The following is a 62,500-nucleotide window of genomic DNA, read 5'->3' as shown; positions in this document are numbered from 1 at the left end:
TGGATTAAATTTATTACTCCTTAATCTTCCTTTGGGCCAAGCTTGGAATGTCTTGCGTTAGAATCAGCTCAAATCTCTTGAATCAGCCTATTAAGTGCTTCTTTGATCTTCTTGGATCTTGCTCTAGTAATAGGCCCAATTGGAACATGCAATGGATCCTTGAATGCTTATTGATTCTCATCACAAGGCCATTACATTCGTCCACCAACGTCCGAGACAAGAAGAAGTATTGCTGGTTCCACAAGGACCATGGTCACTATACGGAAGATTGCCAGGACCTGAAGGAGTAGATAGAGGAATTGACACGGAAAGGAAAACTGCAAAAGTATGTGAAGAAGGGAGAATCCAGCAAGTTTAGAGACGATGATAAAAACTAGCACGGGTTCTCGCCCAAAGATGAGGATCACACGTCTCAACGACCACAAACCGTGATCGGGGAAATAAGGACGATCACAGGTGGGCCGTCCACGAACGGGTCGTTCAGGTCTCTCAAGAAAGCATGTCAGAGGCAGGTGAACAGCGTGCACACGACACCCTCGTTTAAACAGAGACGGACGAACCAGGACATGTCATTCAGTTAAGAAGATGCTAGAGGAGTGAGATAGCCTCACAACGACCCCCTGGTCATAATGCTCATGATAGAGGGATTTGATACCAAGAGAATCCTCGTGGACAATAGGAGCTCCGCGGATATCATCTTCCTTCCCACTTTCCAGTAGCTGAAGCTAGATCCAAAGAGACTACGCCCATTTAATTCCCCCCTTGTCAGTTTCAGTGGGGACAGAGTATATCCCAAAGGTATAGTAACTTTGACAGTGACGGTGGGGACCTACCCAAAGCAGTTGACACGCCAGTTAGACTTCTTAGTGGTAGATTGCCCCTTGTCTTACAATGTGATCATTGGGAGACCCACGCTCAACTGGTGGAAGTCAACCACGTCCACCTATTGCTTAAAGGGAAAATTCCTAACTGAGAATGGTGTCAGCGAGGTAAAAGGAGATTAGGTCCTAGCCAGGGAATTATACCAGGCCGTGTTGGCCGCAAAGGAGAACCATATGTGGATGATCGAGGAGAAAGTGGAGACCTTGGAGACAGTGGAACTGGTTGAAAGAGAGGCAACAAAGACGATAAGAAGAGGAACGACGCTGAGTCCCGAGATGAAAACACGGCTCGTCCAGTTCCTTAAAGAAAACCTGGACATCTTCGCTTGGACTCACAAAGACATGCCAGGCATATCTCCAAAAGTTATTCAGCATAAGCTGAACGTAGACTCGGAGAGAAAGCTCGTACAGCAAAGACGACGGGTCTTCACCCCAGAACGGAGCCAAGCGATTACAAACGAGGTTAATAAACTGTTATCAGCAGACTTTATCCGAGAGGTCTACTATCCTGATTGGCTCGCAAATGTTGTCCTAGTGAAGAAAGCAAATGGGAAATGGAGAATGTGCGTGGACTTCACAGACCTGAACAAAGCCTGCCCGAAAGACAGTTCCCCTCTGTTGAGAATAGACCAATTAATGGATTCTACAGCCAAGCATAAGTTACTGACATTCATGGATGCTTTCTCAGGGTACAACCAGATAAGAATGACTGGAGAAGATTAGGAGAAAACTGCTTTCATCACAAGTTAGGGGCTTTATTGCTACAAGGTGATGCCGTTTAGGCTAAAGAATGTAGGAGCAATCTACTAGAGGTTAGTGAACAAGATGTTCAGCAAGTAAATTGGCAGGAATATGGAGGTGTATATGGATGATATGCTCATCAAGAGTAAAGAAGAACTTGCCCACCTGGACGACCTGAAGGAGACGTTTTCCACGCTCAGACAATACCAAATGATGTTGAATCCCAGTAAATGTGCCTTTGGCGTATCCTCGAGGAAATTCTTAGGATTTATGGTGTTCCAAACGAGGATAGAAGCAAATCTGGAGAAGGTGCAGGCCATACTCAACATGACATCACCCAAGATCATCAAAGAGGTCCAGAAGCTCACAGGAAGAATTGCAGCTCTCAATAGGTTCGTCTTTAGAGTGACGGATAAATGCCTGTCCTTCTTCAAGACCTTGAAGCAGGCCTTTGCCTGGACTGACGAATGTGAAGCAGCCTTTCAGGAAGTCAAATGATACCTGAGTAATCCACCCCTCTTGAGTCCATCCAAGGAAGGGGAAAATTTATATTTGTATTTGGCAGTCTCAACCACAGCTGTAAGCGCAGCCCTCATTCGAGAAGAGGAAAGAAAGCAACTCCTAGTTTGCTACGTCAGTCAAGCTTTCCAAGGTGCAGAAGCTAAGTACCCAAGGATTGAAAAAATTTCCTTCGCGTTAATAGTGGCCTCGCGTAAATTGCAACCATACTTTCAGACGAACCCCATCTTGGTGATGACGGATCAACCCATCAAGAAGTCCATGAACAAGCCTGAAGCAGTAGGGAGAATGGTCCAGTGGGCGATTGAACTCAGCGAGTTCGATATTGAGTATCACCCCAGGACAGCCATTAAGGCGTAAGCCTTAGTGGACTTCATCGTCGAGTTCACCCTCTCGGACGAGGACAACTTTACCAATGAAATAAAGCGGTGGATAGTACAGACCGATGGTTCGTCAGACCGATGGTTCGTCAGCCCAAAGGAAGGGAGGAGTAGGGGTTGTCATAACCACCCCTGACGGAGAAGTGCTCAAATATGGAGTTCAACTAAAATTCCCGACTACCAATAACAAAGCTGAGTACGAAGGAATATTGATGGGATTAAGGCTTGGTAAGGCACTCGGAGCTAAGAACTTGTTAGTCCAGAGTGATTCAAAGCTCGTGATAGGGCAGATTAAGGAAGAATATTAAGCAAAAGAGGAGCGAATGTAAAGATACCTCAGATTGACGAAACATTTGACTCAGAACTTTGATAATGTAGAATTTGTATAGATCCCTAGAAGCCAGAACATGGTAGCAGATGAAGTTGTGAAGCTAGCCTCGTCGGAAGAAGGAGTGGCGAGCATGGGCCTGATGAAGAAGGTCTAGAAACGCCCCAGCATTGAGGAGATCTCCACTTTCGCAATCCAAAGCACAGGAAGCTGGATGACACCAATCATATCCTTTCTTCAAGATGGGCACCTCCCTCAAGATGTCAAGGAAGTCAGAAAGATTAAGAAGAGAGCAGCCACATTCACGATTCTTAACGACACACTATACAAGAAAGGCTTTTTCATGCCTTACCTGAAGTGTGTTGACAAAGAAGAAGCCAAATATATTCTAAAAGAGATCCATAAAGGAGTTTGCAGAGACCATGCAGGCCCCAGATCGCTGGTAAGTAAAATTATCAGAACAAGTTATTTCTAGCCCACAATGCAGATAGATGCAAGGGAGGTCGTCAAGAGGTGTGACAAGTGCCAAAGGTTTGGGAACGTCCAATGCCTTCCAGCGGAAAGACTGACGATAATATCTTCCTCCTGGCCCTTTGCACAATGGGGAATCGATATCGTCGGCTCACTACCTCAAGGTAAAGGACAGGTAAAATTCCTTTTAATTGCCATTGATTATTTCACAAAGTGGGTCGAAGCAGAGGCGCTAGCAACCATCACTGAAGCTAGGATCCAGAATTTTGTGTGGATAAACATAATCTGCAGGTTCAGGATTCCACAAACGATTATATTAGATAATGGGCGATAGTTCAATAGTCAAAACTTCAGGGATTTCTGTTCAGGCCTAGGGATCAAGAACCAGTTCTCATCCCTAGGACATCCACATGCAAATGGACAGATAGAGGTAACGAATCGGACACTGCTCAAGATAATCAAGGCCAAGTTAGACGATGCAAAAGGTGCCTGGTCGGAAGAATTGTCCAGCGTCTTGTGGGCCTACAAGACCATGGCAAGAACCTCGATAGGAGAAACCCCCTTCCGACTCACCTACGGTACTGAGGCAATGATCCCGGTTGAGGTAGGAATAACCAACACCAAGTGAGAAATGTTCCATGAGAAAGATAATGATGACCAGCTACAAATCAACCTAGATCGCTTAAACGAAGTGAGAGAGAAAACCTTTGACAAGATGACAAAGTACCAACAGAAGATAGCTGAGTATTACAACAAAATGGTGAAGCTCAGACTACTCGACATAGGAGACCTCAACCTGCGCAAGGTCACCCCTGCAACCAGAGACCCTACCCAAGGAAAACTCAGCCCCACATGGGAAGGACCCTACCGGGTCATCAATTACTCTCGGCAAGGTAACTATCACCTGGAAACCATGAATGGGCAGAGGCTTCCACGACCATGGAACATTGAGCACTTGAAGAAATACCACTAATAGATGTAATAGACACTTTTATTCATTCTTGAAAGAAATAAAATGGACTATTTAGCCAATATTTTAGTGCAAGCATATCCAAAAAAAAAAAGGCTAAGTAACAAGATTCTGTCTTGACGAATGTAAATTATTGACGAAGCCATAAGCATGACAAGATCTCTTAAATGGGTGTAAGTCACAAAAATTTTGGCAAAGTAACAAGATTCCGCCTTGACGAATGTAAGTTACTGACGAAGCCACAAACATGACAAGATCCCTTAATGGGTGTAAGTCACAAAAATTTTAGCTAAGTAACAAGATTCTGCCCAAACGGATGTAAGTTTATAACGAAGCCAAAAGAATGACAAGATCCTAAAAGGGTGTAAGTCACAAAAACCAAAAATGGCCAAGTAACAAGATTCTGCCCAGACAGATGTAAGTTACTGACGAAGCCAAAAGAATGACAAAATCCCTAAAAGGGTGTAAGTCACAAAATCCAAAAATGGCCAAGTAACAAGATTCCGCCCAGACGGATGTAAGTTACTGACGAGGCTAAAAACGAGACAAGAATCTTGCAAAAAAAAAAAAAAAAAAGAACCTTGCAACAAACCAGAACAAAGCTCAAGCTGAATCTGAGCTCCCAACCAATTCACCAAAACCCTCGACGAGATCCCTTGAAGAGGTGCGAATTGCAGAAAATCAACTAAGTAGCAGAACCTGCGCAGACGAGAAGCAAATCGCTGACGAAGAAAAAGGAAAGTGACAACTAAAAATTTTATTAAGTACAAAGCGTAGACGGATATAAGACACAATAAGCATATCACGAGCCAATAAGTGTGCAATCACAAATGCAAGTAAGTACGCAGCCATAAATTTAATTAAAGCCCAAAAACAACGAGCAGTTACCATTGTTTTTACATCTAAAGGCCCATAAACACTAGGCTAAAAATATTGTTCTCAAGACAGATTAAAAGGAAATTGTTTTGAAATTAGATTTACAAAGGCCCAAAACATAATGGGCACCTAAAGAAAAAAGAGAGAAGAAAATTTTCATAAGTGTTAGGTTCAGGCGTCAGCAGCAACATCGTCACTAGCAGGGGCATTCTCGGGGGCGTCAGTCTCAGTGGCTGAAGACTGGGCAACCTTGTCAGCAGCCATCTCCTTGTCTACCTCCTCCAAGTCCAATTTCTCCAAGTCTACTCCAGAAGGGTGCTTGATGAAGTATCTCCTCAAAAGCTCGAACCCCTTGAAGTACCAGCTGAAGAGCACAATGTTGTACTCCTCAGTTTGCTGGAAGCCTTCGACGGCCTTGGCAGTAATGCCTTTGATCTTCTCCCTGGCAGCCACAAGTTGCTCGTCTTTCTCCAAAGTCAACTGCCGCTCAGTTCTAAGCTCGTCAGTCAAGGTCTTGACCTTTTCCTTGGCTAGGTTAGCTTCATTCATGGCAGCTATCAGATCTTTCTTCAGTTTCGAATTGTTTAACTCCAAGGTCGTCACATGGGACAATGAAAACTCGACCTTGGCCTCCTAAGCCAAGTACTCCGAGGTGAGGTGGAGACTCTCTCCCAACATCTAAGAAGAAGAAGGAAAAAAAAAAAAAAAAAAAAAAAAAAAAAGAGAGAGAGAGAGAGAGAGACGAGCGAAGGATATAAATTTGCACAGGTACCTGGACGAGCTTATGAAGATGACGCCCCACAACCTCGTTGGCAGGCACCCCCGAGAATACTTTCAGGTTGTCAAAACTAAAGAAATTCTGAGCACGCTCCAAGGCAACCCCAGCATCGTCCCAGACGCTGGAAGATCGGGAGTCAACCTTCTCTTTTTGCTTATCCCCAGTCCTTGGCCTCTTATGCCGGGGAGTAAGCTCCTCTACCGAGGGGTTGGTGATGCTATTCCCACCGTCCCAATAGTTGGAGTGAATGGAAGCGCTGAAGAAATGGGGGCCCCCCTCTCCATTACACGGATGGCCTTAGCCCCAATGGCAGACAAGGGCTCATCCTTCTTGCCCCTCATCCGGGTATACATGTCCTTGTTAAACTTTGTCGTCATTTCTGCAAGAGGAAAACACTTGTTAATATATATCCAAGTGTATGCAAGAGAGTTAATACTAACGAACCTAACACTTACTCTTTTTTCCTTCAATATCGATGTTGCGCGGGACGTAGGGAGATGGGTCCGGGCCTAGGCAATAGAAGGCAAGGGTCCGCGGATCTACAAGATTCTCCCAACTTTCAATCGTCTTGGCGTACTCTATTGCCTTCTCAACACGCTCCTGGTACTTGCTTTTGAGCTTAGGTCGTCTTTTAACTGTACTAAGTAACGGCAAAAAGGGTTAGTGACGACCATATAAACAGAACTTAGGTGCGTCATTATTTCTCATCGTTAGAGGGGGTTTCAAAGTCGTCCCCAGACAGGAAAAAGAAATGGGATTTCCAATACCTGAAGGACAAAGATAAACCCCTGACAATCCTAGCTCTCTTCACCCAAGGTACTAACTCGTAACATCCATATTATTTTAACTCTTTCAAACGATAAAGATAGACGAGTTCACCTACCTTAATCATGTCCCCATTAGTGGCCAACCATATTTCCATACAGTTGACCACTATCCTCCATGAATTGGGCATAAGCTGCCCGGGAGCAATACTAAAGTGGCCTAAAAGCTCCATCACAAACGGATGGATGGGGAGCCTAAGCCCACAAGTGAAGGCAACCTCGTAAAAGCATACCTCACCAAGGAAGAAGTGGCAAGCCCGATCCTCACCATTGGGCCGACGAACACGAACCCCTTTGGAAATTGAAACCTATCTTTAAATCTACCCACGGTGTCAGCATCCAGCCCACACACCTCCTCGAGGGCATGAAAAGCCCTAACCGCTCGAGGGGTAGAGATGGCTGTATCTCCTTCCACTGGGTCGTCACTAGACGACAACCCAATCTCGAGCTCACTGCATCTCACCTTTGACATCCTCTTCGTCTCACCCTTAAACCAAGCAATCGTTTGGCTAAGTATAGGGGATAGCTCTCCTAAGGCCGCACTCAACCCACAACCTGCGAAAACAAAATCCCCAACTAAGGGAAGAAAGTCACCAGAAACACCTAAAGCAGCCCCTAAGCGAGCAAAAAAGAAAGAGACCGAGGGGCAAGCTACCCTAACCTCAGAGTCACTGACCATGAAAAACTAAGAAGGAGATAAATCTTAAAAGCCCCAAAAGACAAAAACAACCACAGCAAAGGAAAGGGAAAGGAAAAATCATAAACTTATAACAGATTATGAAGAAAAATGAAATAGAGGAAGAGGAAGAGAGGAACATACCTTGAAAAGAGGCAGCTCAATTGGAGAAAAATTCAAAGGATATCGCCGGAACAAGGTTGGAATAGTTGCAAGAGTAAATGGAAAAGAAGAAACTCAGAGCAATGATTAAAGAAATTGGGAAAAGTGAAGGAAAGGAAAGTTTAAAAACTAAGGCCTAAAAAAACTGAAAAACAGTGGGAAACCCAAGGGTCATGCAATTAACTCCATCGATCAGCACACACCACATGGCCACGACGCGTGTGGCGCCACCACTATGCATTTAATTCGGAGCGAAACCCCAAGAGTCATGGACAGCTCAGGAAAACCTTTCATCTTCCATAGAACTTGGGGGGCAACTGATAAGATTGACGAGATCACCACTCCTAGACAAAGCCACTGAGAATGACGAAGTCATCTTGACAGACGGAGCAACCAAGCATCACTGACGAGGATATGGAAGTCATTCAATATAGTCAATAAATGACTCGGGCAATTACAAAGCCAGCTACACAGGCCGTTGGGAGCCCATTAAAGCCCACATTACAGAGAATAAGGCGTTACCCACAAGAGCATTAAAACCACAATAATAGCCCCAACGGCTAGAAGCAATGAGAATATGTATATATAGCCCTCAAAACCTCCAATAGAAGGTACATACACACTTATGAAACATACCTAGTTATTCTTACATTCTATTATCATAAACTCTTTGTACTGACTTTGGCATCGGAGGCGTTGTGGTAGGCACCACACCGATGACCATCTTAAGGGATTGTTACTTCCATTGTGATGCAGGCGAACATCCGGCTCCATCTGGCCGAATTCACTATGATTACCGAATTTGTGCTTCATCACACTACTATGAATATTCAATAGACATATTATTTTACTCTCAAAATATAAATTAATTGTAAAAAAATCCTTAAAATATATTTGGCTATTACTATTTGTAGATAATTGTTTTTATTTTATTTTATATTAGGCTATATACATACACACACAACAATGGGTTTGTTCTAACATATAGTTTAGAATAGTAAGATACAACCATAAGGAGCTTTCCATTGTGGGCGTAGCTAAGTAGTTAGGTTAACCCCCCCTTCCCTCCCCTGGCGGGGCGCTGCTTCTCTTGTTTTCATTCTCCTACAACTGTTCAGAGCTTTCCATTGCTCTCATTTAGCTACATTGTCGCCATCCTCAAACCTATGCTTCCAATGATTTTTATCTTGCGCATGCTATTCTCGAGTCACTGTTTCTCTGATTATGTTCCACAAGCCACACACACATATATGTGTGTGTGTGTGTGTATGGGGTCATCCTTTGGCCATTGTAGTTACTCTCTGGCCACGGGTGCAATGGTTCTCAAGTATGTTCCTCAAGCCACAAATGTATGTGGTCACTGCTAGCATTTCTGCATGTTTTCATTCCACATCGTACACAAATCCAATTCATTCTACATTCAATCTAGTCATTGATGGTCACGGCTCATTCATGAGCTTACATTTCAAACTCAATTCATTTTTAAGCTTGCATATTAAGTTTAAAAGGGGATTTTTAGGATATTACTGTAGTCTGTCCATGTGTAGATAACAGTTTTGCAGAGTATCGTAGGCTACCGATATTTTGTAGTAATTTTAGCATAATTATACAAGTCTAATAAATTTCTATACATATACTCATTGTAACATATAGCTTGGAATAGTATTTTATTTGGGGCTTTTATTCCGAGAGTAGGTCATCATTTCAAAATACGTTAATTCTCCTAATTTTTTTTTATTATACCTCAATTAATTTTTATATCACTTTCCCTTGAATATATTCAACATAAAAAAATAAAATAAAACATTAAAAAAAGCTTTTTGCTATTTGTTGTTTCTCTATTTTACTTTTTTTTTTTAATTTAAATTTCTCAAATTGAGTTCTTACCACGATAAAAAAAAAAATATTCAATTCACCAAAAAAGTAAAATGATGTGACAAGATCATGAGCTTTCTAGGATTTTCATTTTAAAAAATAAAACGCTATTGTGTAGATTCAGCTAGAGCTCAAAACTTACTTTCATATGTATATTAAGTGTGTGTTTGGTTCCAAATTAAAAATTAGCTTATTTTACTATTTAATTTATATTTGCTATTACTTATGAGTTTCACTGTACTTCTTGGTATTATTTATGAATTCCACTATACTATTTTAATTAACTTTTACCTTTATCTACATATTTTCAGAAAAAAAAAATTTTAATTTCAACAAAATAAACGGATTCCAAACAGATCATAATTGTCTTGTAAAAACACATCTCTCTAATAAGCTAATTCCAAGAAACAATCGTAGTCTTGCAAAGACACATCTCTCCAAAGCATGCAATTTAATCATTCCTTTATGTTTCTTTTATGGATTTTACTAATGTGTGCCCTTAGGGCACACATTAATTTCCATTTTTGGAAAAAAATTTCTCGAGAATTGAAAAAGTAATGACAGCTTTTTCAATTCTCGAGAAAATATTTTCAAAACTAGAAAGCTTAATGTGTGCCCTAAGGGCACACATTAACCGGACCCTTCTTTTATAACTAAGCTTTAGTTGCACATTCAGCACCCAAAAAAAAAAAAAAAGCTTTAGTTGCACGAAATCCTAGAAGCCCGAACAGTGGGCTGGGCTTGGAAAATTAAATTTTGTCACAATTTTCGACGGGTCAAAAATCTATCTTGAGATCAAGATGATGTTGAGATTCCAGATAGTTAATTCTTCTTGAACTTGAACCTATGACTTGCATTGAACTTAAAATTGATTTCGAACAAACCGAAGACACACTTAAACTCCTATAAAATGTTACATTTGATCATGGCTTGCTAGCCTAGTCCTATGGACCCAACAATTTTTGCATGCTAACTTGGGCTTCATAAGAAAGTACACGAGATGTGGTGAAAGTGAATGTAATAAGGCCACAACCCAGGAGTAGGGATAGATATACCCATTGGGTAATAAATGTCCAACCCTATCCAATTCAAATATAATGGGTAATACCAAGTTCTTAATGAGTAGAAGGTAATTGGGTAGAGTTTGGATATTATCCAAAAAAATTTGGTAGGGTTTGGATATTACCTATTTACCCATTATTATTCATATAACTAATAAAATCTAATTCAAACCCAACTTAATCAAATTATTATGGGTAAATCCCAATCCACCCAATTACCCAATAATCAAAATTACCAAATTGCCCCTAAAACTTGAAAATAACCAAAGTACTCATAAAATCCTCTAAAATTGCCGAAATACCCTTGAAACCTAGAAATTACCAAAATACCCCCTTCCATTATCATGGGGCCATTGGAGGCTGAAGCTGAGGCATTGGAGGAGAGCTTACTATTTGCTTGGGATGTGGGGGTTTTAGATGTCCTATTCGAATGCGACTCCAAGGTTATTTGTGATTTTGTGACTAGATGCAATGATCCACCTTTAGTGACAGGAAACTTAAGTGATGGTATTCGACACAAATTGCAAGACTTTCAGCGGGCACAGGTTTCACATGTTCGTCGATAGAGTAATCATTGTGTACATTTATTAGCGCAATATACTAGGCATATTGTTGATTATGTAACTTAGATAGAGAAAGCATATTCTATAATTGAGTCTGCTATGGCTCATGATATAGAGATGTTATCTTTATTTTAATAAAATTTACAAGTTTCTTACCAATAAATAAATAAATAAAAATGCACAAGTTGCAACAAAGTATATGCATGGTAAGGTGTGTCTCTGGATAAATTCGCTGCACTGAAAGGCTAGTAGCAGTGCAGTCATGCAGAGGCACATGTACCATCGATTAAATGCTGGGGATTAGGATTTTTATTCTGACTTTTTTGCAATTAGTTATGAGTGCTTGAATTGTTGTATAGCGTTTTTACATGCGTCCAAAAGGGAAAAAAAGTATTGCACGCAATGTCTTGCCTTTGGTCACAGTATTAGCTTGTTGAATCGTGTTTCAATTGTCATTGCCATCTTGGATTGTCTTGCCTTTGTGTCACAAGATAAATTCGGTGCACTGAAAGGCTAGTAGCAGTGCAGAGGCACGTGTACCATTGAGTTAATTTCGAGGATTAGGATTTGGACAAAGTTTAGTTACAAAATTGATTATAGCCTAAGGTTACAATCTTACTCAATATCTTTTTATTGGAGGTGAATTTTGACAAATCCATTATTGGATTACATTTTCTTCTTATATCCTCCATGCTTGTAAAATTTTTAGAAAATTAAAAATTAATAGATATGTCATCAATAAATTGTTTAAATTACAAGTTTTTGTAGTTTAAAATTATTCATAAAATATAATCTTATAGATTATGTAGTAAATAATATCTAATTAGTACAAAATTTGACATGTGTATTTAGAACAAAAAGAACAAGCAATCCAACGATTAGATTTTTGAAATATATAGTAATGTTAATGATATTGAGTAAGATTATAACCTTAAGCTATAATCAATTTTGTAACTAAATTTTGTGTTAGGACATATGTGATTTAATGTTAGGAACATATATCACTATTTTATGTAATTGGCTAATCTTTTGACAAAATGCACTAACTTGTAATTGGGTAGATTTAGGATATGTTTAATACTTTAAGAATCAAAGTTTCAAGTTTAAGTCTTAAAACCATGTAAGTCTGTTCAAGAATCAAGTGAGAAAGTGCTGGATTTTAAAACTCGACAGTTAGCATCTATCGAGGTGTAAAAGTTGCTGAAGCCCGTGACTCGAGAGCTAGCTCAATAGATAGCTATTTATCGAAGTTTATGAAACTTAGTTTTTCAAAGCTAATTTTCATCCAATCCGTGAGTATGTGTTTAGGAATTCTTTTCTCACAACCCTAAACATATATAAGGATTGTTTTAAGGGCAGTTACGGCTGATGCAACAAAATGCAAAAGTTTTTCACAAGCATATTGTGAATCGGAGACATATGCCCTAGTTCATCTTTCTCTTAAAGAAGCTGTTGTGTTTGTACATCGTAGAGTTTTGTGACCAAGGAGTTTCTTGATCTTCATCGTATGATGAACTGAAGAACTTTGCAGCTAATATCCTTCTCAAGTTGGTGATTAAGTCGCGTATTGGAATCCACGCATCTATTGGTTAGTCACGTACTAGTAGTTATGCATTGAAATGAGAGATTGTCACTACAGAACAAGTCCAATTGAGTATTAGGATAAGAGTTCAATTGTAGGTTGATATAAGGTATTGAGATTCCTTTATTTGTAACTGCTTGTTTTGATAATAGTGGATTCTCGGGAATGGTGACATTAAAATCACTTGGTAGGATTTTTGCCATGTAGGTTTTCTCCATTCGTAAACAAATCACTGTGTCATTTTAATTTCCGCTGCACTTTAGTTAATTGGTGATTTGTTTGTACTATCACACATTTTGTATGTTAATTTGATTAATTAATAAACTTGACTAATTAATTAATTAATTCATCACAAAGAGTAAATACATTCTTGACCTATCATTTTGTCCTTAGGATTTTTATTCTAACTTGCAATTAGATTAATGATGAGTGCTTGAATTGTTGTATAGTGTTTTACATGCGTCCAAGGGGATAATGAGTGCTGTACGCAATGTCTTGCCTTTGGTCATAGTAGTAGCCCGAACATCAACATGCCAACACAATAATGTTGAGTTTGACTAGTGATTATTACTTGTCTAGTTGTCTTACTTGCTGTCTCTGTCATTTTCAAATAGTCTACATTGCATAGAAATAAACATAAGGATATGGTGATTATTTACTTGTCACTTGCTATCTCTGTCATTTTCAAATGCCGCATGTTATCTTTAAATTAATTGATACAATAAAAAAAAAAATAATATACATTTGAATATAGGGTAATTAGTGTCATATTTTTACTATATATCAATCACAACTGATTACCTCTGACAACTAAGCAAAATGTTAAGAAATTTGTAGTATCATTGAATTTATTAAAAAAAAAAAAAAGCACTTGATGGGAGTTGTGAACGTAGGACATCGATCCACGTCACCTTTTACAGAAACTGGACATATAAATGAGTTGCATCCACCGCCACTTGTGTAAGTTACTTTGCATTATTAGTAAAAGAAGCAGTGTACGATACCCCACATGCTTTTTTGAGCTTTTAGCTGGGGAAAGCATTGAATCTACATAGGCTCTTTCGGTGTGAGAAAAGGTGCATGGACTGAAGAGGAAGATATTCTTCTGAGGCAATGCATTGAAAAGTTCGGAGAAGGAAGGTGGCATCAAGTTCCTTTAAGAGCAGGTAGTAAGAGAGAGAGAGGGAGAGAGATTACCATTTTTATTTTTTTGGGTTTATCATGTTCTTTCATTTATTTCTCTCTTTTTTCTCAATAATTTAACTGGATAAAAAGAAAATAAGTTGCATTTTATGCAGTGCAATATTTTTTGACAAGTGATGACAGTTATATACCTAAAATTATTTTTTGAAAAAAATGATTTTAATTGAAGTGTTACGAAATTTTATAATTCAACTTGTGCAATAATAATTAATTTTTTGATAAAGCAGAAGGATGTATTATAGTTTCTTTTTTTTTTTAAATGAAGGTTTTTTATGTTTGCTGCTGCATGCAGGGTTAAATAGATGCCGTAAAAGCTGCAGACTGAGGTGGTTGAACTACCTAAAGCCAAATATAAAGAGAGGCAACTTTGCAGAAGATGAAGTTGATCTACTGCTCAGGCTCCATAAGCTCCTGGGTAACAGGCAAGTCTACCAAATATATATAACTCTCAACTACTCACACAAAACTCAAGCATTTTGTTTTTTTTGTAAATGTGCATGGACTATTAATTCCAAGCTCTCTCTCTCTCTGTCTCTGTAAAAATAAAAAAATAAAATAAAAATAAAATAAAAAAAGAAAAGAAAAACCACATTAAAAAGAAAAAGATATCATAGTGATTATGCGATTGTGAGTGTGATTGTGGTGTCTCTCAGATCCTAAGAGGCTTCTCTATCTCTCTCTTTTTTTTCTTTTTTCTTTTTTTTGATGAGAAAATCTTCATTGATACTGAAATTGGAATACAACAAAGGGAGCTAAGTTATACACCAGCCTAGGTACATTCTAGATGGATCAGATGTTGGATCATCGGGGGTACACCCCTTCCACACCTAAGTTGCTCCACTACATTTTGCATAATGAGCAAGTTCATGGGCCACTCTATTGTGCTCCCTTTTCAGATGACAGATTTTCCAACTCCTAAAAGACTTAAGGAGGTCAAGAATTCCCTGGTATAGATGGCCTAGGTTTGATTCACTTGTGTTAAAATCTTGGACCAAAGTGAGGGCATCCGATTCAAAAATGACCTGTGAAAGTACCATTTCTTTAGCTAGCAAAATTCCATTTTCTAAAGCCACAATTTCAGATTCCAAGCTTGAATATTGGCCTTGAAGGACTTTACTGAGGGCTGCCACTAGATTTCCTTTGCTGTCCCTTATCATGACCCCAACACTAGATGGTCGACCATCAATGGATGTAGCCCCGTCCACATTGATTTTGAACATACCCGATGGTGGAGCCTCCCACCTGGACGCTTCATTATTTTTGCTTTGTAAACACACTCCCACGGCTTCCTTAAAATCCTACGTGATAGTATTTGCAGAGCACCAAATTTGGGCAGCTGAATTGCACACATCTTCGAAGACCTTTTGATTCCTATCATACCAGATTGCCCAAGAGGTTACAAAGAATATTTCCAGGTCTTGATCAGCTCCCTCCTTCAAAATTTTTAGAGCAGCATCTGTAATTTCCAGCGGCTGACTTCCTCTCATGTTCATTGGCCTTCCCTACCATCTATCCCACACTTTTTTTGCTAACTCACATTGAATCAGCGCGTGGGTTGTTGTCTCCATTTCTTGATCACAGATAGGGCACATGGGGCTGACATTTACCCTCTTCTGCTCAAGTTCAGTCTCGTTGGGAGGGCATTCATGCATGCTCTCCACGCAAATATCCGTATTTTACTTGGAATCTTTAAATGCCATATTTTCTTCCAAATGGGGGTTCTCGGATCGCCAGATGAACTTTCACCGGTCTAATGAGTTTGTCCTCGGGTAAGTTGTAACTCAGTGGCATGTTTAGGATCGTATCAGCTTCAAAAGGAAGAAACACAGCTCGAATAAGCCCAACTTTTCACCTCCTAGTTTTGTGGTCTATAAGGGCCGAGACCATTGGAAAGTCATCAAAAGGTCTAGGAGGAGAAATGACTTTGTATGTAGTAGGAGTAGGAAGCCATTTGTCTTCCCAAATGTGAATTAACCGACCATTTCCCACTCTCCATCATGTGTCTTTCCTTATAACTTCCAAAGCTTGAAAAATGCTACGCCAAGCATATAATGGGCTGCAGCCAAGCTTTGAGTTTAGGACGTCCCCATGTGGAAAATACTTTGCTCTATAGATTTGAGCTATTAGAGAATGGGATTTGAGAGCAATCGCCACCCTTGCTTTGCTAGCATGGCAAGGTTGAAAGTGTGGAGGTTCCTAAATCCCATGCCTTCTTTTAGCTTAGATTTGCAAAGATTCTTCCAACTGATCCATGCCATTTTTTACTCTTATTCTCTTTGTCCCCACCAAAATCTTCTTATCATGCCTTCAATTTCATCACAAAGCCCTTTAGGGAGGAGAAAACAACTCATAGTATATGTTGAAATAGCTTGGGCTACCACCTTTATTAGGATCTCTCTTCCTCCCATAGATAACATTTTTTCTTTCCATTCGGACAATTTTTTTTCAACTTTCTCCTTTACTTCAGGAAATACCTCTTTTTTGGACTTCCCAATGATGGAAGGCAGCCCAAGGTATTTGTTATGCTTTGAACCTTGCATTGGGCCCATGACTTCCAAGATCTCAGCCTTTAACTCGGGGGAAATGTTATTGCTAAAGAAGACTGAGGACTTATTAGCATTTATCTTTTGTCCAGACGCTGCTTCATAGAGGTCAAGGGTAACCATAAGGTTTTGACACTCTCGTGTGCTTGCCTTGCAAAAAAGAAGGCTACCATTTGCGAAGAAAATGTGGTTAACTATTGGACATCCTCTGTAAATAAAGACACCACTAAGCATACTATTTCTTGCTGCATCATTAATGAGGGATGAGAAGCCATCTGCACATAGGAGAAATAAATAAGAAGAGAGGGGATCTCCTTGACAAAGACCCCTTGAAGGCACAATGCACCTTTGGGCTACCCCATTAATCAAAACAGAGTAGGTAACAGTTGTAATGCATCTCATCATAAGATTGATCCATTTTTCATTAAAACCCATTCGCTCCATAACTTTCTCAATGAAACCCCATTCAACTGTATCATAAGTTTTGCTCATGTCAAGCTTGACCGCCATATAGCAATCCTTTCCCTTTCTTTTATGATCAAGATAGTGCATTAATTCAAATGTGACTAACACATTGTCAATGATTAGCCACTCATGGAAGAAAGTACTTTAATTTTCAGTAATGATTTGAGGGAGAATGGTTTTGAGACGATTTGCTAAGACTTTAGAGACAAGCTTGTAGACCACATTACTTAGACTTATAGGTCTAAACTCTGTCATCTTAGTAGGGTTTTTTGTTTTTGGAACGAGGGCTATGTTAGTTTTGATTATCTCAACCATTGACATATTAGAATTTAGCACATTTAAAACCATACAACGAACATCATTACCTACTATGTTCCAATATTTTTGAAAGAAAATAGTAGACATACCATCAGGTCCTGGGGTTTTTGTGAGGTGCATCTGCTTGAGGGCCTCCTCCACCTCCTCCCTTGTGAATTCCTTCATAAGGCTCTGATTCATTTCACTAGTCACTCTAGTAGGGATTGTGGCTATCACTTCTGCTACACGGCTTGGATAGGATGTGGTGTACAGCTTCTGAAAATATGGCACAGCTATGTCAGCTCTGCCTTCCTTTGTATTACACCAATTGCCTTCCTCATCCTCTAGGCCGAGAATCGTATTCTTCTTTTTCCTCTCCGATGCTTTAGAGTGGAAATACTTCGTGTTTCTGTCTCCAAGCCCAAGCCATTGAACCTTTTCTCATTGTTGCCACATAATCTCCTCACTATCCAAAAGATCATTAATCTCCCTTCTTGGCTTATTGATTTCCCTTTCTATGCTACCATTTGTGTCTCTTGCTACCATATTATTAAGAACCTTTTTTTATTATTATTATCTTGGATCTGCTTTGGTACCTTCCCAAAGGTGCCCAAATTCCACCTATTAAGCTTAGTTGCACACTGATTGAGTCTCTCGACCATACCACAAGGGGTATTTTGATTTATATTATTTTTCCAAGCAGCCTCAATTATGTCCCTGCATTCTTTCTTTTTTATCCACGTTGCTTCGAAGTGAAACCAGCTTTATCTAGGATGTCAAGGAGTAAAAGAATCCGAGACTAGAAAAGTAAAGTGATCAGATATGGAGTCCACAATGTGGTGGACTCGAACCTCCTTGTATTTTTCAATCCAATTTTGCGTTGCCAAAGCCCTATCTAGTCTTAGATAAATTCTGTCATCCCCTTCCTGCATATTACACCATGTGAAGTCTAGCCCATTGTATCCTAAATCCTTGAAATTACAAAAGTCTACTACTGACCTGAACCCTTCCATTTGCCTTTGGGATTTTTGTACTCCTCCCCATTTGTCATTTACTGACAAAATCTCATTAAAATCTCCAAAACAAATCCATGGCAGTTGGAATCTTCTGTTCAGGCTTTTTAACTGTCCCCAAGACTCTTTTCTTCTATGCGTTTCAGGGTGCCCATAAAACCCGGTTATTCTCCACTTGAAATTAGAAGCCTTGTTAGTAACTATTGCATCAAAGAAGTTTCCCGGATATCCCATGATTTCTAACTTAATCTCTTTCTTCCAAAGCATTGCCAAACCTCCACAATTTTTAGCTTTTGGAACAATCAAACCAAAAACAAAACTAGCTTTCTCCTTCTCTCTTTTCATGGCACTCATCTTCAATTTAGTCTCCATTAAAAAGACTATGTTGGGATCCTGGCGCTGCACCATTTCTCGCAGTGCCTTAACTGACTAGGGGTTCCTAAGCTCTCGGCAGTTCCAGCTTAAAGCCCTCATTGCTCCCAACGGTGCTACGTTGCAGCCACAGCCGATAAATCACTAAGCTGGCCACCAACACAAGGGAGCATGCCACATACACGTTTATTTAGCTTCTCATGTTGATCTTCAGACTCTTCTAACTCTATTCCCCTTTTCATGCCAACTAAAGGAAGTTGGGCTGATATTACTAATTTCTGGGCTTTACTTTTTGCTCTTGCCACTTGTTTCCACCTCCCCTTACCTTGGGCTTTCTTTCCTTTTTTGTCTCCAGCATAGGTGAGTTTCCTAACTCATTTTCCTTGGGCTCAAATTCACTTTTAATAGGGCTGTTAACTTTCTTTATTTTTTCCTTGGGCTTCCTCATTCAGCCCAGTTTTGACAAAGCCTCCTCATTCGTTTTGAACAAATTCCTGACTAAGTTTGATTTAGTTCCCTCTTGCCCCTCACATGCTTCCCTCCCTTGCCTTGATTCCTATACATCTTTTTCTCTTCTGTCCCATCCAACTTGATTTTTCGCCGACGAATTATCTGATATTTCCATGTCTTCAATCCCGAGGCTCTGACATCTCGTTGGTGTTTCGAAATGCTCACTTCCTGCCTAGGCATCAACTCCGCCCCTCTCCACCACTGGTTGAACCATTCCCCTACTATTTTCCTCTTCACCGGCTCCCTCGCTTCTACTGATGGGTGGTTCTTTTCTGTCCAGCCCCCCTTTGCTTGCTCCTCCCACCCTCATCCAGTCCCTATATGGGGGATTACCATTTTTCCTCTCTCTTCAAATGGCAATGTTTGATATCATGCCCCATTATACCACAGTCAAAGCAGAAAGTGGGTAGCCGTTCATACTTGAACATACCCACACCCTTTCCCGTTCTGTATTCGCAACATGCCCCCCTCTTCTCAACGGTTTTTCAATAGGGATATCCAACTTAACTCGCATAAATTTGGCTTGATCTTCTTGCCAAGACCGCTTGTCCACTTCAATGAAATGGCCAAGTTTGTTTCCAATCCCCTTCCCCACCTCATCTGTCATATTCTCAAAAGGCAGTCCCCAAATCTGAACCTAGAAAGGGGAGTGTGAAGCTAATATTGGCTAGCATTAAACCCTTTCTCCATCAGCAAAGAAGCAGGAGATTATTGTCAAAATTCTAGATCCCACTTTTTTCTACCCACTCCATTTGATATCGCGAACTAAACTTGAACTGAAGGGTGTTATTCCCCACTTCTATGATTCGAAGGTCCATTGTCCACATTGATCTTAAAGTACTTTTGAGGGCTCGCAGGTTTTGTTTTCGATCTGATAATGGATGCCCAAAAAGACTTAATGAGCTTTCTTCAACAACCTTTGGTATACTAGCACTTGATATTAAAATATCTTCTTCCTCTTCCTTTGTGAGTTGTAAACTCTGAAGGCTTTCAATGATGTTTTGTTCCATGGTCTATGTGGTTTCTTGTGGATACTCCTAAGTAGGAAGAGCAATCCAAGGGAGAGCTCCTATTCTATTTTAGAGGGGAGAGAGGTCTCGTACCATACCGAGAGAGAGAGAGAGAGTACTCCTACAAAGGGAGAGTTGTTAGTGACTTTAGAATTACTTTCAGCAAAACTGTTCAATCTATCTCTATCTCTCTTTGTACGTCGCTAAAATTTATAGTTGACGTCGGCAAGAGAAGGAAAATAATAATAACTAGTCGCTAACCCGTGCGATGCACGGGAATACTACCAATTTTTAAAATTAAAAATAGATAAAAATTATATCTATAATAAAAGGATATGAAGTATCATTACTGTCCCGAAAGATGAGCATCAACTATAGTAGAAACGTTAACTCGTATTATTCATTCCAGCCATCACTTTTCTTTTCTTTCCTTTTTTTTATTTTTTTTTTATTTTTTATGCAAAACTACTTACTCAAAACAATTAAACTAAAAATATGAGATGGTTTTTTGTCCATATCATCCCTGGAGCTCAAGCTCCTAAAGTGATAAGAAATGTTAAAGAGGAGAACACATTAGTCCACATTTTAACTGTGAAGGAAAAAAAATAGATCACTGGAACATTAAGATAAACCTCCAAATAATGTGACATTAGAATTGTAACAGCCATCAAGTAATAACAAAATATACATTATGGGTGTTCCTAGCCATTTTTCTCCTTCCAAATATCATTCCCATATTTCTAGATATAAAAAATGACACAAAAGGAGTGTATATAATGGAAAGAATAAGTTCACCTACCACATCCAAAGGCACATAGTTGGCCATTAAATATTTTTATATTCAAACAAACAAACAAATAGGGTTAATTGTAGAAATCCATCATAAACAAAGGGATACTTTCACTTTGCACTCCAAAATATAAATAACTTTCCATTACCATCCCAATTGCACCCCATATTTTGAATGATGATTAAAATTAACGGTCACATGTAATTCACATGACAATAAAATAATTAATGATGATTCAGCTATATCTAAACCTTCAATATATTTTAACATCATATCTTTTGATATTTCAAGTGATGTCAAAGGCAGGACTCTACCAGGCAATGACCCAACAGGAAGTGCCAAAACCTCTATAGAGGCCAAGGGTACCATTAGTCTTCAATATATGTTCAAATACTAAAATTCCTAGCATGCGAGAAAGACCGGAACTTTATAAAAAAAACTTTGAAGTAGAGTTGTATCCTCAAATAACTAAATAGAAGAGTTTAATTCCTCTTTGTTCCAATTTAAAACCAAATTGTGCATAAAAGCAATAAAACAATGGAAATCTTGAGATGAAACAATTAAACCAAACATAAAACCAAGTTTGAGATAACCAAGAAACTTAAATATGCAACCATATTCCAATTTCAAATTCTTTCTAGAAACATATTACCAATAAATATGCAATAAACAGTGCAAAATAAGGGAAAGATTGGTAAATTCATGACTATTCTCATCTTGATGTTGTATTACCAAATAACCCAGATAACAAAATGCCAAATCCCTGCCTGCAAAATAGTAAAAATCCAGTTTTCAACCAACGTTCAAGAAACATTAATAGAAGAGAATCAGTGTAAAACATGAAATACCAAGAATTAGTTGTAATAGAAGAGACCATATGCAACCCAAAATCAGTGTCATTGTCAACATGGGTTTTTGGGTTTTAGTTGTAATAGAAGAGACCATATGCAACCCAAAATCAGTGTCATTGCCAACATGAATTACCAAGAATTAAAAAACTCGCCAAAAAATTAAGATTATCTAAATAGGCAGCCTATTGATATAAATCATGCTCTTAATTGCATATGGTCTCCCAATCAATTTAAACACTCTTCTACAATCTCCAAAAACTTGGGTCACATGGCCTACAAAAAATCTACCCCATCCAATTTTCTCACCCCTAATATCTTATTCTTTATTAGAGTGAAGTGTTTTAGTAAGAGGTAATTACCATAAAGTAATCAAACTAAAAAGAATTTGCAACCTCAATCCATGTTTAAAAATCCAAACTAAAAGAAACCTAAGAAATCCAAACTATTCTAAGTCTGAACTTGAAACAGTCAAAACATAAACCATGAAGCTGTATTTTTTCTGAAAAAAACATTCATAGCTTTTCGGTTTGATGTAAAGAACCTAAAATGAAATAAATCGAGATCCTCCATTTATAAATTGCTTTTTGAGCTACCGTGCACTACATTAAATGGATCAAGATTCTCCATTTGCAAAACTAATATAACTGATTTAGTGATATATGCCAGATGTGTTTCCGCTTATGTTCACTTACTTTTCTAACCAATGAATATTCATAATTGGGAGAAACCCAACATCAGAATCAGTATAGAGAAATTACAATCAACATTAACATTCAAACTCTCTCATGTTCCTTCAATCAAACTATAAAAAATAGAATATTGATTTAAAACAGCAACCATATATTTGCTGTGTTTAGAAGAGAGCATACCCAAACAAGCTTCAAGGATCCTTTGTTGTTTCTTGAAATAATCAGCTACCTAGTTTCCTTTTCCTACAATTAAATGCATAAGATGAATGAATGCATCAAAAATCATCAAATTTTGATTTTTTTTACTTTCCAAAAGAGCTTAACATCAACTATGTCAAAGAATAAGAAATTGTTCAATGATATTAAACTCCGTCCCATAAAAGACGATTTAAAACAGCAACCATATATTTGCTGTGCGTTTAGAAGAAATTTAGCAATTTAGCATATAAATATACTACCCTATTACTTGGATTACACACATATAAGAAATTTCAATAAAGATCCCAAGACAAAGGAACGAAATTGATTGTCTGTATAGGAATGAGTTTGCAATTTAATTAAAATCACATGTTAAAGCTCATCTAATCTAATCACCAGCAAACCCTTGGATTTTTACTCAAGTAGTTATTTACCCGATAAAGATTGAATTAAACCAAAAAATATTTGAAGTCGCATCAGACTAAATTTATTGCATATTTGCATAGTTTATATTGGTAAAGACAACAACCCAAACTATCCAAACCCCAATTTTGGTTCAAAACCTAAAATAAATTGTCCACCTTAAATCGCCAGAACCTAAAAAATAAAAATAAAAATAAAACCTTTTAATGCCGGCAAACCAAAGGCCGACCATTCAGCCACAGCAACCCAAAACGCCAAAGCAGATCACCCACAACCATAAAAAAAAAATCCATGAACAATTGAAGTGGAGAGAGAACAATATATAGGAAGTAATAACTGGGCAGATAGATTTTCAATTGAAGAGCAAATCAGAATTTTTACCTCAACAAATATGGTTAAAAAATTCAAAAACCCAAACCAAACAAAACCCTAACTCATACACAGAGACAGAAATTTACAGAGTTATACCTCTTCGGTAGATATATGTTGGTTTGTGGGAATGGTGGGTATGGTAGGTTTTGATTCTTTGGATGCTCTGTCATGGGTCTGAGGAAGGAGATCTCTGCGGTGGTTGGTGGTCTGCATTTTGGAGTAAGGAGAACTGGTCTTTGCCGTGGATCTGAAGAAGGAAATCTCTGTTCTGAGGAAGGAGATCTCTGTTGGTTTGTGGGTATGGTGTCTTTGTCATGGGTCTGAACGTTGGGTGAGCTGGTAGAGGAGGAGCTTTGGGTTGAGGGAGCTGGTAGAAGGAAATTTTGGAGAAAGAGAAGGCAGAGTATATAACGGGTTAGGGTTTTAGAAAAGCTATTGCGTTAATGTTTTTTTTTTTTTTTTTTTTTAGAAAAGTTTTATTTTTTTGGCTTATGTTTTTATTTTTTTTAATGATGTGCTGACGTGGAAAATTGTGGAAGCTTCAAAATCTTCGGTTTTATATATATATATATATATAGATAAGAATTGAAGAAGAAGAAGAAGTGAATATTTGATTTCTAAGACAAAGAGACATAATAATTAAGAGAATTTCTAATACAAAATTATATGTGAAGAAAAAGAAACCAGCTTGGCAAGAGAAGACCTTGATTGCTGATCTGGAGATTTTGTATCAAAATGGACTGTTTTGTAATCTGTTAGTTGTCCCCTATGTTGTTCTTGATTCAGTATATATTGCTGCAAATTTGGCAACCAGAATGCCAATTCACCAAAGCTGGGTTGACCCAGCTATTTTGTATCCTTGATAAACTCTGTATCTCCCTTTCCTTGGTATAAATAAAAAATAAAAAATAAAATAGTTCAAATATTTTATTAAAAACTATTCACCCTAAGACTTTTCTGCCTAAAGTTTTCAGCATAATACCATGCCTTACGAAGAGTGAGATGACAGATCTTAAGTTTTGATATTTGGATTCTGAGGTGTGTTGATCGAACTTAAAAAGCAAGGAATACATCAAGCATATATATATATATATATATATATATATGAGTTGGGTTCAAGTTACACTTGATATAATTCTAAGCAATGTTATACCACTCAATAACTTGTTATTGAATTAATATTTTGAAAATCCAATCGTTGAATTACATGTTCTATATGTTCTTAACATGCATGCTAATTTTCATATCAATCGGATGCTATTTATCATTGGATCCATAAACTCATATCTTATGCATTATTTTAAACTACAAAAATTTGAATTTTAACAAGTGATTGATGACATAGATATTAATTTTTGATCACCTTGAAATTTTGCAAGCATAACGAATATACAAAGATAACATAATCTAATGGTAGATTTGTCAATATTCGCATCTAATTAAAAAAATATTGAGTGGTATAACATTGCTTAGAGTTACACCAGGTGTAACTTGAACCTAACCCTATATATATATATATATAGCCGGCACTGATAACGTTGTTTACATTTATAAATCACAATAATTTTCCAAATAATGTTGTTCTAATCACAACGTACCAATTTAATAAATTATAAAAAATAATTGTGCCTGTAATTAATATATATATTACAGGCACAATTATTTTGATATAGGGAATATGGTTTTGAAAGGAAAAACTTGACAATAAAAACCCTATGGATGGTTTGTAACTCACCACCATATTGAAGAATTCACTAAAATAAATGGAAGTTTTACAATACAAGACCTATAGTAAAAACTTACTCAAGTGACCACACACAACTCTAACACAGTTAGACTCTTTTACCTTGTAAATCTTTTTGATACACAGATGCCTAATCTATGTCTAAGACTACAACAACTTCAATGAAGTAGGTCTTATGTGTTGTAGCCTCACTTGGAACACCTCAAGATTTTCAATTTGGTGCTAGAGATGATGTTTTGTACTGAATCATTGACGCAACAGTCAAAAAAATTAATTTCTCTTGTGTTTCTGAATTCACATGTTCAATAGGTAGAGACTAGGGTTTCTTTATGAATACCTTAGTGACGCAGGACAACCACAACAAAACTGAAACAACAATAAAATAAAGAGATATGACCTAGAAGTTAGCACCTAGGCCTGGCTTGAATTCCACACCAAGCGAGGAAACCACTAGGAGTCAGCACCTAGGATAGACCTAGAGTCAACACCAGACCAAAAGAGACCAAATGGCCATTTTTTCATTCATCAAAATATCAAATATCCCTCAAGGAGTACAATAGGTTGCTTATAAAGGATTGCTAAACCCTAATTCTAATTGGTTAGGAAACGCTAATTGCCTTATTACAAAAATAACTTTACTTCTAAATTAAAATACTAATAGCCCAATAAACTAATAGGACCTAATACATAAAAATACAACTGGCTTGCAAACATAAATAATAAACTTCTTGCGTCTCCTGCATCACTTAGGATTTCTACCTTTATAATCTTATAGAAATTCGTGTTTAATGGGTCTTTATATAAACTTTTTCTTAGGGTTAGAAAAACTTATTGGGTTATAGATTGACCACAAGTAATAGCCAATTACCCAAGTTGATTAATTAAGTCAAATTACATGCAAATATAATTAAGGCACAATTAAATCACCAAACTAAATTAAGTGCAGTGGAAAATAAGTTTGACACGGTAATTAAGACCACAATTAGACTAGTTATTATTACAGACTTTTCCTTTGCACAACTCTCTTATCTATGATTAAGACCAAATAAACCCTTTTGATTTTTGTAGCTTTGCAAAGTTCTTAAATCCACACTTTGATGAATTGGTAGCAACTTGGTACAAAACCCTAGGCGCACAAACATCACAACAACTCTTGTTATGCGTGTGTCTCTCTTCTCTATGATGATGGCTATAAAATATATATTTTATATGCTCTGAAACCCTAGTGCATGAATCCCTAGAAGGACCAAGTCATCATGGGTTGAAAACAAAATTTATTATTAGTTTTCACGAAGCACGATAAATCGGGAAGTGTCAAGATTCATTCATTTTCTATATGTTGAGAGGTATTGAGCCAGGTATCGGGACCTGCAGTTCAACTTTTCTTGAGCAATCATGTGTCTTCAATAATACCACTTGTTAGTTAATAGATGGTCTTCTTGAACACACTAGAAACTATGACTTAATTATATATAAAGTGTGTTTTGATCTCGGATATGCTAATACATAAAAATATAACCCTTACAAAACTAATTTCTACAACCAACTTAAATCTATATATAAAAAGAGCCAATGGCTCTATCTATAGTCATTTTTTGGTTCAGTCAAGTTTTGGACACTAGCTAATAAAAATACACCATTTTAGTATTTTCAAAGAAAGCTTTAGCTTTGTCAAATGTCAATGGGAACGCACCACTTCAATTTGGTGAGCTAACTTATTTCTTTATATTTTTTTATTAGTACACCAACTTTTTTGTTTTGAGACTCAATTAGTAAACCAGCTTGTATGTGCTGCATGTTTTTGTTTTATATAAATATAAATATATATATTAAATTGTCAAAATATTTTCACAATTGTTGTTAATTCCTTATATGTCAAAGTAAAATAATAAAATATCATACTGGAACTAACTACAACTAAAAATAAAGGTATTGTGAAAAAAAGGGCTACGTCCACAACATTTTTCATAACAAATTTTCGTAATTCTTATTCTAATTTAAACTTACCAATGAAATTATTTTTTTGTCCACCAATAACAACCCGTAATAACCTACTACTTATGATTTATGATGAAAATGTTGTGAACATAATATTTCTCTTGTGAAATGTTAAGACATTTTGTTGTTGTCACAATATTTTCACAACTATTAAAGTGTCAATTTTTTACAATTCAAACTAAAATATAACAAAGTTATAAAGGTATTATGAAAATGTTGTGCCATTCTTTGTGTTTCTAGAATTGTTTTTTTATTAGTCAATTTTTGTTGAGTCAAAATTCACTGTTTGATGTATAGTTTTCATGGGTTGAATTTTTGTACTTTTTTTGTGTATATATTTATGCACCATTTTAAGTAAAAACACATAGTTTAAACACACACACACCAAAAAAAAAAGTCAAAATCAAAATCAAAAAACGAAAAACAAAAACTTAGGATTAAAACACTTTTCATTCTTTATGTCTGGGATAGTTCACAATTCCTCCTTAAAATTTAAAATCAAGCAATTTCCCCTTTAATATTTTGGAAAAGAGTAAATATATCATATTGTTATTCTCTCAATTAAAACCTAATGAAAGTTTATGATTCTTAAAATATTCCATTGTGTAATGTCTAAAAAATAATCCCACTAAATTTTAACATCCCAAAAATTTTCTTCACATGTTTTGAGTTTTAGATGGCAGCAATGCTTAGAAAGTTGGAATGGTAATATAAGATGTTTTATTTGTTACTTAGAGAACATTGATTTTTCTATTCGATGACACATGCCTTTTGTTATCTTTTTTTTTTTTCTTTTCTTTTCTTGCCTAAAACAGGTGTTCATTAAAAACTAATTAAGCTAAAGATTGCACTTAGACTCTTGTAGAATGATAAAGAAGAAAGTAAGAATGACAAAATTTTGATTGTGTATGGTTGAGGGTATTTGATGAAGAGTTTTGATTGTCACATAAGGAATCATATATTGCGAAAATTTAAATATTATGACAAAGTTTTAGCAAAACTTAGTTGCTTATTGTTGGAAGATGATGATACTCACTATCATTGTTAAAAGTTTTTAATGAATGGATATTGCCAATAGCAAATAGGTATTAAAATTCTTATAGGAATAAGATTAACTTTGTATGGCATACATTTTTTATTTATATAATTTCATACTTTTTCAAATAAAAATTCAATCTTAATTTTCTCACCCAAGAGGTAGCACGTGCCACCCACACTAGTAAAATGAAAAGTCCTTCAATAAAATCTGAATTTGCGATTCTCCATTGGTCAAGAGGTATTAAGGTTGGTGTCAAACTTTTTTCAAACTTACTTAGTGGCAGTGTTAGGAATTTTTTTTAGGATAATCATTAAGAAATTTAAATTATACAAAATCTAATAAAGCGATAACTTGAATATTTGCTACAACTGCGAGTCGAGTCGCGAAGGAGAGCAAAATTGTTGCAACTGCAAAGCCAAAAAGAATATAATTGTCATCATCATCAAGGAGAACTGACAACTACAATATTTTTCTTGATACCATTTTTTAGGGAAAAATGAAATTAGAAATTATTTTTATTGAATAGGTTGAACGAGCTACAAATTTGAATATTTAGCGATTTTTTTCTTTTTATTTTGTAATAGGTTTTTTGCTGAATAATTTGATCACTTCTTGTTGTTTGGTCTTGTCTTGTTTTTGTTTGGTTTAGATTTGTTGTTATTTGGGCTAATATTTATTGTTGTTATTTAAACTTTTTCTTTTTAATTTTATAAAAGGGATTAAGGATTATGTTTGGGGGGCAGAATTAATTTTAGAGTAATACTACGTTCACAACATTTTTACAATAAATCTTATGTAAAAAGATGTTGTTAATGAGTAAAAAAATAATATCATTATTGGGCCCAAATTAGAATTAGTAGCAACTTGCAATTGAGTTGTCCGTATATAATCGGGCTTACAATCGAGGCAGCACATTCTTGAAAATTCTTCATCCCTTCTAGGTATTGTTCAATTACAACTTCTAAAACACCAAAGACTTACAACTCAATACACATTTAACACGTTTGGATACAGTTTACCAACATATAATAATTGTCCCTAACACTAAATAATTTAAAGTTAACTGTTAAATATTATTATATTATTATTATTTCTTTTCACTTTGTAACATGGAGTTTATAAATTAAATTTATTTCCTTGAATGACGACCCATGCATTTTACGCCTTTTTTTTTTTTTAGAGAGTTTCAACCTATGGCGTCCACTCCTAATAATAACTCTTTATTATTAGACTAAGACACCAATCAGTTTTTGGTATAAACGAGGATTGAATCCCAGATCTCTTATACAACCATCAGAGACTTTACCAGTTGAGCTAATTGAAACCCACCATTTTACTCCATTTGATGCATGTCATGTGTAGTGAATAACTTCACCAATTTTATTTTTTTTCAATGTTCTCCAAATATGTTTACCTTTATACATCACCACTTGTATCAACTTTTAATAACCTTAATTCAAAACAGATGTATTATTTAGTTTCCATGTCAAATGGGTTTACCAAAAAAAAAAAAAAAGTAATAGCTCAATAGTAATAATATCTTTTATCGTGTTTCATGTTTATAGTTCCAACTTCATCTCCTATTTCTTCATGATTTATCTATCTATAAAAAATAAAAATAAAAATAAAAAAGAGTGATTGTCATGATATATATATATATATATATCCATTTAAAGATAGATTAGTTAATGATATGTTACATATGCTATGACTTCTACTATGATTTTTTTTTTTTTTTTTTTTAATCTATACCAGTGGTAGTTCAAGTAAATCAATTATGAAATGTACTAAAATCCAACGTCCAAGATCTTCCTAGTATTTAGATCATATTATATGATAGATTGCTATGAATATTCAATAGATACATTATTTTACTATCAAGATATATATTAACTGGAAAAAAATATTAGGCTATTACTATTCCTAGATAATTGTTTTTTTTATAATACTAGCTATATATATATATATATATAGAGAGAGAGAGAGAGAGAGAGAGATGAATTTATTCTAACATATAGTTTATAATAGTATGAGGCAACTATATGGAGCTTTCCATTGTGGAAGTAGCTAGGCAGTTAGGCTGAATCCCTACTACTTCTCTTGTTTTCATTCTCCAACCACTGTTCAGAGCTTTCCATTCCTCTCATTTAGCTTTATTGTCTCCATCATCCAACCAATGTTTGGGGCTAACCAATGCTAGGGTGATCATACGTAGCTCCAAATTCACAAATTCTTTGACTAGTGAACTCCATTGAATATAAATCTATTGCTCACAACTTCAAATACCCATATTATGATTTGATCTTCAGTAACTTAGTTGTAATCTAATTGCAGCAATTTCTCCTTGATCATCAGATATTCAGAAACTTGAACTTGGATCTTTGGGTCGATGCTTTAAGAGAACTCCATACAAACAAACCCTAGATGCAAAAGCACATCTCTCTAAAGTATGTAATCACATCCTATAGGGTTGCACAAAACCCTAAAAGCTTGAACGATGGGCTGGGCCTGAAAAATGAATTCTATCACAATTCTCTATAGGTCAAAAATCTATCTTGATGTGTCAAGATTATTAATTCTTGAAACGTTGAGTAGGGATCAAGATGGAGTTGAGATTTCCAAATAGTTAATTCTCCTTGGACTTGAACTTATAACTTGCATTGGACTCGAAATTGATTTCAAACACACTCAAGACACACTGAAAATCTTATAAAATGTTACATTTCATCGTAGTTTGCCAACCTAGTCCTATGGACCCAACAGTTTTTGCATGCTAATATGGCCTTCTTTAGTAAACAGATTAATTAATAAATTATTTAAACACATTTATATATTCTCTATTCGTGTAGGTGGTCACTTATTGCTGGTCGACTTCCAGGTAGAACAGCTAATGATGTGAAGAATTATTGGAATACACACCTGCGCCGCAAGAAGGTAATTTCCCGTACAAACGATGCGGAAGAAAAGGCACAAGATATAGTGAAAGTGAATGTAATAAAACCACAACCCAGAACCTTGTCAAAAAATTTAACATTGGCAGGTGGGAAACCTATAATTGCAGAAAGGTTACAACTGAACGAAAATGTCAAAAATGTATCTCCAACATTAAAGCCCTCAGAGAACAAAATAAATTGGTGGGAAAACTTGTTAAAGGGCGAGAAAGGTGATGAGAGACTACCAGTCTCCCTAAGTTGTGGTTTAGAGTCGGAGCCCAAGCCAAACCTTTGGGCTGAGAAAATAATACCAGAGGTAATAGTGGGGGACGCTTGTGACGATGATGGCATAAACTTTTGGGGTGACTCCAGTTTTGACATAGACCTGTGGGACTTTCTCAATGCAGGATAGGAAAATAGTGATCTAATGCTCTTTAGTTTGCTTTATTATTAGTATTATTAACAACCAAGTAATGGGATTTGTGATGATTTATGGAAAAAGAGATTAAGTTACTTCTACCGTTAAGATATAAAGCATTGTGGTGTAATGTAACAAAATGTATTCAAAGTGAGTGGTTCCATACAATAAATATGTAAAGTAAACATATTTTAACCTTTACCCCAATTTTTAAAATGGTGTCTAACCTTTGAAATGATTCATTTTAGTCTTTATACTTATTTGTGTCAAAAAGACCCCACCCTTAATTTTTTTTTTTTTCTATGATTTTGAGTTGAGATTGTTTAGCAAAATCCTAGGGATTTTGATAGTAGCAAAGAAGGGAAGAAATTGGTTATTTAAATACTTTGTTAGCTTCTTTTATGTTAGTTGGAGATAGAGAAAATTAAAGTGATAGTTATCTCCAATAACCTTTTTGACACAAACTTCAAAGTATAGAGACTAAAATGAAACATTTCAAAAGATAAGGACCATTTTGAAACATAGGGTAAAAATTAAGAATTTAATGTGTCACTAAAAGTAGTCATTGGCTACCTTTTCTTAGCCATTTTAAACTCTTGGGATGCTCACTTAAGTGAGGGCTACAAGCTAGAGTTAGCCAATGAGTCAACTATGTTTTAAAGTCAAAAAGAATTTGTTCAGGAGATTCAACCATAAACAACACGAGCATAAAACCTCTTTTGTGATGAAAATGATACTAAACTTCTTCCATGGGCCTAAGATGTTGTCAGTGTCCCTAGCCCACTTTTTAACACATACGGACAGGCTCATGCAAAATATCCAAGAGAAACTGACTCATACCCTCCAAACCACAATCCCTCAATTTCTCCAATGGGAAACTTGGGCTTGGGCATTGCAAAAAGGAAAATAATTATAATAATAATAATAATAATAATACATGGATTGGACTCACAAGGATGTCAGACTCGGTTGAATTAGGATTATAGAAAAACTATGAGAAAACAACCATCAATAAGCTAAGAAAAATTATCACGATGTATTTAATCATTTAGAATTATAGATGGGGGATCTACAATGATTTTGACCAGCTCTAAGCATGAATAGGCTTGGATTTCCTTTATATGATGCTCCAACATGGGCCAAACCAAGCTGCCTTGGCAATGGGGCAATGGAGAAAACAAGTGGATGCTAGTCTCATCTTCTTGCTGACTTTAATGGGCATTTTAAATTTTGACATTCTAATTCTGTTAGGCAAGACATTGTTTGTGAGTCTCCAAATTAATTGAGTCTCCAAAGCAATATTTTAAACTGATCATGAATTCTAAGATTCCAACAAAGATTCTTCCCAAGTTTCAACGTTGAATCAGTTGGGTTGGCTACCCAATATGTTGACGAAAATAATTTCCCCAAACCAAGCCAATGTTTAGTTCTTTGAGCAATGGGAATGACTACGACAATTAGATTCAGAAATCATCAGCTCATTTGCTCAACACCTCTGGATCAAGTGACAATTAATGATGGCAAAACTCATTTTTCAAGTGAAAATGGTCTTAATCTATTTTTTCTAGCATATACTTGTGAATACCTCATTTTAGAAAATGCAATTAAAAATTTGTGGTTTGCCAAAGTTTAGGGCCTATTTGGTATGTGATTTCAAACAACAGTTTTCAATGTTTAAACACTAAAAATTATGGTTCTAAAAATTATAAAAAAAAGAAACAAAACAAAATGCATTTGGTAAGAGTATTTTTTTAGAAGTTTTGAGTTACGTTGCTCATTTTAGGGTGTTTAAACACTAAATTTAGAAAACTTCTCTTACCAGTTTTCATATTTCAAATAACGTTGCTCAATAACACTTTTGTAAATATTTTAAAAAACATAAAGGCCGCTTAATTAAACAACACATAAAGCTTCCTTTTTCAATTCCAACTAGAGAGGCCATTTATCAGCTTTAATTAAAATAAAAAAAAAAAATTTTAAAAAAAAAACACACACATACCAAACATATAATTATGTTTTTTTATACAGTAAAACATGTTATTTGAAACATAGTACCAAACATATTTTTTGCTTTATGATTACTATAAACGTGTTTTCACAACACTTTTTAAACCACAATTTTCATTACGATATTAAAAATCTCCAACCAAACGAGCTATTAGGCATTCTACATGATAAACACTTTCAGCTGAGTTTATGTCTTTTGCCTTAGATTCATCCAAATAAATGAGTAATTATTTTAGTATTTTGGAAGTATAGCAATGTGATACTCCCTCATTTCATATAATAGTGGGTCAAACTCTTTAAAGGTCTGTTTGAATTGAAGGCAAGAAAAGGAGAGTAGAGTAGATTTAAATTTAACCCAAAATTAGCTTAGTTTTAACCAACTTTACTTTACTCTATTCCCTTCCACTCCCTCCATTCAAACGGGCTCTAAATTCATCGTAAGATCTACCATTATTTATATGATTGGGGGGTGGGGGGGACCATTAATTTTCACGACATTACAGACATACAAATCAAGTTAACTGCTTCTAACGTTTACATTACATAAATCCAATTGACAGAAAATCAGGTACATGTTTGCATACATAAAAATGCTACAAGCAGCTAGACTGATTGATCAACTAGCTTTCTTATGTGAACTACGCTACATTAAGCATTTTTATAAAACATGGTGATTTTACAGATCTTGCCTCCTCTACAGCTTTCTCCCCTTTAATGACAAGTGCAGCAAGCTAACCATCTTTGCTTTGCACAGATCACGATGATGGCTTTGTAGTACCATAAAGACCAATAGCATTGACTTCTTTTGAGATATATCAATGACTCTATGTTGGTCATAATAAAGCTAAATCCATTTTCCTGCAGGAAGAAGAGCTACCATACCATTTACTGCTTCAAATTTAGCTTGCTGAAAGCAGCAATGATTCTATCATCTGTGATCATTCTGTGGTTTTCATAGAAGTCTAGTATCTCCATAGAGATATTTTTCACCTGTCAAAAACATACACAGCATTCATAATTTCAGCAAGCAGATGAGAGCATCTGCACTTTTTACAAGCTACCAAATCATAATAGTAAAATTGGCGAACATTTTATTGCAATTTATTAATTATATGGTCACAAATGCAATGCTCATAATAAAGGCTTATGCTCATTAAGCACAGGAATTAGCAAGCAAATAATAGCCATTTATACAACACTATAAGCTCTTACTGCTTATTCTAGATAAATTTTAATTGAAGATAAAGAGATTCTAAGATCCTTGATAGGTACTTAACTCCTATAAAATCAACTCTATCAAGAACTACACTCAATTTTTACTTCCTTGGCATGTCAATCTCTAGCACAGGTAACAAGAGAAAAGAGAAAGAATACAAATATACATATATAAGCTCATACTCTTGTACTCTATAACCCGTATAATCTGGGGAAAAGAGCATAATAATTTATTTTTGGAACTTAAAGATGGTATAGAAATATGACTTAGTTTTGATATAAAATTTCCAAATATCAGTTGATAAACAAGCCCTATCCCCTGCAATATGACACTTGATAATACTCCGAATCAGGGTTTACATAGTTAACCCCTAAAATTTAGGTTCAAAAGCTTGCTGTGTTGAGCGTTATTGGAATAATGGGTTCAAATTAGAATGCTGATGCAGGACAGGCTCAAAAGGGGATAGGAAGGGGGGATAGAATAAGAATTTTGGGAAAACAATTGAATAGAAAATAAAGGCCAGCCCTAGGAATCAGCACCCAACAAGGAAAAAGTAATGACAATTGATCATTTTCTGTTCTTTTTTAATTACGGGTAATCAAGGAAAAATTGTTAAACAAACCAGCAGCTAACTAACAAGCAATTGTAAAAGGAAATAAAATAATAAACTTTTGGTGGAATTAATCAAGTAAAGAAAATAATGATGATATTTAAATGTCTATTTAGTTCAAAAAGAGAAGGGAGAAATCTGATCCAGGCTGTGAAATGTGTGGAATTGAACTTGTGCAATTGGGCTGCTAGACCGTGGCTACATGAACTCTTCAAACACAAAGGACATCAGACCAGTCGTTGTGACACGTGGGCAGGGCTAAGATGCTGGCCCGCTTAGTAAATAATGAGTTGATCAGTGGTCTGACCTATATGCTAAAAAATCTTCTTTTGAAAAAAAAAAAAAAAAAAACCACATTACATGGGCACAGACAGACAATAGATCAAAAGGCCTAGAACCAAATTAGATTTCAGTATTTGACTGTAAATGGAGTTCACAAATGGCATCTTCAGTTCAGTTCCAGGAGATGAACTGGAGAGGCACACGACAATGACTTGAGGTGGTCTCAAATTGAAACTTTGGTGCTAGCACTGTGATGTTTGGTGGCAATGCCAATGTGCTACAATTGTGGCGACACGACAATGGTGAGTGAAGGATGAAAGGATTGTCTACAGCAAGTGGGGACTCGGGACAATGGCCGTTAAGTTCTATGGAAGAGGCTAGGGTAGTTGGGTATGTATTTAGTTTATGCACGTCAGATGGGAGGTTTTTTGGATCTGGTTGTAGCTCTTTAGAATGCCAGGAAGCTCTACTTGCAGGTGCATGAGGGTTTGTGATCTGCGATTAGGGTGCCAGTGTCAGGTAAAAAGGCAATGTTATAGACAGTTCTGGTGGATTGATTGACGGGCTTCACAGGAATGTTGGTGGTGTGATGGTATACAACCGCAACAATGGGATTTTTTTGTGGTTGGGCTCATGGTCTTTTGATTATATGGGCTCAGTGGGGTGGACAGCTTGGGTCATTGCGGTGATTGAAGGGTTTTGATGGTTGTTGGTAAATGGGAATCAATGAGGGGTGGTTTTGGCAGGGACTCAATATTGTGGACTGGATCTGGGTTTGCTTTGATACTAAATTTGATGCAGGACAGGTTCAATAACTACAGTTTGCTTGGAATCAGCACTAAGCATGGAAAGTGAAAACCTAGGAACCAGCACCCATCATTCCAACATAATATTTTACGTCTCAATAATCTGTCTTCTATATTTAGTGGAGCCTTTTTAAATTGACTTTCAAGAGTACATCAATAAGGAAAATAATAAAACCATAATAAATAAATTAATTTTAAAAAAAAAAAAATCCCACAAAATCTTCAATCACATAAAGTTACGTCAATTGGAAATTCAAAATTTCAAAATTTCAAAATAGCACTAATTTTGGTGTCTGCACCAAATATTGACGAAAGCATGCGTAGAAAGCACCTCCTCAGCTGAATCCTTATATATTAGACCATATCAGTACATGCCATTGTTTGTGTTACACATTCCAATACATACAAAATTATACATGACTAAATATTACATAGTGAAACACTATTATTTGTACAAAACCATAAGATTCTTATGCCCACCAACAAACTTGGTTTAGTTTATAATGGACTATCAAATAGTCAGAAATTTCATTAGCAAAATTCTTGTGGCAAGTAATAATCATTCACATAAGGAAATAAGTGAACCTCATTTTATTATATTTTCTTTAGTAATTTTCAGATATTATACTCATATTTAAAGGACAGTGCCCCTATCTGTATATTCAAACTACTTCAAGTAGACACAGTAGGATCTCGTAGCATAACCGATGCAAGACCAGGTTGTATTGCAAGACTAGGTTGAAGATAGGGCCAGACGCTATGATTGAGACTTATGTGTCAAACATGATCTTAGATCAAACCAATGCTTTCAACAACATATGACATACCAAGATGAGAGTCGCATTGAATAGAAAATAATGATATATTTCTGGTAAAAGCATTCACAAAGAGATTGCCAGAATAAGAGGCCACGGAAAACCTCATGAGAAGAAAATTTACCACATTCATATCAACACGAAGTTCTTCAAACCATGCAGTGGTATCCTTCTCCCTTAGTACACTAGCAATGTAAATGCAAGCTAAAGCTATCAGATGTGGAGCATGTACAAGAATAAGGTCCATCTTGTAGGTGTCATTCAATAGTCCCCTGCATGTCTCAAAAAAGCAATGCTACATCATGTTTATGTTCTTGAACATCAACTTTTTTATTTTTATATTTCGATAGTTGGAGGTGGGGGGGATTTGAACCTTAGATGTCTCCTTTAAAAATACCAGGAAAAGCCAACCAATTGAACATCAACTGAGGCTAAACGATGTTGTAAAACAAACAAGAGCAACTGTGCTTTACAGAATTGATGGCTGGCACACAGAATGACATGCCAAGAGTATAGCAAGAGGAGGATGTAGATATAAAAATGTACAGTATCAACAAAACTAATAAACTGTCGGCCTATCCTTGGTGATGCAATGTTGACAGCAATAACAACTTCTTTTTTCTAAATCATGAAGGCTCCTTTGAGATTTTAAAATAATAATAAATAGTATTTTTAACTCAAGCTTCATTGGGTCTTGTTAACTAGTGCCTTTAAGCCTAAGGGCACAGTTTAAAAGGAATGATGAAAATTCAATTATGAATTGTAATACACATTTTTTCGAAAAGAAAAATACGCTTGTCAAGAAATTTATTGGTTTGCAACCACAAATTCATTGTGGTTGTAGGTAATTTTTCTTGATATGTGAGCACAGTTTGACTTTATTTTTTGAAAAATGTATAAAAAAATCATTTAATTAAGCATTAAAAGCGCCTTAACTTGTGCCCTTATGGCACCAGTTAACAAAAGCCTTATTTTAATTTGCTGTGGTTTTTGTGAAAACTAAGAATCCCATTTCAACTTCTACTCACTTTGCATCACACGTAGAGAAAAGGCTTGTAAATTAAATAGAAAATTGGAAAAGGACCATAAAAAGAATATAATTAGTTATCAACGAATATAAAAGCTATATTTTTTTACTGAAAAGAACAAGAACAAAGAATTTGAGAAGCATGGTGATGTGTGCTGGCAGCAGCCACACAAAATTGACTATGCTGGGGATTGCACGCTTACCAAGTTAATTGAGTCATACTTATATCATTCAGGTTTGCATCCTGAAGCAACCTGTCAAAGAAAAAAGAAGGGGGGGGAAGAAAGAAAATAAAGAACCATTTAAACTGAGGAAGATATTTGATTGACAAGATCATATAACCAGCATTTCAAAAAGGATTAATTTGTCTAAACATCATGCACAGAGATGATTATTAGCATAACTAGAACCAATGAGCCTTTTCTTTTTTAGACAGGTAACCTAAGGTAGCTCATGATTAAATAATGTGAGTTTGCAATTCCAGAATTGTATGATTATATTTGAAGAGGAGAAAGCGAATGCAAACATGCAACTCCTAAAGATAGGTACCAGCCACTATTAGTCATATCCATTTCATTATTACGTCAAGTACAATATGGTAACATACTTATGTACCTAATTCAGCTATAGTGTCATCTAAAAGTTGGATATTAAAAGAAGTTATTCATATGAAGACTAACTGCAATAGCATTCACCCTAAATATTTAATTCAAGATATGCATTTACAAATATAAATCAAATCAACTTTGGCCACACCCACAAGCATCATATATGATACTATACGTTAAAATCCAACCACAAAACGATATGTGGTAAGAAAAAAAAAAGGAAAATTTTACCAGCGGGAAGTAAGTAATGGAATTTTCATGATGTTATCTCTCAATCAAGTAATTCATCAAGTTGAGTCAACTGTATTTACAAGAGTTAAATAAACCCTGATGGAGCTCACCCTAATCATTTAACAGTTCAAATTTATACAATTAATTCATCAAAGAGAACCACCAAATATTTTATAACCAACCAGAAGATACTTAAGGTAGATGATATAAAGGATGAAATACTTACTGAGACAATGCTCGATAAGGATGGAATACAACTAAATAATAGTTGAGTGCTTCTAAAATCTTCATTTCCATTTCAAGGATGTCTTTGATTTCATATCTATCATACCTATACTTTTCATCAGCATCTGTAAAACAAGAAAGGTATGTTCTAAGCACTTCACACACTAACGTAGAATGACAACAATTGAATTTGGCGGAAATTCATACAATCAGTCTAGTATCAAGTAATTACATAATTTTTTAAGGTAAAATACAAGAAGCCTGGCCTGCACTGTGCTTTCTTCTGCTTTTGATGCCAGGTACAAGCAGGTTGGAGCCACAAGACGCGGATCATATTCTGTCATACTCTTTCTGAAAGCACAAAAAGAAGTTAAGCTTAGCAAGCAAAAGCACAACTGGGCATAAAAAATTGCCTAAATGTGCTTTCTTATGAGGTGATGCTATTTTTGTTTTTTTGTTTGTTTTTTTTTTTTTTTTTTGGCTTTTTTCTTTTGATGAAATAGCAAATTGGCTACAAAAACAATTACAAGTGTTTGTATGTAAACTAGTGTCAAAGGACAGATCAGAATTACTCAGAAAAGAATGTCCTTCCAAATATTTAAGGGCAATCAAAGAGAGAGAGAAGACATACTTGACCTTCACCAAGTTAACAACATAAGTAAAAAGAAATAAAGTAAAAATAAAGTTCCTACAAGGTTGAGTTTAATATATTTTTCATTCCTTTGATTGAGAAAATCATAATTGGCTCAAGATCGTCCCAAAATGACCATTTAGGTCATTACTAATCAAGATACCTTTTTTAATGAACAAGCAAAGTAAAAGGGTACAGAAAAACTTTATATTTAATCCCAGCATAAAATGCAAAAGGATTGCTTGCTTGGTTATGAGTCAAGTCTAGTCTACAAAGGTTTTGTGAGTAAAGAATGATTGTAAATTTTTCCTCTATAGTGAAAATCACCTATGGAGTGGTCCATTTTACTTTTGAAGAGTCAGTCTTGAATTTACCCACTACAGTATTTGAGTAAACATGATCTCCACTGGACAGGCATAAAGCTTCAGCTAGTAAACGAAAGTGTATACCATGATTTGTAAGTCGATCAATATCTGTATGCATTGCATGATGGATGTGAAGAAGTAGACCATTATATCAGCAATATTTTTCCATTTCATCATCAAAATCCTTTTAATTTCTTTATGTTGCTTTGGATTGTGACGATTGTAACTACGGTTGCACTTTTTGTTAAATTGTTACTCTTGTAATACGAAACAATTAATCTGTTAATTAGAACATGGGGGTAAATTTTAGAAATTTCAATTGGTATTAGAGGGTAGGATCACTTAGGAATTAGTTTCTTGACTGTGATCCTTTTAGCCTCTTGTATTGGATAAGTCCCAGTCCCTTGGTGTTCCCATGATTTTGATTGAAGCTACTTATATTTGATAGCATAAGGAGTTATGACGAGTACGATGTGGAGGCCCACATGATCATGAAAATTCATCACAGGAGGCTTATAATGATGAGGATGGACTTTATATATAGCCTATAATAAGCTTTTTTAATGAATGCACTAAAATGAAGAAAACATCTAAGCAATTCCTTAAAAATCTTAATGAGGTTGATCATCAGGAGGCATTAGTGATTGAACTAGATAAATCCAATAAATACACTAAAAAACATAAGGATGAATCCTCACTTAAGGAGAAAATCAAGACCTGTTACTTTTCTTTTCTTTTTTTCATTTTTTAAAAAAGTTGGGTGGGGGGGTGGAAATCAAGACCCTAAAAGATGAGCTTAAGAAGTCAAGAACTCAATTGAAAAGAATGTTGAGCTTGCTGCTGTGGTTATGAAGCAAAGTAGCTAGTTGCAGCCAAGTTGGGGCAGCATGAGTTCAAAGTGTAATGCAGACATAGGCCGTTGTACTCCACAACATGTTATAGTTACCATGCGATGTACTCTTAGTGATAGGCTCTTTGTAAAAGTGAAGTGATTAGTAGTACGCCTGTGTTAAGGCAGTTAGTGATAAGAGCTGTTAGCTATTAGGTAGTTATTAATAAGGGTAGTGACATCAGCAGTTAGTTAAGCTAGTTTGTTATTGCTTTATATTGATTTAAATTGTGATAATTGTTCCTGTGCTTGCACTATCTATTAAATTGTCAACTCTTGGAATAAGGAAAAATTAATACTTTAATTATGGGATCAATTTTACAATTTTTGAAATAATAATATTTATAATTGGTGTTCTAGTTTTGTCTGTCTAGCAATTTATGCTTCTACATAAAAAATTACTACTGCTCAACTTCAAATTGGTAAGCATTAGAAACTAATCACTCATATAGATATGCTGAATTATAAATTGGGACGAAATATTTGCATAAGTGTGCAACTATTGCCAACACCTGGGGATATGAACAAGCACCAAAATCAGCATAATAAATTGCCCCATCAGTTTATGTTATATAGCATATAATCAAAGATGAGTAAAGAAATTAATAAAGCATATTTAAAATACTTTGTAACATGTGACATGACATATATAAGAAGTGCAATTAAATTACCAAAAAATAAAAAAAAAGGAGAGATGCTTAGTTGTTAACCAGAAGCAAAACAATAAAACAAACAAGTAGTAATCAATTATCAATTATCAAGTGGCTGGTACAGATTCACAAGAACTTCATAGTCATTACTAGGATCAAAAGCAAAGCACAAGCCATGAGCTTATTATTACCAAATGAGCATATTTTTACCATCATCAGGCAATTATTTATTATTTAAATACCTGGTGTAAACACGTCTCATATATGTCACTGCAGTAGCTACAACCCTGAAACATTTTAACGGCATATTAGAGATCAAATCAATTAGTTAAATTTGTTGAATAAATATTTTTCTTTAAATTTTTTTATTGACACACCCAACAAATCTTTAACCAAAGACCTCATCTCACTCCATTCTTACAGAAGAAAGATATACCATTTGAGCTAGAGCTCATTACCAGGTAAAATATTTCAGTTTTGAATTTAGACTTTAATGTTGTTGAGGATTTTACCAGATGTAATTGTGCCCTAATGTAATCCTTGAAAACTATTAAAAAAAAAAAAAGAGGCTCCAGGAATGTTTGAAGCAGTGTAATTTGAACAAAAATTCTGATTGGATATGTTTCTCTAAACTTGGTGGTGATTCCAAGCATGATTAGGTGGTGAAGCCTAGGATTTAGGCAGATTCTACGTGGTGAAGCCTAGTATTTGTCCTGTTCTTCCTTCCCCGTTATTTCTATTTTCTACCCATTCTGTCCTGCATCACATTCTAGAAAAAATGACCTTTGTTGTTTCCAATAAACAACAGTCATCCTTCCTTTTAACATTGTTTCAACAAGCCTAGCCAAAGTATAGTGCAATGATGATACATAAAATTCCATCCCCTCAGAATATATACTATTATGGTAGATCATGCACTTTGCACTTGGTTAGAGCTTATTCTTTTTTTTTTTTAATAGGTAATAGAATTTTTATTGAAAAAATGAACATTGTGTTCATGATGATGAACACTCTGGACATGAAGAAAATACAAAATGCTCAAGAGCTAACAGCTAACAAATTGTAAAAAGCAGAAATTGAAATACATTGTGTAAAACCCCAAATAGAGTTAGAGCTTATTCAATTCATAAAGCTTTTGTCCTTTTAATAAGTAAAAAGACTAGTGGTATTTTTAGAACAAAATCTGGTACAACTAACATAAAGCAAACTATCAATATAAATGTTTTATCTCGGTGATGCATTAAAGGAACTTGCTTGAAAACTCTCAAACTTCTCTTAGAGTGGAATATCTGAAGAGTAGTATTATGGTGCTTCATCTATCCCAAAATTTGCACCAACCACAAGGTAGAAGATGCCCAAGAATCAGATTCTTTAGATAGTAGAAAAGAAAATTATATAAAATATTTTAAAAAGTAACCACAATTCTAATCATTGTCAATATTATGATACTTCTTAACAAGTGTAACATGCCCAGATGGACTAATCATTGTCCAAAATCAACAAAATAACTAGGGCAGAAATTATAAAAGCTACATGCGAGACAAGACTGCAGAAACCATCTAAGCAGAGAGGGAAAGAAGCAATTCTTTTAAAAAAGGTGATATGTTAAGTAACACTAGGAGAATAGGTTCAAACCTTTGCCTCACTTTAACATTTTGAGCCAATTTCCATATATCTGAAAAGAAAATTTAACCAAAAAATTAAAGGTTACATTTAGAATGGTTTAGATATGGAGAGCAAAACTATTAGCAGTTTCATGTATGTGCATGAGACCATCAAACAAAATATCGGTAGGGGATGACTCTACATAGTAAGTTTGATGAGCCTTCAATTAATCACAACAACACAATCAACAAAGACAGCCCATAAAATCAAAAGCTGTGAGGGATAGTAGCAAATAACTTGCACTACAATTTCTGACAGAAATTCTATTCCTAGCAGTAAAACATACAAATACACTGCACACACAAACACAGCAAGTAGAGACAGAGAGTGAACAAAAACCACCATTTTCTCTAAGATCATTAATACCATAAGAAACTCAAAGTAACAAGTTATTAACAACATTCTGAACATAACAATTAAGCATCTTGTTTTGCAATTAAGTCTTGTTGAAACCAAATATGCTTCCGTTCACTGCACTGGGAAAGCACCAATCCTCTATCGAACATGGTTAAATTTCTATCAATTTTCATTGCCAACCTATTACCATGTGAAAATTACAACCGCCACAATATTAATCAGTGTGTTTACAAGATACAGATGCAACATTCCCTTTCCCTTTTTTATTGGTCAGCGATACACGTGCAACTTTCACTAATATAACCACATCAAAGAAAAATGATAATAATCCACAAAAGGGTAACAACGAAAGTATCAACCATCAATATCTCCTGCAACTATAAAACTTGAGGGAGTTTTGAAAGAGAACTCTTAAATGAGCTGAACCCCAGATCAAATCCATCAAAAAAGAAACCATAAATTAAAAATTGAATGCAACCCAACAAAAGTGAGTGTGAGAGAGAGAGAGAGAATACAGTTGGCCATGTGCAACTTAATGAGCTTGAAATCCTCAAGAGTGATGCCCTTTTCTTTGTCAAGTGGGTGCACCACATCCACGTCTTCCTGGTCCAACAACTGTTTGCTGAGCAAAAATCACAGAAACAAAACAGACCCAATTTCAAAAAACATGAAAAACAAAAACCCAAAAAATAAAAAATAAAAACATAGAGAAACAAAGTGAAATTTAGATAAAGATGTTGTCTTGGAAGGAAAGATACTAGTGTGATGATGTCCAGAAATTGGCGGCCATGTTTGGATCAGATACGAGAAATATTCTGAGACTGATCGAGACTTTTAATGTCAATGTTTCCCGATGGTTCAATATTTCGGTTTGATGGTTGAAGAAGTAAAGTAAAAAGTGTTGCGAGGCCAGTGGAAAAGTCTCTCGGTCCTCGAAGGCTCCATTTCAATTTAGGCCCATTAGCTAAAGCTATGGACCTTAGCAACTTAGGCCTTGAGAGAGGCCCGAGTATTGAATGAGCAAGCTACAGATTAGTCTGGCCTCTTTGTGTTTGGATAGAACCAATTAGCCTTTGGAGAAATAAGTTTCAAAAGAGAGAGGTTGAGGTTGACTATGATTGGTTTTTTATTTTTATTTTTTATAGTTCATTAATTAAACTCTTAGTATTTTGAGCTCATTAACTCACTTGGCACAAATATTAAAAAACTTAATTAGACACATGGCACAAAATTAGTGCATAAGTGAAATCTAATTTTTTTTTAGAATCAAGACCTCAAAGAAATTTTATTAATCAACCAAAATCAGTTACAAGAACATGATAAAGTTGTGGCAGAACATCCCCCATCCACACTGTGAGAGCATCAATATATCTTGCGTATACTTAAAGATACTAACTAATTAAATTTGGAATCTAATTAAATTTTTTCTTAACTTTGGCTTTATTATATATATACTAACTTGTAAACCCATGCATATGCATGGATACACTTAAAGATATATAATAAAATGCATAATATAATTCCTATATATATAATTTAAATACTATTGATAGTCATTTTTATATTTTGTTAACTCTTTAAAATATTTTGTAAGGACATTATTAGGTATAAAATGTAAATGGTCCATATTTAAAAAAAAAAAAAATTATTGTGAAGCACTTTTTTTTTACGATTCATTTATTCTAAACTCTTTAGTTTTTGTACTTAATAACTCACTTAGATGAATATTTATGATGTATCCTCACATTTGATTCTAAAATTAAGAAATAAAACACTTTAAAAATAAATAATTTAGGACACATGGTGTAAAATTGGAACTTTAATTTGGAATTCTAATTTGAGTTCCTCTTAACTTCACCTATTATTATATATATAAACTAGTCGCTAACTCAAGCGATGTACAGGAATAGTTACTGGATGAGTTCATAAAAAAAAAATTAAAAAAAAAAGACGCAATGTTGCATCTCTAGTTTACTTTGTGTTGTATATATAGGTATATGTAAGATAAGTTGTAATATATATACCAAAAGGTGTGTATTGAAAAGTTATAATAATTCAAATTGAATATACCAAAAGGTACCTATTGAACGAAAATATGCCTATTGACCAAAAATGTACCTGTTGAACGAAAAAATGCATATTTAATAAAAATGTGTCTATTGACCAAAAATGCACATATTGAATGAAAATGTGTCTATTGAAAGGTTATAATCTTTTGGGTATAAATAGTAGTTCATATTCATTTGGTAACTTCTTCTTAACTTCTTTTCTTTCATCTTTCTTAGAAACAGAAGAAACATGTAGATATTCTCCATAATTGCTATTTGTAAGTTGGATTTTCTTTTGTTAAATAGTGAAAAGGTCCAAGAATAAGTCACACCAATGGTAGCAACAATAATATTGAAGATTTTTTCATTTGGTAACATCTTCTCAACTTCTTATCTTTTATCTTTTTTAGAAACACAAAAAATATGTGGATCTTTTTAAAAATTACTATTTGTAAGTAGTTTTTTTTTTTTTTTTTTTTTTTTTGGGGGGGGGGGGTTAAATAGTGAAAAGGTCCAAGAATCAAGCCACACCAATGGTAGCAAAAATAATATTGAAGATTTCTTCATTTGGTAACATCTTCTCAACTTCTTATCTTTTATCTTTCTTAGAAACACAAAAAAATTTGTGGATCTTTTTAAAATTATTATTTGTAAGTAGTTTTTTTTTTTTTTTTTTTTTTGGGTTAAATAGTGAAAAGGTCCAAGAATCAAGCCACATGAATGGTAGCAACAATAATACTAAGCGATTTCTTTACACGCCTTACGAATGCTATTCTTCTCAGATTTTTCATTCTCTTCCCTACACCTGACCGATGTTTTTCTTCTCAGTGACAGTTTTTTGTTTTAATATATACTTCTTATGTGAAACGAGAAGTAGATATTGAAATTTAGAGGGAAAATGAAAAGGCACAACTATTCAGTGTTTTTAAATGTATATACGTGGTATAAATTTATGTAGCAACATAGCACAATAAAAGTGGTCAACAAAAAGTCAAACGTTTCGTTTTTATATTATATATGGATATATGCTTATCAAGTCCATTTTTGAGATTATATGCTTATCGTGCATATTAAATTGATGCCAATCAAATATTATTTACCATCCAATCAAAAAAACCCATGAGTATAGTAGAATTTGAACACATTTTAGCTAGGAAATTATTAAACTTCATTTCGACACAGCACAAATGAGTTAACTTCAAGTTACACTAAGTATAATTATTTACAATGTTACATTTTTTTTTTTTTTAGAGATGATTACAATATATTTCTAACCCCACAGCTCAAAACATTTCTGTCCTAGAACTCCAAGCAATTTGTGCATGAGAAATATGTCAATTCAATTACAAGACTTTTGACGTTTTGCTATAACTTCTTGTGGGATCAATATATATATATATATATATATATACTGTTAAATGCATTTTTAGATTATATTATATTTTCCCCCACATATGCCCACTATGCTGGTTAAATATTAAGATAATTGGACTACGAATCATCTCATCTAAAAAATGAGTGCGCTATGATTGTTATTATACGTTTTAAAACCCTACTAAACAAAAAAAAATTGTATTTGACATTAATTAAATGACATTATATTGACATAAAATTTAGCATCTACATGATAAGCATATGGAGAAAAATATAATTTGATACTAGGCTTAGAAAGTAATAGTTGAAATTGATCATTGAGTGGAGTCCTATAGAAAATATTTATTTATTTTTGCTATATAGCAAATATTATACGAACTACAACTTTAACCAAATATAATACACAAAACCAAATATACTAAATACATTAGTTGAAATATTATATATGAAGTGATATTACATTTATATAATTTTTTTTTAAATTATAGATTTATGTAAAATTTGATATGCGTAATAGGCACCTAAATGTTGTTTTATATATATATATATATATATATGTGTGTGTGTGTGTTAAATTTAAGTTACACCTACTATAATTTTAAGTAATGTAACACCACCCAATAATTTGTTTTTGAATTCATATTTTAAAAATCTCACCGTTGAATTTTATGTTCTATATTTACTTAACATGCATGCCAATTTTCATGCCAATCAAATATTATTTACCATGCACTTAGAGTTACACTATATACTCACTTGTAACTTGAAACCAACTCTTATATATATATATATATATATATATGAAACGTTTAGGCAAGCAAGGAAGTTAATTCTTGGCAATTATTTGACAACTGAAAAGCTTGGATACGCTGATAAAGTGGGCAGATACTCCCCCCAAAGTGGGCCTAACTAATCTGCACTTATACTAAATGCTTATTATTAACAAAGACAAAGCAACTAAGCTTAAGAATAAATAAAAGATCCACCAATATATAGTGGAAGAATGTACAGATATAAGTATTTGTTTAAAGACTAGAGTCATCATTGCGGAGTTATTATATCTAGTAGCATTGTAGCAAGCACAAGCATTGCACCTTCAATCAATGGAGAGCCAAGAATTTGTCTTTAAGGGGATCGAATAAGATATCTTGTGATTAAATATTTTTCTCTTTATATATACTTTATTCTTACTCACTATAATAGTATAAACTAGTATTATAAACACAACTCAAGATGTAAACTAATATTATAATAGTATACTAATATTCTTACTCTATGTAATAGTATAAACTAGTATTCCAGAGATATTTGATATCCTCAAATTATCTCTATTTAACTATCATTTTTATGGCCAAGAGTGCCTTTTATCTCAATCAAAATTTCTTAGTTTTTCAAGAATAAACGTCTAGAAATCCTTCTCTCTTAATTACTGATTTTTCTTATAATAAATAGATAAACCCATATTTTTATAAGGACGGATCATGTTATTTTTTTTTAAATAATTATTATGCAAACTATATATGTTTGTTATAATTTTATAAATATAAATATATACAACTTATAGTTTTCTTTTATTTATTTCTTATAGTTCGATAGTAGGGGGCGAAGGGCTTTAGACCCTTATACATTTCCGTTAGAAATATTAAGAAGTGTCAATTACACTACAAGAATCCTGGTATATATATAAAACTTTTCATTAATTGAATTGTATCTATTTAAATGAATGGAAAAATTAATGAATGCCCTAAAGATATTGGTTTAAGAAATATTTTTAGAAATTTTTTATGAGAAAAAAAGTAACTGATTTTTTTGACTGTTTTTTATATTGCACTTAAAAGTGGTATCAAAGTCTTGTTAGAGGTATTAGGTTTATGTGTAGGCCCAAGAGGTGAAATTTTATTGTAAGCTCATATATGCCTAACTCTAACTCTGTCTTACTTTATAAACTCTACTTAGGGTTCATTGTAACAATGTGAATTGATATTATGTGAAGATGTAGCCATCAAAACTTTCTCTCTATGGACGTAGGCCTAACCACATAAATCTTGTGTTCTCTCTCTCTTCTCTATACTCTCTTTCTCCACTCTCATAATATTTGACCTTTCTAAAATATTCTATTAACAAATGTTCTAAAATCATCCATTAAGAGGACCATAAAATGAATACAAGGAATAATAGATTTCCTTATAAAAATTATAATATATATATATATATATATAACAGCTTTAATTAGGATTAGAAAGCCTTACTCATATATGCTTAATTTATTTTTAAATTTTGGGACCATCTATATAGATAAGTACATCTATTCAAGAATTTAGAGTCCATTTGGTATATGTATTTAAACACATATTTTTAATTTTTAAACGATATTATAGGTATTTTCACACATTTTTTCATCTATATATATTTTTAAAAAATATAAATAATGTTATTGAACGACCCTTTAATTTTTAGAAATCCGAGCCCTCTTACCATAATGTGGCTTCGTCACTTCTTACGACATCAAAAGTTAAATTGAAAAATAAAATCATTTCTTTAAGATCATAAACAGAGATTATATCAACTTTAATTGAGTGCGTATCTAAAACGTAAAAAATACATGAGTGGTGAAACTCACTTCTCTTTCATCTTAAATATAAAATAAATTAAAAAAAAATATTCTCAAGAGAACATTATTAGCGATGATATATATAATGAAAGAGCTAGCTAGGTAAGCTAGACTAGGCCAAGCGTGTGGTGGGGGGACCAGTCAAAGGGGGCAGTGATATATGGAGGTTGGGATCAAGCCCCACCACAGGTGTCTGGGGAAGCACACCAAGCGGCGCGAACGTGGAACTGTCGGTCACTGCACAGACTAGAACAAAGTGTGTCACTGGTTCATGTGCATGTTATATGGTATAGTGTAGTGTGATAGATTTATCTCTCTGCTTCATAGGAATGGGTTTGCGGGTTCGGTTGGGTTCATCTCTTCAAAGAATATTGTGGGGATAGAGATCGATGACTTTGTTGCCTGTTTCTTTCTTATTATTCTTTTCTTTGAGAAAAGTAGTACTGTTCCATTTGTTTTTATTTTTTATACTATACCTTTTACGTACAATTCACTTTCTTTACGTGCAAAAAAATTCGATCCGACAAACTTCAGCTCCATTGAATTTGATGAAACGTCGAGTTTGCATTGGTTGGGTTTGTATATATATGCAGCTTTTTTTTTCTTTTTATTCAAAAAAAAACATAACCTACCCTAGCTATACTTTTGACATGACAAGGTTTGTCTCTTTTTTTTTTTTTTTTTGGGAGAAACCGACTAGGTTTGTCTCTAGGCTAGTTCTTTACGTGCAAATTTTAATTGGGATTGCATCGTTTGATATGCATTACTTTTTATCGTTGCGCTCTGCTTTTCCTTTACTCTAGGTTTATAAAACATAAAAAAATTATTCACTTAGAACATGTGCTTAGCTAGGCTTCTAATGACCTAATTAGTAGGTATGCAGTACGCTTATGGGAATTAAATTAGTAAATACATTTTTGTTTCTGTACACTCAGTCAGTTTAAAATTCTTTTTCGTTTTCATTTGCTAATTACGTTTTACCAAATTCTTAGATAATTTTGATTCCACAATCGCTTATTAAAGATTTGAATCTCATAAAAGGGAGGGCTAGAATAGGAGGTCACCAAGTAGTTTGATATCCTACGTGTAGTTCTTGGAAGTCGTGCACATTAGAGCACTTGCACCCGTCTAATTAAAATAACGTTTCAACATATTTTTAACTAAACTCAAGTAAAACTGCCCTATATCAACCTCAATACTTTTTTCTAAAATTTTAATAATGTATGATACCTTCAATACAATTATTGATGTACGGTTCATTACTAAGTTATTAAAAAATTATAAAACATTCGTTTCTCTCTCCCCCCTCTCTCTCTCTCTCTCTCTCTTCACGTAACATATGCTTTTGGAGTTTTCCCATAATTATTAAGTATTTGTGTTAGGTCACTATTTCGGCTTGCTTTTGAGATAAATTGTTCATTGATGGTGGTGGTGGGTTTCAACAACAACCTAGATTTCAACAATGGTGGGTGGTCTAGATTTGTCGGCGGCCATGATAACTTAGAGCTCGCTAATTAGAGTTGGAGATGATAGATCAGTTTGTGGAGCTTATGGGTTGTAGTGAATTGCGATGGTCTAGACAAATTTGAGTTGCGGAGGTTGTGGGTTTCTGTGGTGGAGTTGTGGGTTGCAGTTTTGATTATTATTTTTTAATTGATTTAGGAAAGAGGGAGAAAGAGAAAGAAAAAATAATATTTAAATGGGTTAGAGATAGAGTCTTAAGGATGATGTAGTTGTGTGTGAATAATACATTAGCTAAAGTAACAATAATGACCAAATTTGACTAAAAGTGTGGTTAGCATGGATGGAACCATTCATGGACTAGGGGGGCAATGGCCCCCTCTAATTTTTTTTTTAAAAATAATATAATTATATAACTATATATTTAGGTTCTAATTTTAGCAACTTCGTTCAATAAAATTACATTTTGTCTCCCTTATTGATCATTATAAGAGAAATGCTATAGGTACAAACTTTTTTACAATATTTTTATAGACTATTGAGGTAACAAATTCTTACTGGTTTGCATCTGAGTCCACCGCTTACATTACTTTTTTACTTACTAATAACCACTAATCACAACAAAAATTTGTAGATTTAGTATTTTCCTCCTTTTAAAGTCCATTAAAAATTTTATAGATCTGAAATCTAAAATATATATATATATATATATATAAGCCCAAAATATTAGCCCAACAACAAAAATGATCAATAGGCAATAACAAAGCTAAAAAAAAAAAAATTGAGACTAATTAATCAATTTTACCAAAAGCAAACAATTTCGCCCTTTAAAAAAATTTTAAACAAAATAATTTTGTCCTTACTAACAAAAGACATGATCTACACACAATAAAAATAATAATAATGAAAGAAAACTTTTGCCTGCTAAGCAATAGAGTTGAAAGCCGAAACCATGACATATAGCTAACAATAAAACCACATCCCCTAATTCCAAGTCCTGGCTCCGTTCCTAGTGGTTAGGCTGCTATAAATATTCTTAGAGAAGACAATATCTTCTTTTCTTTCATCGTAATCATTATATGTTTGGTCAATTGAAGAGGGACAGAAGAGAAAGGAAAGGGAAGGGAAGGGAAGGAAAAGTTAGCACATTTTTCCTTCCATGTATTTGGTATGTAAGGGAGGATGGGAAGAGACAAAATAGTGGGTCAAGGAGGAAATTCATTAACCCCCTTTTCCTTTCTTCCACGCTGGTTCCCTTCGACCAAACAACAAAATTCCCTTACTCTCTCCTCCTTTTATTTCCTTTCATTCTCTCTTGATAAATTACAAATTGTCCTAAAACTTAATATGTTGGATTTTTTTCAATGTGAGATTAAGGTAGATATCAGATTTAAATTTGGGACTTCTTATGTACTTTTATACTACGATAAATTACTAATAGTCCCAAAAATTTAAATTGTTAGGAAATGATGTATTTAATCATTTAATCTAACAACTCTTCGTTACAATTGTATTTTTACACAACAGTTAAAATAAATAAAATAAGCTAATTCAAATGCACACAAACTCAGTTACTTATAAGTTATAACTTTAAAGCCAAGTACTTATGTTTTTAAGGAAGAGGAGAATCAATGGGGTCACTGTAATATTTCAAGGTGTTATTGGTGGTCATACCTTTTATCACTAGTTGGAGTCCATATTGACCAATCACGAACATTTTGCTGCTAATTTGCTAAAGATGAAGCTGTAGCTATCACAAAAAGAGCTGGTGAAGGTGCTGTTTGGATTTCTTGTCTTCCATCGCTTGATAAAGTTCATATTGAGCAAAACAACAAATAATTTGATCCCATACGAGGACGAGCTACTTGGTGTTCTTTCCTTATAGTTTTCGTGAAGTCCATTTAAACAAAACTAACAATGATTTGATTACTTATATTTTTGAACAATTGTATTGCTCTCGCTTTTGATTGTTATGGAGCTACCCTACGTGAATTCGTAACGAAATATTTTGCATGTTTGATTTTTGCCACAAGGGGAAGCTAGATGTGTTCTGGATGGAGGAAATCGTTCTGATTACAAGAATTCTAAAATGAGAGCAATATAATAAATTTTTAGGTTTTTTTTTTTTTGGTTAATGTATACTTGTGGTGAATGATCACACCACGATGAGTAATGCTAATGACACATATATTTTATAGTTCATTAATATTAGATTTTTAATATTTTGCATTCATTAACTCACTTAGTATAAAGATTAAAAAATTTAAGTGGACACATGACACAAATTTAAGTGGATAATTATGGCTTGATCCTCACATAAATTTAGATATATAGTGCAAAATTAGATTTTAATTACAAATTCTAACTAAACTTTCTCTAAGCTTTACCTATTAATATATATATATATATATATATATGAATGAGAGCTAACAAATCCATTTTGAATTCAGTCATAAAACCCTAGTTCATATACTATTGCGTAAATAAAAACGAACAACTACTTATTCTCTTCAACAGCCTTTGAGGCACTTAATGACATAACTCTTCCTTTCCACCCAGGGAAAAAGCATGGGATCACTAAAGTTTAGTGAAGATTTGAGCATCCTCCAGTATCAAATCCCAGAATCACAATTCTGAAGTAGATATGCTACCATTCTCTTTATCGGAAGGTAGTGCATATAGGTATCATAACTAACCTGGGCTTTAATTTATTTTCTTTAATGGTGATCATGAGTAGATCGAATATGTCTTTCTTTTTTGAAAGCATGAGATACGTGTTATATGTCATGATCATATGTTTATTGAGTTCAAAATCTTACATGTAATGGCTTCAAATAGTACTGGAGATTAATTGGAAGCATGATTATGTGATTTGAGGTTTGATCATTCATGAAATAAATTTGATCGTGATCCAAAAAATTTCAAAGAAAGTAAATCAATCATAATTTTTGTTTGTCAACCTAATATAGATTTGCATATTTATGGTTAACTTCTTGTCATGTGAACTAAAGTGTCTTTTGTGGATATCTAGTCTTTATGGTTTTTGCGTCCTATTTTTATATTTTTCTGTCATATGATTACGTACGTGTGACATGAATGCTTATGAATAGGATTCTTTGATTTAAAAATAATGTTAAATTTGACCATAAATTCCTAAGAACCAATAATTGTGTTGGATGAGATGGATGCCTAACATTTTCTCATCTTGTAACTTAACTTTTGAACTTAGATCAATTGTTTTAAGTTAGAGTTAAATCTGTGTAATTTTTTTTCTTAGGATGTTATTAGAAATTTAAAAAAAAAAGTAATTTTTTTATTTTATTTTGTAACTAGAAGGAAAATTCATGTAATTTTTAAATTATTTTCATTAAAAGTATATATAATTTTGAATTTCATTTTAATAAATATGTTTTTAATTTTGTTGATTTTTTTAATCCAAAAATAATCAAGTGACCACTCCTTGGGGGAAAAACCGTTAGCTGATAAATTTTGTTAGTTGAGTTTTCCCTTATGAGCTGTCCAAGGGAAATATTCGAACATTTCTCAGTCCCCTTGGTTCGTGATTCTCACAATTCCATACTCCAATAATTGTACTTTCTCCTGTTTTTTAAGTCTGACATTTAAACATGCACGATATATATGACATATTATATAACCATGTGAGAGATCTATCAATAATAATAATAACTAGTCGCTAACCCGTGCGATACACAGGATAATTAAATAAAATTTATACACATTCACTTTTATTGGTACAATCATTTGAAAATAATTCTAACTAATACCCAAATGTAAGAGACACATTGACTTACTATTTAAAGTAGCCTTCTGGAGAATTTACACATATTGTGCAACTGAGCCTTAATTTCTCATCAACAATAAAAACATGGAAAGAAAATAAAAATTACAATCTTTCATGCTATACTTTGTAATTGTACGGAATTAAGTCAACTCAATTTAAGTAGTTGTAATAAAATTGGCTTCTACTATTCTCTATTCTATAGAGATATGAACATATTGATTTCTCAAACAATTACCGGTATTGCAATAAAATGATTTATTATTGAAAATAAGAAACAAAGAAAATATGTCTATAGCTTAAGAAACACAATATAATAAAATTAAAGAGATAAAATTTTCAGAGGACAAAATATTATAGATAATTTTAGAAACAGATTATACACTTAAAAGGGTTAGTAATTTATAGCACTTACCCCACACTATTAGTATACAGATACCAAGCGCGGTCGTCGTAACCCTTTGAAAGAACTTTCCCCAATTGAACCCTATCAAAAAAAAAAAAAACACCCAATTAACAAAATTGATCCAAACGGGTCTAAAAAGCACACAAAATCAATTCAAAAAACAAAAATATGAGACAAAGTAATTACTTTCCGCTGCCAATGAAATCGTCTTTTGTATTGCTGTTCCAAACTGCAACACTTATCTTTCTAAAGCCTTCAATTAACGAAAATACAAACTTTTCTTGGAATACCGGAGTATTATGACCATCTATACACACATAAAAAAAAAAAAAAAAAAAAAAAAAAAAAAAAAAAAAATCAGCATAACTCACGATAACTCTATAGAAGCCTCAAAAATATAAAGAGAAATTAAAGGGGTTGAATTTGATATTTACGTTTGGAGAGAGAGAGTTTGCAGAAACTGTGGCTTTATATTTTTTAACTTGAGAGAGGGGCAAGGTTGCTAGGGTTTTGAGGGTAAGGTTGCTAGGGTTTTGAGGTGTTATAATGTTAGGGTTTTGAGGTGTTATAATGTTTTTATTTTTATTTTTTATTTTTTAAATATTGTGCTGACGTGGAAAATTGTGGTGCCAGCAGAGGCTTCGGTTTTATATATATATATATATATATATAATATAGATAATAATAATAATAGGGTCCGGTTAAAAAATTTATTTTTAAAAAAATTTTATCATGAATTAAAAAAGTTGTCAAAACATTTTCAATTTTCAATAAAAAAAATTTCCCAAAAATGATATACTATTGTGTGCCCTTTAGTAAAATCAATAATAATTTTGTAGTTTTATCAAAAAAATAATAATAATAATTTTGTAGTACTTCCAAAGTATCAAACAACAGATAATTTTGCAGTACACACACTTTATTTATGGCTACGGTATGTCTATAAGTAATGCTAGAAATACAAAAAAATTTATAAAATTTTTTATAAACTGCTAATGTGGTGAATAGCTATTAACAAGTGAAAAAGTAATGTTAATGGTAGGTCTAGATGAAAATCAATAAGAAATTGGTCACATCAACAGTTTGTAAAAATGTTGTAAAATATATTGTGGCTGTAGCATTACTTGTACATCTAAGCCCTTGTTTGGGAGGAGAGAATAGAACGAAATGAAAAGAGATGAAGAGAATAATTTTTAAAAATATTCTTCTCTTTCCTTGTTTGGGAGTTTTAATGGAGTGAATGGAAAACTCATTCTATTGTTTGAGAGTTTAATAGCAAGATAAAAAATGCTAATAGAGGTTATTGCCCCATTTATTGCATATATTTTTTTCCCATTTTGCTCATAAATGTTTATTATCTTAGTTTCGAGTTTCCATTTTCAAAGATATTGATAAGTTATTATAATATCATCATGCACCCTTGGTGTAATGGTCACTCCATAACTATAAGTATAAATTTTTGTGGAGTGGAGGGAGGCCAGACATGAGTTTCACACACACACACACACACACACACACACACACACATATATAAACAATACCACTATTATTAATCAATCAACTACAACAAAAGGTAAAATGTCTGGAGGCACATCCTCCATCCAAACTAAAAAAGAAAAAGATAATCTAGCTCTCTTTGCTTAGACATGAGCGGTAGAATTGTCTTGCCTCCTAATATGAGGGATAGAATGGGTTCTTAACAAACCCGCAATAGACTTAAAAGTCTTTTACGAGAGAGAGAGAGAGAGAGAGAGAGAGAGAGAGAGAGAGAGAGAGAGAGAGAGAGAGAGAGAGAGAGAGAGAGAGAGAGAGAGAGAGAGAGAGAGAGAGAGAGAGAGAGAGAGGGACTGAATAGTTAACTCAAAGTTTCCTTTGAACACCACCTGATGATACCAGAGTTCCATAGAGAATTAGTTAGCCCTTCTAGTATCCATCATTTCCAAAATTTCCACCAAGGGTAGTGCAACCTTCTCAGATAAAACAACTATCATCTCCCCGTTTTCATTTTAGACGGGAGCTTTTACACATATATACATTTTTTTTTTTTTTTATAGAAATAGCACCATTATTATTAATCAATTAAGAAGGGAAATTAACTACACCAAAAGGCATAATTTCTGGAGACACATCCTCCATCCAGACTAAAAAAGAAAAAGATAATCTAGCTCTCTTTGCTAAGATGTGAACGACAGAATTGTCTTTCCTCCTGATATGAGAGATAGAATGGGTTCTTAACGACCTCACAATAGGCTTAACCCTGATTCCTGCTTCATTCATTTCGGTGAACACTAGCCCATCAAAGTTGATCTTTAGCATACCTGAGTCTGGAGGCTTCCACTTAACGTTGATAGGCCTTGATTGGTCAAGACGGTTGTGAGACCTGTGTTGAAACTCGGAGAGGAGAGAGCTTACCAATTCAAATTTATTTATTTTTTTTTTCTTTTTTTATGGGTGGTGGACTAGGCTCGTTGTAACAAAGCTTGTTCCTTTGAAACCATACTCACCAAGCAACCATAGCAAAGGGTTCCAAGGTTCGGGGCACTTGGCCAACTACATTGAATAGATCTGAGAAGTCTGTGAGCTGTGGATAATCATGACGATTCCAGCTTGTTAAAGATATATTAGCCCATTAATATAAGCCCAAGCCTAATTCTACTTTGTGTGCAAATCAAGTCTCCTACTTGTACTAGAAGTCTATTATTCTAGGGTTTAGTCTACTATATATACACATGTTATGATTCATTGTAACACAGGATTTGTACTACACTATAATATATTATTGATGTAGCCCTTCAGGGTTTCCTCCGTGGATGTAGGCCGTTAGGCTGAACCACGTAACCCTCGTGTGTTATTGTGTTTTATACTTTATGCTTTCGCTTCCGCATCTATACTAGCATATTCAACATGGTATATCAATGCTAATATTTAACATGGTATCAGAGCCACTGTTAGAAGTCGTATCAACACTGCAAGACCATTGCCTTCCTCAAACTACCGTCACAGAGCCAAATTTCACTCAAAGGATCTTCTCAACCTTATCAAATCTCAAGATTTTATCAAGCTTCCATCTTGAGTTTAAGAGGGGGTGTTAAAGATATATTAACCCATTAATATAAGCCCAAGCCTAATTCTACTTTGTGTGCAAGTCAAGTCTCCTACTTGTACTAGAAGTCTATTATTCTAGGGTTTAGTCTACTATATATACACATGTTATGATTCATTGTAACACAGGATTTGTACTACACTATAATATATTATTGATGTAGCCCTTCAGGGTTTCCTCCGTGGATGTAGGCCGTTAGGCTGAACCACGTAACCCTCATGTGTTATTGTGTTTTATACTTTATACTTTCGCTTCCGCATCTATACTAGCATATTCAACATGGTGTATCAATGCTAATTTTTAACATGGTATCAGAGCCACCTTCTTGTGGCCATGGTTTTCTGTCCTTGCGGTATTTTTAAGAGCAATCTTTGTCTTCCTTGGTGTTTTTTTTTTCGCTGCGTTCATCTTCTTTGGCTTCCTACTGCTGCCGTCAAAACTCTCTGGTACAGTCAAGCCACCGTTAGAAGTCGTATCAACACTGCAAGACCATTGCCTTCCTCAAACTACCGTCACAGAGCCAAATTTCACTCAAAGGATCTTCTCAACCTTATCAAATCTCAAGATTTCATCAAGCTTCCATCTTGAGTTTGAGAGGGGGTGTTAAAGATATATTAGCCCATTAATATAAGCTCAAGCCTAATTCTACTTTGTGTGCAAGTCAAGTCTCCTACTTGTACTAGAAGTCTATTATTCTAGGGTTTAGTCTACTATATATACACATGTTATGATTAATTATAACATAGGATTTGTACTACACTTTAATATTTAACACAGGATTTGCACACAAAGTAGAATTAGGCTTGGGCTTATATTAATGGGTTAATATATCTTTAACATAGCTAAAAGCTGGTTCCCAAATACTACAAAGATCTTCACAGTCCCATAAAAGCATGGAGAGTATTTTCCTAAGCTTTTGAGCATTGACTACAAAGGGACTTGTCCAAAATTTTACAACGTTGAAGATTAGCTTTTGTAGGTAGAGCTTTGGAATAGGATTTCTGGAGAAAATTTTTCACATATATATACATTTAGATTAAGTTAGAGTAGAATTTTTATCTCAAATTAAAAAATAAAATAAAATAGCATAGTATCTTACACTTGAATTTTCACATACATATATATATTTAGATTAAATTAGAGTAGAATTTTTATCAATGATTAAAAAAAAAAAAAAAAAACATAGTATCTTACATTTGCTAAGTAAAACTTATAAACTCAAAGACTCAACTAACAATATTTACGGTGTCAAATAATATATGCTCTAAACTTACAACTACAAAATGATGTGAAAATATTTTGAAATTTTACTGTGTTTATAAACTTTCTCAATTTTATTATATATAAAACTTAAAAACTCATGTATCACCTATTACCAAATCATATTATATATAATAAAAGTTGGGTTTAGACGCCGTGGTTGCACCAAGTGGCGACACCAAATTATAGAAATTTTAATTAATTTTTAGATTTTAAGAATAAATATATACATATTTTTTGGATAAATATGACAAATCAAGTAATGAAAGAAAGTAGTATTTGATTCACAACTATAACAGTTGTGTCTATCTAAAATGTTATCAATAAACCCTAAAATCAAAAAATAGATATATATTTTTTGTCCTTATCTTTTTCTCCTATAATTTCTAAGTTGATAAAAATTTTAATTTATCTTTTCTCCTATATTTTTTGTCCTTATCTTTTCTCCTTATCTTTTTCTTCATATAATCCTTTTATTATTAATTTATCTATAATTTCTATAAAAAAAAAAAAAAAAATTTAGGGTATACATAGAGTAGGTAAACTAAAGTAGTTAAAGTGAAAGAATAGTTAAATAAAGACTCTAAATTATAGAGAGAGATCAATTTTAAATCTTTACTTTTGATAAGGATATAACTTCTTAATTTGTTGAAATTTTAATGAGTATGAAACAGCTATGTGTAGACACCGACACTTCACCAGCCAAGATGATGAAAACCCCATATTCCAATACACCACAGCAAATAATGAGTAAATAAAATGTATTTTGTTTTTTTTTTTTTATATAAATAAGCGTAGCTACCACATGTAAAATCCAAATCCCATCATAATGAGAAAGAGATTGTTTATAATATATATATATATATATATATATATATATATATATAAGAGAAAGAGATTGCCGTTGCCATTTATGGTTTTAGTTGACACCATCTTGATCTTGATGAACTTAGATGCCGTGGTTGTGCCAAGTGGCCGCACCAAATTGCAGAAATTTTAATAAATTTTTAGATTTTAAGAATAGATATATATATATATATATATATATATTTTGGATAAATATGACAAATCAAGTAATGAAAGAAATTAGTATTTGATTTACAAATATAACAGTTGTGTCTATCTAAAATATTATTAACAAACCCTAAATTAAAAAAAATAGATATATATTTTTTGTCCTTATCTTTTTCTCCTATAATTTCTAAGTTGATAAAAATTTTAATTTGATTACAATCTAAATTCTTCATATAATCATTTTATTATTAATTTATCTATAATTTCTATAAAAAAAAATTTAGAGTATACGTAGAGTAGGTAAATTAAAGTAGTTTAAGTGAAAGAATAATTAAATAAGGACTCTAAAATCTTGAGAGAGATCAATTTTAAATCTTTGTTTTTGATAAGGATATAACTTCTTAATTTGTTGAAATTTTAATGAGTATGAAACAGATTTGTGTTGACATCGACACTCCACCAGCCAAGATGATGAAATCTCCATATGCCAGTACGCCACAGCAAATAATGAGTAAATAAAATGTATATATTTTTTTTAATAAATGATCGCAGCTCCCACATGTAAAATCCAAATCCCATCATAATGAGAAAGAGATTGTTTATAATATGTATATATGTATATATATATATATATATATATGAAAGAGATTGTTTATAATATATATATATATATATTATATATATTTATATAAAAGAGAGAAAGAGGTTACCGTTGCCATCTATGGTTTTAGTTGACACCATCTTGATCTTGATGAAAAAAAATTTCCTATGTTTCTTTAAAAAAACGTAAAAGGAAAAAAAAGAAGATAGAACTTGCTTTTTTTTTTTTCCTATGTTTTTGGTTTTGTTTTTGTTTTTTTTTTTTTGTGTGGATAATTTTGCATCTTATGTCATCTTTTTCCTAATAATAAAGTAAAAAGAAAAAAAGAAAAAAAAAAGTGTTTGAGTTTCACCTAAACTACTTCTTTTTGTTCATATCTTCTTCACAACCTAAAATTCCCACTATATATACACATAGTTTTTTTGGTGTTTCATTATTTCTATTACGTACTTTACAATTATTTGCTATATTATTCCTTTCTCCTCTCTACCCTACCTATAACCTTGCAGGTATTTTTTTTTTCTTTCATCAAATTGAATAGATTTTGTGTATTTGTTGCCTTTTTATTATATATAATATGATTTTTATCAACAAGTTTTATAGATAGGTTGAAATTCTATGTTTGATCACACATTTTAGTGTTTTTTTTAGAAGTCAATATAGCAAGCAATATTTTTGTATTTTTAAATTTCTTATTACATGATTATTTGTTGTTGACATCAATATTTTATTATGGAAAATTTGCTGTCAAACATGAAATTGGATACGAGAGAATCCATTTTTCCAAATTTCTATATAAGTTTATCTTTTCTTAACTCTTTTTTTTTTTTTTTTTTTAATTTTAAAAAATTTGGATATTTTTTCATTAATGAATTGAGGTTTTG

General features: G+C 33.9%; 3 protein-coding genes across 3 annotated transcripts; 2 read left to right on the top strand and 1 right to left on the bottom strand.

Moving 5' to 3' along the window:
• Positions 1-3,063: 3,063 nt before the first annotated feature.
• On the top strand, positions 3,064-3,948 carry LOC115967558. The gene is made up of 3 exons (XM_031086680.1): positions 3,064-3,291; positions 3,337-3,484; positions 3,689-3,948. The coding sequence occupies exons 1-3, from the start codon at positions 3,064-3,066 to the stop codon at positions 3,946-3,948; spliced, it is 636 nt and encodes a 211-aa protein (XP_030942540.1).
• A 6,938-nt stretch (positions 3,949-10,886) lies between these two features.
• On the top strand, positions 10,887-31,549 carry LOC115967548 (transcription factor MYB113-like). The gene is made up of 4 exons (XM_031086670.1): positions 10,887-11,049; positions 13,743-13,853; positions 14,183-14,312; positions 31,054-31,549. The coding sequence occupies exons 1-4, from the start codon at positions 10,887-10,889 to the stop codon at positions 31,547-31,549; spliced, it is 900 nt and encodes a 299-aa protein (XP_030942530.1).
• Positions 31,550-34,064: 2,515 nt separating this feature from the next.
• On the bottom strand, positions 34,065-44,828 carry LOC115976003 (cyclin-C1-2-like). Its single transcript, XM_031097066.1, has 9 exons — positions 44,698-44,828; positions 44,455-44,561; positions 43,553-43,592; positions 42,160-42,204; positions 39,615-39,733; positions 39,384-39,507; positions 38,522-38,572; positions 37,416-37,563; positions 34,065-34,552 (listed from the first exon to the last, which is right to left on the bottom strand). The coding sequence occupies exons 1-9, from the start codon at positions 44,727-44,729 to the stop codon at positions 34,448-34,450; spliced, it is 771 nt and encodes a 256-aa protein (XP_030952926.1). The 5' UTR covers positions 44,730-44,828; the 3' UTR covers positions 34,065-34,447.
• Positions 44,829-62,500: the final 17,672 nt, after the last annotated feature.

The sequence above is a fragment of the Quercus lobata genome, chromosome 2 (assembly GCF_001633185.2).
Source record: "Quercus lobata isolate SW786 chromosome 2, ValleyOak3.0 Primary Assembly, whole genome shotgun sequence".
In the NCBI taxonomy this organism is placed as follows: Eukaryota; Viridiplantae; Streptophyta; class Magnoliopsida; order Fagales; family Fagaceae; genus Quercus; species Quercus lobata.
This window is presented reverse-complemented; position numbering and strand designations above follow the sequence as displayed.

What these genes read in the sequence shown, in the direction of transcription:
- LOC115967558 (XM_031086680.1), top strand. Translation starts at nt 3,064, where the DNA reads ATGACACCAATCATATCCTTTCTTCAAGATGGGCACCTCCCTCAAGAT. An exon ending in ATGCAGGCCCCAGATCGCTG is followed by an intron (nt 3,292 to 3,336) that starts GTAAGTAAAATT and finishes CCCACAATGCAG; the next exon opens with ATAGATGCAAGGGAGGTCGT. An exon ending in CGTCGGCTCACTACCTCAAG is followed by an intron (nt 3,485 to 3,688) that starts GTAAAGGACAGG and finishes ATTTCTGTTCAG; the next exon opens with GCCTAGGGATCAAGAACCAG.
- LOC115967548 (XM_031086670.1), top strand. Translation starts at nt 10,887, where the DNA reads ATGGGGCCATTGGAGGCTGAAGCTGAGGCATTGGAGGAGAGCTTACTA. An exon ending in GACAGGAAACTTAAGTGATG is followed by an intron (nt 11,050 to 13,742) that starts GTATTCGACACA and finishes GAATCTACATAG; the next exon opens with GCTCTTTCGGTGTGAGAAAA. An exon ending in TCAAGTTCCTTTAAGAGCAG is followed by an intron (nt 13,854 to 14,182) that starts GTAGTAAGAGAG and finishes TGCTGCATGCAG; the next exon opens with GGTTAAATAGATGCCGTAAA.
- LOC115976003 (XM_031097066.1), bottom strand. Translation starts at nt 44,729, where the DNA reads ATGGCCGCCAATTTCTGGACATCATCACACTA. An exon ending in CCTTATCGAGCATTGTCTCA is followed by an intron (nt 38,573 to 39,383) that starts GTAAGTATTTCA and finishes TTTCTTTGACAG; the next exon opens with GTTGCTTCAGGATGCAAACC. An exon ending in AGTATGACTCAATTAACTTG is followed by an intron (nt 37,564 to 38,521) that starts GTAAGCGTGCAA and finishes TGAGACATGCAG; the next exon opens with GGGACTATTGAATGACACCT.